General features: G+C 43.2%; 3 protein-coding genes across 3 annotated transcripts in view; 1 reads left to right on the top strand and 2 right to left on the bottom strand.

Moving 5' to 3' along the window:
* The first annotated feature begins 15,682 nt into the window (after positions 1–15,682).
* LOC109899847 (mitoferrin-2) lies at positions 15,683–33,012 on the top strand. The gene is made up of 4 exons (XM_020495438.2): positions 15,683–16,376; positions 24,852–25,080; positions 29,566–29,622; positions 30,531–33,012. Exons 1-4 carry the CDS (start codon positions 16,026–16,028, stop codon positions 31,094–31,096), a joined length of 1,203 nt encoding a protein of 400 aa, XP_020351027.1. The 5' UTR covers positions 15,683–16,025; the 3' UTR covers positions 31,097–33,012.
* Positions 33,013–57,854: 24,842 nt separating this feature from the next.
* Positions 57,855–59,732, bottom strand: LOC109899139 (homeobox protein koza). Its single transcript, XM_020494193.2, has 2 exons — positions 59,177–59,732; positions 57,855–58,710 (listed from the first exon to the last, which is right to left on the bottom strand). The coding sequence occupies exons 1-2, from the start codon at positions 59,523–59,525 to the stop codon at positions 58,196–58,198; spliced, it is 864 nt and encodes a 287-aa protein (XP_020349782.1). The 5' UTR covers positions 59,526–59,732; the 3' UTR covers positions 57,855–58,195.
* An 8,985-nt stretch (positions 59,733–68,717) lies between these two features.
* LOC109899848 (homeobox protein Nkx-2.5-like) overlaps positions 68,718–69,676 on the bottom strand; it is a 3,827-nt gene continuing 2,868 nt past the window's right edge. Inside the window, exon 2 of the mRNA XM_020495439.2 lies at positions 68,718–69,676. This exon is cut by the window's right edge and continues 316 nt beyond it. Within this exon, the coding sequence (XP_020351028.1) occupies positions 69,361–69,676 (316 nt within the window). The 3' untranslated portion in view covers positions 68,718–69,360.

Raw genomic sequence — 69,676 nt, 5'->3', positions numbered from 1 at the left:
ATAATACAGTGCCTTGCAAAAGTGTGTATAATACAGTGCCTTGCAAAAGTATTCATCCCCTTTGGAGTTTTTCGTATTTTGTTGCACTACAACCTGTAATTTAAATGGATTTTTATTCGGATTTGATGAAATGGAAATACATAAAATAGTCCAAATTGGCGAAGTGAAACGAAAAAAATACCTTGTTTAAAAAAATTCAAAAAATAAATAAATAATGAAAAGTGGTGTGTGCATATGTATTCACCCTTTTGCTATGAAGCCCCTAAATAAGATCTGGTGCAACCAATTACCTTCAGAAGACACATAAATAGTTAAATAAAGTCCACCTGTGTGCAATCTAAGTGTCACATGATCTGTCAAATGATCTGTCACATGATCTCAGTATATATACACCTGTTCTGAAAGGCCCCAGAGTCTGCAACACCACTAAGCAAGGGGTACCATGAAGACCAAGGAGATCTCCAAACAGGTGTGGAGAATTACAGATCGGGGTTGAGTTATAAAAAAATATCAGAAAATTTCAACATCCCACAGAGCACCATTAAATCCATTATTTAAAAAATTGAAATAATATAGCATCACAACAAACCTGCCAAGAGAGGGCTGCCTACCAAAACTCACAGACAAGGCAAGGAGGGCATTAATCAGAGAGGCAACAAAGAGACAAAAGATAACCCTGAAGGAGCTGCAAAGGTCCACAGCGGAGATTGGTGTATCTGTCCATAGGCCCACTTTAAGCCGTACACTCCACAGAGCTGGGCTTTAGGGAAGAGAGGCCAGAAAAAAAAGCAATAGCTTAAAGAAAAAACAAGCAAATATGCTTGGTGTTTCCCAAAAGCCATGTGGGAGACTCCTCAAGCATATGGAAGAAGGTACTCTGGTCAGATGAGACTAAAATGTAGCTTTTTGGCCATCAAGGAAAACGATATGTCTGGCGCAAACCCAACACCTCTCATCACCCTGAGAACACATCCCTACAGTGAAGCATGGTGGTTGCAGCATCATGCGGTGGGGATGTTCTTCATTTGCAGGGACTGGGAAACTGGTCAGAATTGAATGAATGATGGATGGTGTAAACTACAGGGAAATTCTTGTTGGAAACCTGTTTCAGTCTTCCAGATTTGTGACTGGGACGGAGGTTGACCTTCCAGCAGGACAATGACCCTAAGTATACTGCTAAAGCAACACTTGAGTGGTTTAAGGGGAAACATTTAAATGTCTTGGAATGGCCTAGTCAAAGCCCAGACCTCAATCCAATTAAGAATCTGTGGTATGACTTAAAGATTGCTGTACACCAGCGGAACCCATCCAACTTGAAGGAGCTGGAGCAGTTTTGCCTTGAAGAATGGGCAAAAATTCCAGTGGCTTGATGGCCAAGCTTATAGAGACATACCCCAAGAGACTTGCAGCTGTAATTGCTGCAAAAGGTGGCTCTACAAAGTATTGACTTTGGGAGGGTGAATAGTTATGCACGCTCAAGTTCTGTTTTTTGTCTTATTTCTTGTTTGTTTCACAAGAAAAAATATCTTGAAATTGGTAGGCATGTTGTGTAAATCAAATGATACCAACCCACCAAAAATATTTTTTAATTCCAGGTTGTAAGGCAACAAAATAGGAAAAATGCCAAGGGGATTTAGTGCCACTGGCATTAAACATGGCTAAAAGGTAACATTAGCTCTGTTGGAATCACTTTTATAGACAACTTTGACACCTTTTGGAAACAGAAGATGCTCTACATGAATGACAGAGTCCATCCAAATCATCTTAGCTAATGGACTCTGCCCACACATTTCAAGTCTGCATTGAGACAATGACTTATCAATGACCCAATCCCAGCTCAGTTAATCCTTACCATTGTTAAATATTCAAACTGTAACCAGTGCCTGCAACCTGGTTCAGGTTATCAGTCAACCTACAGTACCAAGGTAGTTATAAACAGCACAGGAATGAAGGCAGTTACTACCAAGGCAGTTACAGTCAATTAACTAATCACTGATCATAATCTTGATGTGATTGGCCTGACTGAAACATGAATTCACTGTGTTACATGAGGCCTCATCTCCTGGTTACACTAGTGACCATATCCCCCGCGCATTCCGCAAAGGAGGAAATGTTGCTAACATTTACGATAGCAAATTTTAATTTCCAAAAAAAACGTTGTTTTCGTCTTTCTAGTCATAGCTACTGTTTACAGGCCTCCTGAGCCATAAACAGCATTACTCATTGAGTTCCCTGAATTCCTATCAGACCTTGTAGTCATGGCAGATAATATTACAATTTAATGGTGACTTTAATATATAGAAAAGTCCACAGACCCACTCCAAAAGGCTTTCAGAGCCATCATCGACTCAGTGGGTTTTGTCCAACATGTCTCTTGACCTACTCACTGCCAATCATACTCTGGACCTAGTTTGTCCCGTGGAATAAATGTTGTGGATCTTAATGTTTTTCCTCATAATCCTGGACTATCAGACCACCATTTTATTACGTTTGCAATGACAAATAATCTGCTCAGAACCCAACCAAGGATCTTCAAAAGATGTGCTATAAATTCTCAGACAAACCAAACATTCCTAGATGCCCTTCCAGACTCCCTCCACCTACCCAAGGACTTCAGAGTACAAAAATCAGTTGACCACCTAACTGAGGAACACAATTTAACCTTGCGTAATACCCTAGACTCAGTCGCACACCTAAAAACAAAAAACATTAGGAAACTAGTTCCCTGGTATACAGAAAATACCCGAGCCCTGAAGCAAGCTTCCAGAAAACTGGAACGGAAATGGCCCTACACCAAACTAGGAGTCTTCTGACTAGCTTGGAAAGACAGTACCGTGTAGTATCGAAGAGCCCTCATTGCTGCTCGATCATCCTTTTTTCCAACTTAATTGAGGGAAATAAGAACAATCCTAAAAAAAAAATCTTTGTGATGGTATCAATTTAACTAAAAAGCAGCATTCCAAAAGAGAGGATGGCTTTCACTTCAGCAGTGATAAATTCATGAACTTCTTTGAGGAAAAGATCATGATCATGATCATTAGAAAGCAAATTACAGACTACTCTTTAAATCTGCGTATTTCTCCAAAGCTCAGTTGTCCTGAGTCTACAGCACTCTGCCAGGACCTAGGATCAAGAGAGACACTCAAGTGTTTTAGTACTGTATCTCTTGACACGTTGATGAAAATAATCATGGCCTCTAAACCTTCAAGCTGCATACTGGACCCTATTCCAACTAAACTACTGAAAGAGCTGCTTCCTGTCCTTGGCCCTCCTATGTTGAACATAATAAACGGCTCTCTATCCACCGGATGTGTACCAAACTCACTAAAAGTGGCAGTAATAAAGCCTCTCTGAAAAAGCCAAACCTTAACCCAGAAAATATATAAAACTATGTTCCTATATCGAATCCCCCATTCCGCTCAAAAAAAATTGAAAAAGCTGTTGTGCAGCAAATCACTGCCTTCCTGAAGACAAACAATGTATACGAAACGCTTCAGTCTTGTTTTAGACCCCATCATAGCACTGAGACTACACTTGTGAAGGTGGTAAATTACCCTTTAATGGTGTCAGACCGAGGCTCTGCATCTGTCCTAGTGCTCCTAGACCTTCGTGCTGCTTTTGATACCATCGGATCTACATCTGCATCTGCTTTGCATCTGCTCTGTGTCTGTCCTAGTGCTCCTAGACCTTCGTGCTGCTTTTGATACCATCGATCACCACAAAATCTGAAACTTTCTGTCCAAAAATTATGCAGAACAATGTATCCATGCTTTTGTCACTTCTAAGTTAGACTACTGCAATGCTCTACTTTCCGGCTACCCAGATAAAGCAATACATAAACTTCAGGTAGTGCAAAACACAGCTGCTAGAATCCTGACTAGAACCTAAGAATTTGATCATATTACTCCAGTGCTAGCCTCTCTACACTGGCTTCCTGTTAAGGCAAGGGCTGATTTCAAGGTTTTACTGCTAACCTACAAAGCATTACATGGGCTTGATCCTACCTATCTTTCCAATTTGGTCCTGCCATACATACCTACACGTACGCTATGGTCACAAGACGCAGGCCTCCTTACTGTCCCTAGAACTTCTAAGCAAACAGCTGGAGGCAGGGTTTTCTCCTATAGAGCTCCATTTTTATGGAACGGTCTGCCTATCCATGTGAAAGACGCAAACTCTGTCTCAACCTTTAATTCTTTATTGAAGACTCATCTCTTCAATTGGTCCTATGATTGAGTGTAGTCTGGCCCAGGAGTGTGAAGGTGAACGGAAAGGCTCTGGAGCAATGAACCGCCCTTGCTGTCTCTGCCTGGCCGGTTCCCCTCCCTCCACTGGGATTCTCTGCCTCAAACCCTATTACAGAGGCTGAGTCACTGGCTTACTGGTGCTTTTCCATGCTGTCCCTAGGAGGGGTGCGTCACTTGAGTGGGTTGAGTCACTGACGTGATCTTCCTGTCACTGCCGCCCCCCTTGGGTTTGTGCCGTGGGGGAGATCTTGGTGGGCTATACCCTGCCTTGTCTCAGGATGGTAAGTTGGTGGTTGGAGATATCCCTCTAGTAGTGTGGGGGCTGTGCTTTGGAAAAGTGGGGGGGGTTATATCCTGCCTGTTTGGCCCCGTCCGGGGTATCGGACGGGGCCACAGTGTCTCCCGACCCCTCCATTCTCAGTCACCAGTATTTATGCTGCAGTAGTTTATGTGTCGGGGGGCTAGGGTCAGTCTGTTATATCTGGAGTATTTATCTTGACTTATCCAGTGTCCTGTTTGAATTTAAGTATGCTCTCTCTAATTCTCTCTCTCTCTCTTTCTTTCCCTCTCTCGGAGGACTTGAGCCCTAGGACCATGCCCCAGGACTACCTGGCCTGATGACCCCTTGCTGTCCCCAGTCCACCTGGTTGTGCTGCTGCTCCAGTTTCAACTGTTCTGCCTGCGGTTATGGAACCCTAACCCATTCACTGGACATGCTACCAGACCTGTTGTTTAAAACTCTAGAGACAGCAGGAGCGGTAGAGATACTCTGAATGATCGGCTATGAAAAGCCAACTGACATTTACTCCTGAGATGCTGACCTGTTGCACCCTCTACAACCAATGTGATTATTATTATTTGACCCTGCTGGTCATCTATGAACATTTAAACATCTTGGCCATGTTCTGTTATCTCTTCCTGGCACAGCCAGAAGAGGACTGGCCACCCTTCATAGCCTGGCTCCTCTCTAGGTTTCTTCCTAGGTTTTGGCCTTTATAGGGAGTTTTTCCTAGCCACCGTGCTTCTACACCTGCATTGCTTGCTGTTTGGGGTTTTAGGCTGGGTTTCTGTACAGCACTTTGTGACATCAGCTGATGTAATAAGGGCTTCATAAATACATTTGATTGATTAAAAAAACTCATCAACATGTGTTGATCACATCTTTACTAATGCTGCAGAAAACCTGGGCCTACTTTAGTGTTTAAGAAGTCATAAAATAATTTTTGGGTGATTCCTATGTTGATGATGTAAATAATATTTTCTGGTATGTGGTGTGTAATGAGGAGGCCTCAGGGCACACACTTAATGTGTTGTGAAATCTGTTGTGAATGTTTTGTAATGTTTTAATGTTGTACAACTGCCTTAATTTTGCTGGGCCCCAGGAAGAGTAGCTGCTACCATGGCAGCATCTAATGGGTATCCATAATAAATTCAAATAGGGAAGGACCTTCAACAAGCATGGCACTTACACAAATGACTGATGATTGGCTGAAAGAAATTGATGAGAAAATGTTTGTTAGACTTCCGTGCGGCTTTTGACATTGTCGATCACAGTCTACTGCTGGAAAAAGGTATGTGTAATTGCTTTACACCCCCTGCTATATTGTGGATAAAGAGTTACCTGTCTAACAGAACACAGACAGTGTTCTTTAATGGAAGCCTCTCAAACATAATCCAGGTAGAATCAGGAATTCCCCTGGGCAGCTGTCTAGGCCCCTTACTTGTTTCAATCTTTGCTAATGATGACTCAACACTATACATGTCAGCTACTACAGAGAGTGAAATCACTGCAACACTTAAAGAGCTGCAGTTAGTTTCAGAATGGGTGGCAAGGAATAAATTAGTCCTAAATATTTAAAACACTAAAAGCATTGTATTTGAGACAAATCATTCACTAAACCCTAAACCTCAACTAAATATTGTATTGAATAATGTGTAAATTGAACAAGTTGAGGTGACTAAACTGCTTGGAGTAACCCTGGATTGTAAATTGTCACGGTCAAAACATGTTGATACAACAGTAGCTAAGATGGGGAGAAGTCTGTCCATAATAAAGCGCTGCTCTTCCTTCTTAACAGTACTATCAACAAAGCAGGTCCTACAGGCCCTAGTTTTCTCACACCTGGACTACTGTTCAGTTGTGTAGTCAGGTGCCACAAAGAGGGACTTAGGAAAATTACAATTGTCTCAGAACAGGGCAGCACGGCTGGCCCTTAAATGTACACAGAGAGCTAACATGAATAATATGCATGTCAATCTCTCATGCCTCAAGGTGGAGAAGAGATTGACTTCCTCACTACTTGTTTTTGTAAGAAGTGTTGACATGCTGAATGCACAGAGCTATGCGTTTAAACTGCGATCACACAGCTCGGACATCCATGCATAACCCACAAGACATACAAACAGAGGTCTCTTCACAATCCCCAAGTCCAGAACAGACTATGGGAGGCGTACAGTACTACATAGAGCCATGACTACATGGAACTCTATTCCACATCAGGTAACTGATGCAAGCAGTACAATCAGATTTTAAAAAACAGATAAAAATACACCTTATGAAACAGCGGGGACTGTGAAGAGACACACGCATAGGTACAGACAGGCATACGCACACATGCTATCACACACATACTGTACATTGTACTATTGTTGTATGGTGGTATTATACATTTTATATTGTAGATATTTAGTGGTGTAATAATGTTACATGATGTACTGTTTTATCGTATGTTTTATGTGTGATGTAAGTGCATTCATGTGTTTGGACCCCAGGAAGAGTATCTGCTGCTGTGTCAGCAGCTAATGGGAATCCTCAATAAATACAAATATAAAATCCTCATTGCATTCTGTGATATTTACGGTCAATTTGAGCTGCGGACCAATACTGTTGCGTTGCCAGCCACAACAAAAGTTAAGACAAGGTTGTAATTTGAATTTAAATGTCGAAATCTCTGGCCACATTCCCAATAAGAGATATGAAGGAATCTGAGGAGTGGGGTGTCGAAAGTGATTTCTACATTTCAATTCACATTTCATCTTTGCCTTACCTTTCGTTGTGCCTGGTAACGCAACATTCTTACTCCGCAGCTCAAGCTGACCATAAATATTACAATAGCCACTAGCCAATAAGCACAAACTATTCAACAATGAAACGTTTCTTCTAAAACATATTACACTATTAAATAATGCCACCAAACCATATTACTCTTGAATAATGCAACAATGCAGAAGCATGTAGAGTGCCTTCAGAAAGTATTCACACCCCTTGACTTTTTCCACATTTTGTTGTTTGTCACTGGCCTATAATGTCAAAGTGGAAGGATGTTTTTAGAATGTTTTACAAATCAGGTTAAAATGTAAATCTGAAATGTCTTGAGTCAAGTATTCAACCCCTTTGTTATGGCATACCTAAATAAGTTAAGGAGTAAACATTTGCTTAGCAAGTCAGAGATGACAACCTCATCTCTGTACCCCACACATACAATTATCTGTAAGTTCCCTCGGTTGAGCGGTGAATTTAAAATGCAGATTCAATTACAAAGACCAGGGGGGGTTTCCAATTGCCTTGCAAAGAAGGGCACCTATTGGTAGATGGAAAAAACAGACATTGAATATCCCTTTGAGCATGGTGAAGTTATTAATTACACTTTGGATGGTGTATCAATACACCCAGTCACTACAAAGATAGAGGCATCTGTTATGAAGTCTAGTTGATAGGTAATCGACTAGCTGGGCTGTTCCCCGGACCCTGTATGTAGGGACTTGCTTGAACATAGCTATTGAACTTGACATTTGTGTCTGTCTACATCCAGTCCACATCCTCTCTTCTCAGGCTCTACATGTGCACGTCTGGGACTGATGCAGTGCACTGTACCAAATTACCTGCAAATCGTGGAGCATGTCCAGCATGGACCCCTGTCCAAAGAACAACTACTCAGCAGATATGACAATGTATTCAACGGGTCTGTTGAATCAGTACCTGGTACACTTTGAATTGGATGAGAGCGTCACTGCAGTCCAGTGTGCTCCTCGCAATGTGCCCATTGCAATGAAGGCCCAGCTATGAAGGCCCAGCGGGACAAGTATGAGGCTGATGGACACATGACATCTGTGACCGGACTGAACTGACTGACTGGATCAGAAATATGGTCATAGTGAAAAAGCCAGAGAAGATGAGGGTCTGCATCGACCCAAAGCATCTGAACCAAGCACTGAAATAGTCCCACAACATCATACCAACACTGGAGGATGTCCTCTACAAGCTTCCCAAGGCCAGGATTTTCCCATCGATGGACACCCGAGATGCATTCCTGCAATGCAAGCTGGACGAAGAAAGCAGCTTCATGACTACCTTCTGGACACCCTGGTGTCGTAAACGCTGGCTCAAACTCCCGTTTGGTGTGTCTGTGGCGCCTGAGGTATACCAACGCCAGCAGCATGAGTTACTCTCTGGACTTAAGGGCATTGAACCTATAGCTGATGATGACCTGATCGTAGGCTGTGGTGACACAGACAAAGGAGCAGAACGTGACCACGATGTGAAGCTCCTAGCACTGATGGAGCACTGCCAATCAGTTCAAGATGAAAGACGCCCACTTCCATGACCACATTCTCTCAGCCAAAGGCCTGAAGCTGGACCCAGATCAGAGTGATCCTCGACATGCCAAATCCGTGCAGTGTCTCATCTGCACTCAAAGGAGTGCAGTGTCTCATCGGCTTTGCAAACTATCTTGCAAAGTTCATGCCACCTATCAGCAGTCTATGAGCCTCTGCGCTGGCTGCTGGACAAAAACATACCATGGCACTGGCTACCCAAACACGAGGCAGCGGTGCAGGAGATGAAATCTCTAGCTTCATCCATGCCAGTGTTGCACTACTACAACGTTATGAATCCTGTCATAATCCAGAGCGACTCCAGCCAAAGTGGACTTGGATGCTGCCTTATGCAGGAAGGCCAGCCCGTTGCATTTGCCTCGAGAGCACTCACTCCTACCAGCACTTCCATCACTACTTATATGGTCGAGAGCTGGTCACGGCTGAAACTGACCACAAACCACTCATTGCCATATTCAGTAAACCTCTCCTCAACGTGCCCAATAGGCTTCAAAGCATGCTCCTGACTCTACAAAACTACAGCCTGAAGGTCGTCTACAAGCCAGGACCAGAGATGTACATCAGCAACACACTTTATTTATTTTATTTTACCTTTATTTAACCAGGTAGGCAAGTTGAGAACAAGTTCTCATTTACAATTGCGACCTGGCCAAGATAAAGCAAAGCAGTTCGACAGATACAAAGACACAGAGTTACACATGGAGTAAAACAAACATACAGTCAATAATACAGTATAAACAAGTCTATATACAATGTGAGCAAATGAGGTGAGAAGGGAGGTAAAGGCAAAAAAGGCCATGGTGGCAAAGTAAACACAATATAGCAAGTAAAACACTGGAATGGTAGTTTTGCAATGGAAGAATGTGCAAAGTAGAAATAAAAATAATGGGGTGCAAAGGAGCAAAATAAATAAATAAATAAAAATTAAATACAGTTGGGAAAGAGGTAGTTGTTTGGGCTAAATTATAGGTGGGCTATGTACAGGTGCAGTAATCTGTGAGCTGCTCTGACAGTTGGTGCTTAAAGCTAGTGAGGGAGATAAGTGTTTCCAGTTTCAGAGATTTTTGTAGTTCGTTCCAGTCATTGGCAGCAGAGAACTGGAAGGAGAGGCGGCCAAAGAAAGAATTGGTTTTGGGGGTGACTAGAGAGATATACCTGCTGGAGCGTATGCTACAGGTGGGAGATGCTATGGTGACCAGCGAGCTGAGATAAGGGGGGACTTTACCTAGCAGGGTCTTGTAGATGACATGGAGCCAGTGGGTTTGGCGACGAGTATGAAGCGAGGGCCAGCCAACGAGAGCGTACAGGTCGCAATGGTGGGTAGTATATGGGGCTTTGGTGACAAAACGGATTGCACTGTGATAGACTAAGCAGGGCAACAGAACAATGTACAGGCAGAAGCACTGCCTATCAGCGGCATGCCATCTGTTCGCTACAGCAGGAAACACAAGATGTTCAACAGATCAATCAGGTGGACTACTTAAAAGTCACAGATCACGCCTAGCTTAGATCAGGCAACACACTGACAAGGATAAAAACCTACAGTCACTGAAGTCCATGGTTCTCACAGGTTGGCCATACCTGAAAGAGGAGACACCTTTCACATTGAGAGAATACTGGACCTTTCATGATGAGATCAGTGAACAAAATGGCATCTTGTTCAGAGGTCAGAAGGTCATGATCCCCAAATCACTACGTACAGAGATGCTTACTCGCATACACTGCAGTCACGTTGGATGTGACACATGCCACTGCCAGGCACACAAAACATTATACTGACCAAACATGTAAGCAGAAATTAAAGACTTTGTCAGCAGCTGTACCACATGCAATGAGTACGCTCATGATCAGCAAAAGGAAACCATGATGTCGCACAAACTTCCCACAAGGGCCTGGCAAATCGTCAGCATGGATTGATGCAGCCACAGACAAAAGGACTAACTTCTCATCGTTGAACACTACTCTGAGTTTTGGGAAATTGAACTGCTCCCTGACTTGTCTGCAGAGACGGTCATAAAGCGCTGACAAGGTCATCACGGACAATGGCCCACAATTCACTGCACAGTTCCAAGTGTTTTGCCTCAGAATGGGAGTTTGACCACATTACCTCCGCTTTGCGTAACAGCAACAACCCCTGGAAAGCCATCTTACAGTGGAGGAACACACCCACCGAAAACAGCAGCCCAGCGCAATGCCTTCTGGCCAAAGACCACCATCCCTGTAGCTAACAAGCTACTTGAGCCCTGCGTCATGTGTCACACCCTGACCATAGTTTGCTTTGTATGTTTCTATGTTTTGGTTGGTCAGGGTGTGATCTGAGTGGGCATTCTATGTTGGATGTCTTGTTTGTCTATTTCTGGTTGGTTCTCAATCAGAGGCAGGTGTTAGTCATTGTCTCTGATTGGGAACCATATTTAGGTAGCCTGGGTTTCACTGTGTGTTTGTGGGTGATTGTTCCTGTCTGTGTTTTGCACCAGATAGGGCTGGTTTGGGTTTTCCACGTTTATTGTTTTTGTTAGTTTATTCATGTATAGTGTCTTTATTAAAAAACATGAATAACCACCACGCTGTGTTTTGGTTCGCCTCTCCTTCACCACAAGAGAACCGTTACATCATGGTTGGCGTCACTGAAAAATATTGTAGGTGTACATAGCTCTTAGAGACTTACCCAGAAAGGCTCACAGCTGATTGATAAACAAAAGGTAATATGTATTTTATAGCTCCAGCTTTTATAGCTGGATCCTTAATTTAACAAACTAACCTGGGGAGTGTTCAGAGCTTATCCAGATCAGTGACTTTAGAAGTACCCTGTTAAGCCTAGAAAGGACATTGTTCCCTAGGCCAGCTCCCCATGAAAAGAGCATCATGCATTTTCTATTATACAGTTAACAAAATATCTGCAACACGCAGCTTGGTTTTAACCGCCTGAAGAATCTGCTGATGTTGCTGGTGCGATGAACCTGATAACATAGATGCACATCCTTCTCTAGGGGGTATCCATGATATACTTAAAGAGCCAAGGGCCAAAGTAGGCCTATTGTCTCCCTGATGGAAGATCAGTTGCTCATGGTCATGGCCTGAGACTGGAAGACTGGCAAATATTGTTTGATTCATTTAGTGGAGTAAAGGAATGTTGTCCACGCAATGTGGGTGTCACGACTTCCGCCGGAGACGGTCCCTCTCGTTGTTCAAGCGGCGTTCGGCGGTCGACGTCACCGGCCTTCTAGCCATCGCCGATCCCCTTTTAATTTTCCATTTGTTTTGTCTTTGTTTTTTACACACCTGGTTTCAATTCCCCCATTACATGTTCATTATTTAACCCTCTGTTTTCCCCCATGTTTGTGTGCGTGTTTGTTCTATTGTTCAGGCTGTTACTGACGGCTGGTATTTTGTTGCTGGGTTTTGTTATTACGCCCGTTTATTTCGTGGTACCGGTATTTTTCCCGCACCAGAGTATTGTGTTTGTACTGGTGTTATCATGTATTAAATACCTTGTCCAAATATCTCAGCTCTCCTGCGCCTGACTCCTTTCACCAGTTACCCACAGCCTTGACAGTTGGGTAATTTGGACTAGAGGAAATCTAAATGTATTAGACCCTATTCCCACTACGAGAGATGGAGAGTGTGATGCTGCCACCACCATGCTTCACCGTAGGGATATTGGCCAGGTGATGAGCGGTGCCTGGTTTCCTCTAGATATGACGCCTGGCATTCAGAACAGAGAGTTCAATCTTGGTGTCATCAGAGAATCTTGTTTCTCATGGTCTGACAGTCCTTTAGGTGCCTTTTGGCAAACTCTGTCGTGTGGCTTTTACTGAGGAGTGTCTTCTGTCTGGCCACTCTACCATAAAGGCCTGATTGGTGGAGTGCTTCAGAGATGGTTGTCCTTCTGGAAGGTTCTCCTGTCTCCACAGAGAAACTCTGGAGCGCTGTCAGAGTGACCATCGCGTTCTTGGTTACCTCACTGACCAAGACCCTTTTCCCCCTTTTGCTCAGATTGGCCAGGTGGCCAGCTCTAGGAAGAGTCTTGGTGGTTCCAGACTTCTTCTGTTTAAGAATGATGGAGGCCACTGTTCTTCGGGACCTTCAATGCTGCATAAATCTTTTGGTACCCTTCCACAGATCTGTGCCTTAACTCAATCCTGTCTCGAAGTTCTACAGACAATTCCTTCATCCTCATGGCTTGGTTTTTGCTCTGACATGCATCCTCCTTCAAACCAAGCCGGTTTTTGCTCTGACATGCATCCTCCTTCAAACCAAGCCGGTTTTTGCTCTGACATGCATCCTCCTTCAAACCAAGCCGGTTTTTGCTCTGACATGCATCCTCCTTCAAACCAAGCCGGTTTTTGCTCTGACATGCATTGTCAACTGTGGGATCTTATATGGACAGGTGTGTGCTTTCCAAATCATGTCCAATCAATTGAATTTACCACAGGTGGACTCCAATCAAGTTGTAGAAACATTTTTATTTATGTTTATTTAACGTTTATTTAACTCAAGGATGATCAATGGAAACAGGATGCACCTGAGCTCAATTTCGAGTCTTATAGCAAAGGGTCTGAATACTTGTAAACCTGTTTTGCTTTGTCATTATGGGGTATCGTGTGCATATTGATATTGATATTTAATCACTTTTAGAATAAGGCTCTAACATAACAAAATGTGGAAAGAGTGAAGGGGTCTGAATGGTCTCTGAATGCACTGTATATGTGCTGTACGCAATAGCCTGGGTACAAGGTTACCCAAACATAGATGTTAATGATTTGTCAATCTGAACCAATCATAGACGTCTATGTTTAACAAGTTTGGACAGCACAAAACATTACAGTACAGTACATTGCAGTACAGAAAAGTAGAGTGTAGTTCAGTACAGTATAGTAAAGAAAATAATATAATAGTTCAGTACAATCCTGTACAGTAGAGTAGAATATAGTAGAGTTACAGTGGGGGAAGTATTTGGTCAGCCACCAATTGTGCAAGTTCTCCCACTTTAAAAGATGAGAGAGGCCTGTAATTTTCATCATAGGTACACTTCAACTATGACAGACAAAATACTTATTTTCCACCATAATTTGCAAATAAATTCATTAAAAATCCTACAATGTGATTTTCTGGATTTTTTTTCTCATTTTGTCAGTCATAGTTGAAGTGTACCTATGATGAAAATTACAGGCCTCTCATATTTTTAAGTGGGAGAACTTGCACAATTGGTGGCTGACTAAATACTTTTTTGCCCCACTGTATGTACAGTACACAATAGAACACATTTAGAAATGAGTACACTACAATGTAGTGTACCTATTTAGGATACATCACCGCGAAGAGAATGAAATTCATATCATTATTGATGCATTTCTGTGTAGTATAGATCAGGGATCCATGATGGTATTCCATTACGGCAATTCTGTTAACCGGGTGTAAATACACTTCACATATTGTAGTTCAATACCCAAAATAGATTTGGTAATGTCATAGCTGACAACCCATTATTTTTGCAGACATCCTTCAATCTTAATTTGGAGCAGATATTTAATTACTGTGGAATTTCCCTCGTGTGAAATATGCTAGTAAGCCTTGGTTGGTATTTAGGGATCAAGCTATCATGAAAAATGTGTATGTTTTATAATGAACAAAAATATAACATGTAAAGTGTTGGTCCCATGTTTCTTGAGCTGAAATAAAAGATCCCCGAATTTTTCTATATGCACAAAATGCGTATTTCTGACAAATTATGTTCACAAATTTGTTTACATCCCTGTTAGTGAACATTTCTCCATTGCCAAGATAATCCATCCACCTGACAGGTGTGGCATATCAAGAAGCTGATTAAATAGCATTTTCATTACACAGGTGCACCTTTGTGCTGGAGACAATAAAAGGTCACTCTAAAATGTTCAGTTTTGTCACACAACACAATGCCTCAGATGTCTCAAGTTTTGAGGGTGTGTGAAATTGGCATGCTAACTGCAGGAATGTCCACCAGAGCTGTTGCCAGATAATTTCATGTTAATTTCTCTACCATAAGCCGCCTCCAACTTCATTTTTGAGAATTTGGCAGTACGTCCAACCGGTCTCAAACCGCAGACGACGTGCCAACATCCGACTTCTTCATCTGAGACCAGCTACCCAGACAGCTGATGAAATTGAGGAGCATTTCTATATGTAATAAAGCCCTTTGGTGAGGTAAAACTCATTCTGATTGGCTGGGTCTGGCTCCCTCCCAGGCCCACCCATGGCTATGCCCCTGCCCAGTCATGTGAAATCCATAGATTAGGGTCTAATGAATTAATTTCTATTAACTGATTTCTTATTATGAACTGTAACTAGGTAAAATCGTTGAAATTGTTGCGTTTATATAACAGTATATAAATAAACTAAACTACATCCTTGAAAAGAAAGGTAAGTGGAAATACATACAATTACGCTAGCACTATTGAATGAATAATAAGAAACTTTGCCATCTGTTGCATCTCAATAAACCCAAGACATAGCCTTATATCACAACAAAGGAGACATGGGAAAAGAATAGAGTAAATAAGGTTGCCTTTGGTTAAGGTTGCCTTTGGTTGAGTTGACTACCGGTATTATACATTCCATCTGGCCGTATTTGTTTTTGAGCAGAAGTTGCGACCTAGTCATGACCTATTGTCCTTGACAAGCCTTTCCAGCCTAATACCAAGCGTAGGCTACTACGCCTCAGAGGGGAGAAAAAAACAACGGCGTCAACCGAGTTATCCAATCATAACATCGTTTTTTTATTCTGTTCCCGCCTTCTTCAGATGTTGTTATCCAAGAACACAACTTTTGAAACCTGTCAACTTGTGATATACATTGATTAACAAAATAGCATGTATTAGAAACATATTTGTTATGAGCCATATCAAATCACACACACATCATTTATATTTGAGAAAAATCTATAATACATCAGAAGGTCTAAATTCTGCCAATGGGCGGTTCCCATTTCCTCCAGCGTCAAACGGTCAGAGTGTGTCCCAAACACTGCGTGGTGTTGTCCGCCCTGGGGACTGAGGCCAGGAGTGGAAACTGTACGACCGGTAAACATCTGGGACGGGAATGTAAAAAAACTAACTACAAACGGGAACACGAAATAGCTTTAAACGGAGTGCCATTTGGGCATAAATACTGTATATCAGGTTTCCAATGGAAGCGGATGGTTTCTTGAGAAGACGTCGGATGACAGCAGAGAGAGCAGGCGGGGACGCCGGGGTTGCTGGAGCCTCAGCCGGCGCAGAGGTCCGATGGCTCGGGGGAAGGATCTGGGGAGTGTCGGAGAGCCTCGTTGGGAGTTTGTCTCCCAGGATCGGAGGCGAGACCGAGATTAAGACTGTAATTCAGTTCAGTGGCGGGGCCCCTGAAGTAACGTTAGCAGATACTTCGGAACCCGACTATGAAGGTTTGCCGCAGGGCGCTTCGACCAGCACCCACATGGTTGCAGGAGCAGTGGCTGGGATCATGGAGCATTGCCTGATGTTCCCCATCGACTGTGTCAAGGTAACGTGGTAGGCTATGCTGGGCTAACGTTTAAACGCAAACTAGTTGGAACTGACTGATATTGGAAACTGGGCACATGAGGGTTGGACATTCCTTTGGCTCGTCATGACATGTGGCTTCAACTTGTCAATAAGTTTGGCAGGTCACCACACGGACGAGGCAAGGTCGATCCGGACAGGCTTGCATTTCAGCTAGGAAACTAATTTAACATGCTAATAAACTCTCATCCACTGCGAATTATTCAGTCGGCATAATTTCTGTAGTAGGTTAATAACTTTGGCGTACAGGATTTAATTGGAGTTAGTATGAAAACTTTTAGTGAAGTGTGTGTTGCAGTTGTTAGCATCATCTGCTTAGTTAAAAAGCCATTTCAGCTAACGTTAGCTAACTAATTTACCAACAAGCTCGGCCTGTGCATCAGCTCGAGCCTGGGGGTCAATGTTGATTAGCTAGTAGGAAGCGAGCTAGTGCCTGCTAGAAAATAGGTTAGGCTTATAAGTTTGACAATGAATGTTAGCTAACTACTTTATTCCGTATTTTCATGAGCAGATTTTGGAAGCTATTTCGATACTTCTAAAATGAAACGATAAGTTGTGTTATTTGCTTTGGGGAAGGAGACAGAGTTAGCACGAAGCAGCACGTGTTCCCCTCCTGTACATACAAGTCAAGGCATACCAATGTACAGCGCATTGTTTGCGCTATTTACATACTAGTACATACTACTATTAACTACTTCCCTGTATTTCCCGAACGTTCAACCTATTCAAGAAGAGAACCCGTTGGTGGGAGAAACCACCTTCTGTCAAAATAGTCTACACTTTGCAGCACCAAAAACATAGCCGAGCTACAAGTAGCTTTTAACTAGGCAGAGAATGCATTAACGCTGGTGTGGTCTTCTAAGGCAATGTTATCTGCTGCCTGGCTAGCAGGATTTAGGTGGGGTGCAACTGTTTATTGTTTACGGAAAATACAGGGCTAGATGTTCAGGGATTAAGAGTACAATGCTACTATTTTGTGCTAATTCTGGCTGACAAGTTGGCTCTACCACTGCACACATTTAAGAAAAGTTATGTTATCATAAGACTATAAATTAGTTTTGGATTATGTACTTAGCTAGGATGACTCTGGTGTTATGTAAACAACAGATGATAAATTACATTGGCCTGTGCAGTTGTGACAGGCCCACTCAATGATTAAGATCTACTCTGGCATGGCTCATGTGCTTACAGCCCTTTACAATGTCTGGTTTCTTCCCATCTTGTGGTCCCTGTAGAGCAGGGCTCTCCAACCATGTTCCTGAAGAGCTACCCTCGTGTATTGTTTCGCTCCAACCCCAGTTGTAACTAACCTGTTTCACCTTATCAACCAGCTAATTATTAGAATTGGGTGTGCTAGATTAGGGTTGGAGTGAATTTACAGGACGGTAGTTCTCCAGGACCAGGGTTGGAGAGCCCTGCTGTAGAGAGAGTCATGAGTTGGTCCTTGACTGAAATGATTGTTTACTGCTATGCAGAGACAGATCAACAGCGTGAGAGTGGTATGGTAGGTGGGGAGAGGAGTCAACTGTTTGTCAGGTGGGAGAGCTCTCAGAACAAAGCAGATATTCATCTTCTTTCGCAGCTGTAGTTCCCACCTCTGCTCCAGGTGCTGCTCAAACAACTTGGGCTGTCTCTCAATAGTCAGAAGTGGCTTCCTCTCCCTGTCTCCTCTTTTTTCAATGACATCCAGCCACCATGTTGCTTTCACATATACTGTGTTTTCAGATCCGGACAGACTGAGAGGAGGCGAGGATGTATCTTTAGAGTTTTGAGGTGCAGCCCAGACAGTGAAATGGTTTGCCTGCTGAGGAAGGGCAGCCTGAGCTAGATGCTACACAGACTCACTGATCTATAAATCATGTCACCTGTCAAACATAGCATTAACTGGCCCTACTTTTAAACTTTAAACACATTAACAGATCTGTACAGATGGAGGAGACCTAGCTCAAGTTGACAGCTGACCCCAGTGGACTAGCACGGACACACAGTTAAAAATCTTTGTAAAATAACTTGCAGGGCTTGTGACAGATTGCACAGTAGAGATAATGTCGTAACTTGTTGTTTACACTCAATCCGAAGGTTGAGATTAGACATGCTCTTTCCAGGCAAGCTCCCTGCAATACAAAACCATACCATTGGCTACATTTTTATTTATTTAACCGTTATATAACTAGGCAAGTCAGTTAAGAATAAATTCTTATTTACAATGACTGCCTACCAAAAGGCCTGCTGGGATTAAAAATATAGGACAAAATGCACATCACGACAATAGAGACTCTACATAAAGAGAGACCTAAGACAACATAGCATGGCAGCAACACATGACAACATAGCATGGTAGCAACACAACATGGCAGCAGCACAACATTGTAGCAGACAACAGCACAAAGGGCAAGAAGGTAGAGACAACAATACATCACGCGAAGCAGCCACAACTGTCAGTAAGAGTGTCCATATACAGTACCAGTCAAAAGTTTGGACACTCATTCAAGGGTTTTTCTTTATATTGACTATTTTCTACATTGTAGAATAATAGTGAAGACAACACTATGAAATAACATATGGAATCATGTAGTAACCAAGAAGGTGTTAAACAAGTCAAATATCTTTGAGATTCTTCAAAGTATCCACACTTTGACTTGATGACAGCTTAAAATCAAATGTTATTGGTCACATACACATGGTTAGCAAATGTTATTGTGAGTAGCAAAATGCTTGTGCTTCTAGTTCCAACAGTGTGGCAATATCTAACGAGTAATCTAACAATTCCACAGCTACCTTAATACACACAAATCTAAGTAAAGGGATGGATTAAGAATATGTACGTATAAATATATGGATGAGCAATGACCCGCCGGCATAGGCGAAATACAATAGATGGTATAAAATACAGTATATACATATGAGATGAGTAATGCAAGATATGTAAACATTATTATTAAAATGTAATTAAAAAAGTGACAAGTGATCCATTTGTTAGTAGCCAATGATTTCAAGTCTGTAGTGGGCAGCAGCCTCTCTGTGTTAGTGATGGCTGTTAATCAATCAAATGTATTTATGAAGCCCTTCGTACATCAGCTGATGTCACAAAGTGCTGTACTGAAACCCAGCCTAAAACCCCAAACAGCAAGCAATACAGGTGTAGAAGCACGGTAGCTAGGAAAAGCTCCCTAGAAAGGCCAGAACCTAGGAAGAAACCTAGAGAGGAACCAGGCTATGAGGGGTTGCCAGTCCTCTTCCGGCTACTCATTCAGAGTATCTCTACCGCTCCTGCTGTCTCTAGAGTTTTAAACAGAAGGTCTGGTAGCATGTCTGGTGAATGGGTCAGGGTTCCATAGCCGCAGGCAGAACAGTTGAAACTGGAGCAGCAGCACGACCAGGTGGACTGGGGACAGCAAGGAGTTATCAGGCCAGGTAGTCCTGAGGCATGGTCCTAGGGAAAGAAAGTCCTCTGAGAGAGGGAAAGAAAGAGAGAGAATTAGAGAGAGCATACTTAAATTCAAACAGGACACTGGATAAGGCAAGGTAAATACTCCAGATATAAGACTGACCCTAGCCCCCCGACACATAAACTACTGCAGCATAAACACTGGCGGCTGAGAATGGAGGGGTCGGGAGACACTGTGGCCCCGTCCGACGATACCCCGGATGGGGCCAAACAGGCAGGATATAACTCCACCCACTTTTCCAAAGCACAGCCCCCACACCACGAGAGGGATATCTCCAAGCGCCAACTTACCATCCTGAGACAAGGCAGGGTATAGCCCATGAAGATCTCCCCCACGGCACAAACCCAAGGGGGGCAGCAGTGACAGGAAGATCACGTCAGTGACTCAACCCACTCAAGTGACGCACCCCTCCTAGGGACAGCATGGAAAAGCACCAGTAAGCCAGTGACTCAGCCCCTGTAATAGGGTTTGAGGCAGAGAATCTCAATGGAGAGATGGGAAACGGCCAGGCAGAGACAGCAAGGGCAGTTCGTTGCTCCGGTGCCTTTCCGTTCACCTTCACACTCCTGGGCCAGACTACACTCAATCATAGGACCAACTGAAGAGATGAGTCTTCAATAAAGACTTAAAGGTTGAGACCGAGTCTGGAGCTCTATAGGAGAAAACCCTGCCTCCAGCTGTTTGCGTAGAAGTTCTAGGGACAGTAAGGAGGCCTGCGTCTTGTGACCGCAGCGTACGTGTATGTATGCTGGCTAACAGGCTGGCTAACTGGCTGGCTGACAGCCTACTGGCAAACTGGCTGGCTAACAGCCTGCTGGGTAACTGGCTGGCTGACAGCCTGCTGGCTAACTGGCTGGCTGACAGCCTGCTGGCTAACTGGCTGGCTGACAGCCTGCTGGCTAACTGGCTGGCTGACAGCCTGCTGGCTAACTGGCTGGCTGACAGCCTGCTGGCTAACTGGCTGGCTGACAGCCTGCTGGCTACCTGGCTGGCTGACAGCCTGCTGGCTACCTGGCTGGCTGACAGCCTGCTGGCTACCTGGCTGGCTGACAGCCTGCTGGCTAACTGGCTGGCTGACAGCCTGCTGGCTGGCTGACAGCCTGCTGGCTATCTCATTGTGGAGCTAGAGGAGTTAGAGCCCTGTCTATGTTCGTAGATAAGATGAGAGTACCCCTCCAGCTAGGATGTAGTCCGTCACTCCTCAGCAGGCCAGGTGTGGTCCTGTTTGTGGGTGAGTCCCAGAAAGACGGCAAATTATCTACAAATTCTGTCTTTTGGGAGGGGCAGAAAACCGTTTTCAATAAGCGATTGAGTTGTGAGACTCTGCTGTAGAGCTCATCACTCCCCCTAACTGGGTGGGGGCCAGAGACAATTACTTGATGCCGACGCATCTTTCTAGCTGATTTACACGCTGAAGCTATTTTGTGCTGATGGCCTTGAGATAGAAGTTATTTTTCAGTCTCTCAGTCCGTCAGCTTTGATGCACCTGTATTGACCTCGCCTTTGGATGGTAGCAGGGTGAACAGGCATTCGTTCGGTTGGTTGTTGTCCTTGATGATCTTTTTAGCCTTCCTGTGACATCGGGTGCTATAGGTGTCCTGGATGGCAGGTAGTTTGCCACCGGCGATGAGTTTTGCACACTTGGCATTCTCTCAACCAGCTTCATGAGGTAGTCACCTGGAATACATTTCAATTAACAGGTGTGCCTTGTTAAAAGTGAATTTTTTGTAATTTCTTTCCTTAATGCATTTGAGCCAATCAGTTGTGTTGTGACAAGGTAGGGGTGGTATACAGAAGATAGCCATATTTGGTAAAATACCAAGTCCATATTATGGCAAGAACAGCTCAAATAAGCAAAGAGAAACAACAGTCCATCATTACTTTAGGACACGAAGGTCAGTCAATCTGGAAAATTTCAAGAACGTTCTTCAAGTGTTGTCGCAAAAACCATCAAGCGCTATGATGAAACTGGCTCTCATGAGGACCGCCACAGGAAAGGAAGACCCAGAGTTACCTCTGCGCAGAGAATACATTCATTAGAGTTCCAGCCTCAGAAATTGCAGCCCAAATAAATTCAGCAAAACAAGAAATGTCCTCTCATTGTCAACTGCGTTTATTTTCAGCAAACATAACATGTGTAAATATTACGGTATGTCTGGCACCTGCAAGTTCCCGGACATTTCTGGGGGGAATGGCCCGAGCCCTAACCGTCCGATCCAACAGGTCCCAGACGTGCTCAGTGAGATTGAGATCCGGGCTCTTCGCTGGCCATGGGAGAACACTGACATTCCTGTCTTGCGGGAAATCGCACACAGAACGAGCAGTATGACTGGTGGCATTGTCATGCTGGAGGGTGATGTCAGAATGAGCCTGCAGGAAGGGTACCACATGAGGGAGGAGGATGTCATCCCTGTAACTCACAGCGTTGAGATTGCTTGCAATGACAACATGCTCAGTCCGATGATGCTGTGACACACCGCCCCAGACCATGACGGACCATCCACCTCCAAATCGATTCCGCTCCAGAGTACAGGCCTTGGTGTAACGCTCATTCCTTTGACGATAAACGAAAATCTGACCATCACCCCCAGTGAGACTCAACAGCGACTCGTCAGTGAAGAGCACTTTGTGCCAGTCCTGTCTGGTCCAGCGACGGTGGGTTTGTGCCCATAGGCGACGTTGTTGCCGGTGATGTCTGGTGAGGACCTGCCTTACAACAGGCCTACAAGCTCTCAGTACAGTTTCTCTCGGCCTATTGCGGACAGTCTGACCACTGATGGAGGGGATTGTGTGTTCCTGATGAACTCCGGCAGTTGTTGTTGCCATCCTGTACCTATCCCGCAGGTGTGATGTTCGGATGTACCGATCCTGTGCAGGTATTGTTACACGTGGTCTGCCACTGCGAGGACGATCAGCTGTCTGTCCCGTCTCCCTGTAGCGCCGTCTAAGGTGTCTCACAGTACGGACAATACAATTTATTGCCCTGGCCACAATGTTCACATAGATGAGCAGTGACCCTGGGCGTCTTTCTTTTGGTGTTTTTCAGAGTCAGTAGAAAGGCCTCTTTTTAGTGTCCTAAGTTTTCATAAATGTGACCTTAATTGCCTACCATCTCTAAGCTGCTAGTGTCTTAACGACCGTTCAACCGGTGCATGTTCATTAATTGTTTATGGTTCATTGAACAAGCATGGGAAACAGTGTTTCAATGAAGATCTGCGAAGTTAATTCGATTTTTACGAATTATCTTTGAAGGACAGGGTCCTGAAAAAGAAACATTTCTTTTTTTGCTGAGTTTAAATGCATCACAGAGTTCACGTAACAGACACATCTCAACACCAACTGTTCAGAGGAGACTGTGTGAATCAGGCCTTCATGGTCGAATTGTTGCAAAGAAACCACTACTAAAGGACACCAATAAGAAGAGACTTGCTTTGCCCAAGAAACACGAGCAATGGACATTAGACTGGTGGCAATCTGTCCTTTGGTCTGATGAGTCCAAATTTGAGATTTTTGGTTTCAACTGCAGTGTCTTTGTGAGACGCAGCAGTTGAAACCAAAAATCTCAAATTTGGACTCATCAGACCAAAGGACAGATTGCCACCAGTCTAATGTCCATTGCTCGTGTTTCTTGGGCAAAGCAAGTCTCTTCTGGATGAGCTCCGCATGTGTAGTTCCCACCATGAAGCATGGTGGAGGTGCTTTGCTGGTGACACTGTCAGTGATTTATTTAGAATTCAAGGCACACTTAACCAGCATGCACTCTGCAGCGATACACCATCCCATCTGGTTTGCACTTAGTCACACTATCATTCATTTTTCAACAAGACAATGACCCAACACATCTTTAGGCTGTGTAAGTGCTATTTAACCAAGATGGAGAATGATGGAGTGCCGCGTCAGATGACCTGGCCTCCACGTTCACCCGACCTCAACCCAATTGAGATGGTTTGGGATGAGTTGGACCGCGGAGTGAAGGAAAAGTACGCAACAAGTGCTCAGCATATGTGGGTACTCCTTCAGTACTGTTGGGAAAGCATTCTAGGTGAAGCTGGTTGAGTGAATGCCAAGAGTGTGCAAAGCTCTCAAGGCAAAGGGTGGCTGCTTTGAAGAATCTAAAATGTAAAATGATTTGTTTAACACTTTTTTGTTGTTGTCAGGGCTGTGTTATTGCATAGTGTTGTCTTTACTGCTATTCTACAATGTAGAAAACAGTAAAAAATAATGAAAAACCCTTGAATGAGTAGGTGTGTGCAAACTTTTGACTGGTACTGTATATACCTGTGTCAGGGCCGAGGGAACTGTTTTCATTTAATTGAACTTTTATTCACAGACTAGTCACATTGTGACATTGACATCAAATATATCGCAGGAAAGACCTTTTCAAGATGGCAGCAATCTGCGAAGATGTATGTAAATCTCTTACAGGGCTAGAATTCCACACAGCCTATAACGGTGGCCCGAGGCCCTGTTTACATTTCCTGGAAAGCGTGCACACACTAGTGCAGAAAACAATCGGCATGTGGTAGCCCAGGGCCTCCTTTGCTTGTGGTGATGTGGTCATTTTTAGAAGACCCTCTGCCTCTCACAGCACTAGACTTGACACTGACACTGGCCCAACGATAAGGATTGTGTTTGTGTGTGGAGTCCGGTTGTTTGAGTGTTGCTGGTGGGACAGATGCTTACCCTGGGTCTCGTTATTCAACACTTCCTTCTATTCAACTGGGCGTGGGCATGACTTCTCAACATTTTCAAAATATTTAGCAGGTGGAAGGCAAAAGCACCGACTATTACTTACTGTGTTTTGATTGGTTAGCAGTATATTCATCCCACCTCTGCTCAGATTTCATTGGTTGTTAACATGGTAGTTCTCAAATTTCAAGTAAAATGTTATGGTTGCAGTAAGGTTAGGTATGGCGGGAAGTTTATGGTTAGGTTATGAATAGGGTAACCAGTAGGCGTGTGACCTCTAACCTCTCTTCCCTGTGTAGACGCGTATGCAGAGCCTACAGCCTGAGCCTGCTGCCCGTTACCGGAATGTGATGGATGCTCTTCGGCGGATCATAACCACCGAGGGTGTCTGGCGACCAATGAGAGGGCTGAATGCCACAGCCGTGGGGGCGGGTCCGGCGCACGCCCTCTACTTCGCCTGCTACGAGAAACTGAAGAAGAGTCTGGGTGACATCATCCACCCTGGGGCTAACAGCCATCTGGCCAACGGTATACCAGAAAGATACACACACACACACACACACACATTCAAAACACACACTAGCACATGCACACACCAATCCTGTGCTTCTCTGCAACCACTCTTTGGATGACTTGTTGACTGCCTGGAAATATAATTATATGACAGTTTTTTCTAGTAAATGCTAGCAGTTCATTTGGTTTTTCCAATATTCTATTTTTAGCAACTCAAGCAAGTAGTGAAGATTCAATTAAACTATTTTGCTGTATTTTTACAGCTATTTTGCTATAGTCCTCTAGAGATAATCTCTGTTACACACTACAGAGAGATAGGGCAAGAATACCCCCTTCTCCTCTGGACACTAAGTGGATGCTGCTCGGACTAACCTAGATGAACCTTTGTCTCAGACACTGAGTTATGTGTTTGGGTGAGTCAGCCTGCCAGTTCTAACAGCTGGAGCAGAGTGGTGGTGCCACACCCTTAATACCCCCATCCCCTGGACAGTAGAGGGGACAAATGCCTGCGCTATACTTCAGGCTCTCTCATACCCAGTACAGTAAGCAGGCCCTAAGAACCTGGTTCCTCTCTAGGTTTCTTCCTAGGCTCCTGCCCTCTAGGGAGTTTTTCCTAGCCACTGTGCTTCTCCATTGCTTACTCTTTGGGGTTTTAGGCTGGGTTTCTATATAGCACTTTGTGACAACTACTGATGTAAAAAGGGATTTATAAATACATTTGATTTGACTGAATCTAACTTGTTGGGCCACCTGCCAGTGTAATAAACATCACCAGCCACTCAGGTGGTGGATCAGCTGTTGGCCGGGGCTAATTCCGTCCCAGCAGGGCAGTAGGAGGGATATCTTTCTGGCCATGGAGCTGATCTGACATTGTCTGTATGCTCTCTGAGGTCAGAGTTCTGCAGAGTCAGCCAGGTCCACAAATAGACCAGGGCCTCTGACTGACTACATGCCATGCTACGGTGTCCAGGTCCATGCTACGGTGTCCAGGTCCATGCTACGGTGTCCAGGTCCGTGCTACGGTGTCCAGGTCCATGCTACAGACATGCGTCAAGAGAAAAGTTGAACCTGAGCACTGCTGCGTGAGGAGAGAGGCTGGCACTGTTGCTGCTGCTGAGGAGGGGGCAGTGTGTGAGCGACGGGAGCGAGCCACTGAGGTATAAAAGAAGTGGGGACTGCGTCCGTTGTTTTCAACATAATCTGCTCGCGTTTGCACACAGCGATTTATGAACCGTCTATATCCGTGTTGCATCCTGTTTACATGGCCCAACTTGCGCACTAGCACTCAGCCCACATGCGCACTAGCACTCGGCCCACATGCGCACTAGCACTCATCCCACATGCGCACTAGCACTCAGTGTGCACAGGGAGCAGCGATGACGTCACCCAAATACATGTCAGACATTTGCACTTTCTCCCCAACCCCATTCAGATAAATCAACAGCCTACTTGTTGGTTGCTCGTTGTAGTCTACTCAGTCTCCCTTTTAATTCTGTATTTGTTTCCCAACTTGCATTGCATTAGTGTACTCATGGTATTGCATAAACTTTGATTGGCCAACATAAACAAGCCACACGTGAAGGGTGCATGTCAATAAAACAACATTGAAAAGTTTATTTTATTATATTGAACAAAAATATAAACGCAACAATTATAAGTTCATATAAGGAAATCACATGACTGGGAATAAAGATATGCGTCTGTTGGTCACAGATGTCTTTCAAAAAAGATGGGGGTGTGAATCAGAAAATCTGTCAGCATCTGGTGTGACCACCATTTTGCCTCATGCAGCGCAACACATCTCTTTCACACAGAGTTTCAGGCTGTTGATTGTGGCCTGTGGAATGTTGTCCCACTCTTCAATGGCTGTGCGAAGTTGCTGGGTACTGGCGGTTACTGGAACATGCTGTTGTACGCGTCATTCTAGAGCATCCCAAACATGCTCAATGGGTAACATGTCTAGTGAGTATGCAAGCCATGGAAGAACTGGGGCATTTTCAGCTTCCAGGAATTGTGTACAGATCCTTGTGTCATTATCATGCTAAAACATGAGGTGATGGCAGAGGGTGATTGGCATGACAATGAGCCTCTGGATCTCATCACAGTATTCAAATTACCATTGATAAAGTTTTACATACACTTAGGTTGGAGTCATTAAAACTTGTTTTTCAACCACTCCACAAATGTCTTGTTAACAAACTATAGTTTTGGCAAGTTGGTTAGGACATCTACTTTGTTCATGACACAAGTAATTTTTCCAACAATTGTTTAGACTAATTATTTCACTTTTAACTCACTGTATCACAATTCCAGTGGTCCAGAAGTTTACATGCACTAAGTTGACTGTGCCTTTTTAAACAGCTTGGAAAATTCCAGAAAATGATGTCATGACAGTCTGGTTCATCCTGGGAGCAATTTCCAAATGGCTAAAAGTACCACGTTGATCTGTAAAAACTATGGTACGCAAGTATAAACACCATGGGACCACGCAGCCGTCATACCGCTCAGGAAGGAGACGCGTTCTGTCTCCTAGAGATTAGCATCTATTGGTGTGAAAAGTGCTAATCAATCCCAGAACAACAGCAAAGGACCTTGTGAAGATACTGGAGTAAACAGGTACAAAAGTATCTATATCCACAGAAAACGAGTCCTATATCGACATAACCTGAAAGGTCGCTCAGCAAGGAAGAAGCCGCTGCCCCAAAACCGCCATAAAAAAGCCAGACTACGGTTTGCAACTGCACATAGGGACAAAGATCGTACTTTTTGGAGAAATGTCCTCTGGTCTGATGAAACAAAAATAGAACTGTTTGCCATAATGACCATCGTTATGTTTGGAGGACAAAGGGGGAGGCTTGCAAGCCGAAGAACACTATCAAAACCATGAGGCACGGGGGTGGCAGCTTCATGTTGTGGGGGTGCTTTGCTGCAGGAGGGTCTGGTACACTTCACAAAATTGATGGCATCATGGGGATGGAAAATGATGTGAATATGTTGAAGCAACATCTCAAGACAACAGTCAGGAAGTTAAAGCTTGGTCGCAAATGGGTATTCCAAATGGACAATGACCCCAAGCATACTTCCAAAGTTGTGGCAAAATGGCTTAAGGACAACAAAGTCAAGGTATTGGAGTGGCCATCACAAAGCCCTGACCTCAATCGTATAGAACATTTGTGGGCAGAATGGAAAAAGCGTGTGTGAGCAAGGAGGCCTACAAACCTGACTCAGTTACACCAGCTCTGACAGGAGGAATGGGCCAAAATTAATCCAACTTATTGTGGGAAGCTTGTGGAAGGCTACCAAAAACGTTTGACCCAAGTTAAACAATTTAAAGGCAATGCTACCAAATACTAATTGAGTGTATGTAAACTTCTGACCCTCTGGGAATCTGATGAAAGAAATAAAAGCTGAAATAAATCATTCTCTCTACTATTATTCAGGCAATTCATTCTTAAAATAAAGTGGTGAGCCTAACTGACCTAAGACAGGGAATTTTTACTCAGAGTAAATGTCAGGAATTGTGAAACTGAGTTTGAATGTATTTGGCTAAGGTGAATGTAAACCTCCGACTTCAACTGTACCTCTCTCATCGCCCAAAAGACTGCCGCTTACTGGATGTTTTTTTGATGCACCATTCTTGGTAAACCCTAGACACTACCGTGCGTGAAATGCCCAGGTGGTAGTCTTTTCTGAGATACTAGATCCAGCGTGCCTGGCACCGACGATCATTCCACCAAAACGCAAAGTCGCTTCGGTCACTCGTTTTGCCTATGCTAACGTTCAATCAAACAGTGACTGAATGCCTCTGCCTGTCTGCCTGCTTTATAAAACAAGCCATTGGTCATGTGACAGTCTGTAGTTGCGACCCATTTTCTTGAAAGTGGTGGTGTACCTAAAACTGTCCGGTGAGTGTTGGCTATTTTAATTTAAATGAGAAAATACTAACGTCCGTTCCGACATTTGAATATTCAAATAACCTTCCACATCCCTAATTTGCATGACAAGAACACATTTAATTTTGCTCAGACGAAGCTAGTACTAGAGATACATGCTCTTTTTATCCCTGTATCTGTTCTCTGCTCTTTCTTTCTCTTCCCTTCTTCCCAGGTCAGCTGACTGTCTCTTCTCTTCCCTCCTCCCTGCTTTCCAGGTCGGGGGAGAGGCAGGGTAAGACCTGCCCAGTAGAGGAAGGGATGTTTGACTCTGGTCCAGCAGGATTGGTGATGGCCTGTTTTACCGCTAGGGAGAGCTAGAGCATTTTCTGTCATCTGGCCTGGCCTCTCCTCACCCCTCTCTCCTCGTCTTTCCTTCTCTCCATCTCCTCTACTCTTTCCTTCTCTGCAATCTTTCTCCTTTTATATCTCTGGTCTTCTCTCTCTCTCTCCCTCTGTGTCTCTCTCTCTCCCTCTGTGTCTCTCTCTGTCTCTGTCTCTGTCTCTCCCTCCCTCTGTGTCTCTCTCTCTCTCTCTGTTTTAACCATTGAGTGTGTATGTGTTACAGGTGTGGCGGGGTGTGTGTCCACATTGCTTCACGACGCAGCCATGAACCCATCTGAAGGTAAATCTATCCATCTATAAGTATCTTTCCCTCTCTTAAACCTGCTTTCTTGATCTCACACATGGCATTTATTAAGGTGACAGATGTTCTTTGCTGTAGATAAATGGCTATAGCAGAGCTCCCTCTGCAGCTGTAGCTCCTAGGGCCTCCTCAAAGGCCTAGCCTGTTTACTCTGCACTGCTCGCTAGGGAGGGCAGGGCAAGGTGGAGGGGGAGACAGAGAAAGAGGGTAGGGTGGTGGGGAGGAGCAAGGCCCAGAATTAAATGGGATTAGAGACTGGGATAGAGATTGAGGGAGCGAGCAGGGTTGAGAGGGAGGGAGGGGGGAGACGTGGAGAAAGATGCTCCCTTGGGTCCTGTCGCCTTTGTATTGAACTTAACCACCGTCTGTAGACTACAGCAGACTTTATCCTTCCACTGAAATGCCTGGACAGGTGATCCTCAGGCAGCTGTGTAGGGTGGAGGCGAGGGACGTAGGTGCTAGTCTCAGATTCCAAGGTAACGCCTGGGTCACTGCTTTGAACTTCAGCAGTCTAAATAAAAATCTATGTTAATGTCTTAATTAATCTGAACATCCTAATGCCCTCCTAAGCCTTGGAGGATGTTATGACTGCATTTAAATAAATAAAAAGTCATATCTGGTCAATAATTTGTCTTTCTTTTTTATCCTCCGGGCTATGTTCCTGGTCCCTAATGATGGAAACACACCTGGCATCCCTCCAATCCTCCCCTCTACTCCTCCTCTTTACTCACCTATCCATCCCTTCCTTCCTCTCTGCCTCACTATCCCTTCTTTTTTCCTTTATACTGCTCTCATCACTCGCTTTCCCCCATTCCTCTACTGCCTGCATTCTCTTTCTTATGCTCTATTCTGGCTATTCCGATCTGTTTTTCTCCCTCCCTGTCCAGTGGTGAAGCAGCGTTTGCAGATGTATAACTCTCCGTACCGCGGCGTGATGGACTGTGTGCGTGCCGTGTGGCAGAGCGAGGGCGCCGCAGCCTTTTACCGCTCCTACACCACTCAGCTCACCATGAACGTGCCTTTCCAGGTGCTCCACTTCATGACCTACGAGTCCCTCCAGGAGCTCCTCAACCCCCACAGACAGTACAACCCCTCCTCACACATGGTGTCTGGAGCCCTGGCCGGGGCCATCGCTGCTGCAGCCACCACCCCTCTGGATGTGTGCAAGACTCTGCTCAACACCCAGGAGTCCCTGGTGGGGCTCCCTGCTGCAGGCCAGGGTGGAGGTCAGGGGACACACAGACACATCACAGGCCTGGCCCATGCCTTCCGGACAGTGTACAGGCTGGGTGGCCTGCCTGGGTTCTTTAAAGGAGTCCAGGCCAGGGTGATCTATCAGATGCCCTCCACAGCCATCAGCTGGTCTGTCTATGAGTTCTTCAAGTACGGAATCACCAAGCACCAGCACGAGAAGAGGATAGCGCAGCGGAGGGAGGGAGAGAAGGAAAAATAAAGAAAATCCTCTTCATTCAGCCATCTCTTCCGTTTTCTCTCTATCAACCCCCTTCCTTTGCCCTTCGGAGCAAGCAGGTGTTCAGAGCAAGGAAGAATTGAGAGGAAGAATCGATACGCACATAAACCAACCAATACCCTCTTTACCCTGTTCAGACAGCCAATAAGAAAGAGTCTTCCAGATGTGGTTCAATTAATAACATCCCTGCTAAACTGTTTGCAAATGAAAATGTACAATTTCCTCTGAAAGTGAACGTCATATATTTTACACTACTTTATCAACGCACATAAATGCTAAGCAGAACCATTGTTGATTCTGTTTTGCTTGTCTCCAGTGAGTTTTGTTAAATATTTTGCTAATGAGTTTCCAATCCCTTTCATACGTATAGTTGTGCTGAATTTGACGACCGCTGTCCTAACTGTCCGTGTTAAAGGTAGACTCAGCAATATAACTTCATTCTACACACCTGGGCCAATTCCTGCTGATAGAAATGAACAGAATTCCCTTATTGAGGTGCAGATTAAAAGAGCCATTATATTTTGATTCGGTTTTTGTTGATGTGTGTAAGCAGGAAGTGTCCCAGCTTTGTATGATGGTATATTGCAGAGTACCTGTACAGTTAAACGCAATAATTAACTTTTATGTGGATGAGAATGTTGTTCACTGTAAACCCCACCAGGGGCCACTGTGCTCCTCTCAATAGAGCTGTAGTAATAGAGTGAGTGACAGTCTGCCTTTAGGGGGCGTTAGTGTTGCTTTGTAAACCCAGGCAATAGTTAAAGGGCTTCAGGTACAAGTTGGCCTTAACCCCAGATCAAGAATCAGTTTGTCATTTCTCAATTCTTATCTTAACTGTTTAGGGTATAAAAGAATATCTAATCCTAGACCAATGGTTAGGAGCAACTTCTACCTTTTCGCTTCAGAACTGGTAGAGACACAAAGGTTTGAAATCAGGAATTGCTCTCAAAATGGTTGCATACTATATATGTGAATTTAAATGACACATTTTTTAAATCGGATCAGATTTGATGTAAAATGCTGAAATAGACTTAATTTATTTCTGCCAGTATTTTGTTAAGTACGTTAGCTCTATTCTGAGGAACTATTGAGAGTTTATTTTTGTATTGATTCTGGAACACAAAGAACTAACCTTTAGTTGGCTGGCACCACTGTTCTAGATCCAAAGCGACATGATTGACTTCTAGAAATAATTGCCATTTCATTGGCCAATAAACTCCATCCTGTCTTCTGATTGGTACTGATGTAAGGAAATGTTGTTTTCCCAGATCTCACATATTTTTGTTTTGAATAGATCAAATTCTTGGATGGGATAACACAATTAAATTTTCTGTTGGTTTAGAGTCACTCCCTTGTTTTACCTAGACTGGCTGCCTGACTGTCCCAGTATTAACAAGTACACAAAGGTTTAGACAGGACAGGTTGGCTAAAGCAGAGACCAACAGGCATACACAAAGGATATGGATTCCCATGCATTAACAGCCAAACTCCAGAACCATGTATACATAATGGAATTTCATGAGAATCTCCTATTGGCATGGTTTACACAGTCTTCATGTTTAGGGACTATTATGGAATGTTGGGTAACGATTAATTGTCATGGAAATAGCCACGGTTGTCATTGTCATTTTTGTTGAAAGAAGTTTTGAGCTTGTAATCTTTAAACATTGGCTATGACCATGAATACAACACACTTGTGTCAAAAAAATAAATGATTTTGACCGCATGCATCTTTTGTAAATTTAAGGTTCTCCTCCCGACCATGCCGTGCTGCTCTTAAAATTATGACCAACATTAGCCATTTCTTGTAAAACTGCTATTGGGTAACCACTGAACACAAACATATAAATGTGTGGCCTCATGTTTCATGAGCTGAAATAAAAAATTCCAGAAATGTTTCTTTAAAAAATTATTATTTCTCTCATGTTGTGCACAAATTTGTTTACTTCCCTGTTAGTGAGTTTTTCTCCTTTGCCAAGATAATCCGTCCACCTGACAGGTGTGACATATCAATAAGCTAATTACACAGTATGATCATTACCCATGTGTACCTTGTGCTGGGGACAATAAAAGGCCACTTTAAAATGTGCAGTTTTGTCACAACGCAATTCCACAGATGACTCAAGTTTTGAGGGAGCGTGCAATTGTCATGCTGACTGCAGGGAATGTCCACCAGAGCTGCTGTTAGACAATTGAATATTAATTTCTCTACCATAAGCTGCCTTCAGTGTTGTTTTAGAGAATTTGTCAGTACGTCCAACTGGCCTCACAACCCCAGACCACGTGTAACCATGCCAGCCCAGGACCTCCACAACGAGCTTCTTCACCTGCGGAATTGCCTGAGGGGGGGGACCAGTGCTGAGGAGAATTTCTGTCTGTAATAAAGCCCTTTTATGGGGAAAACTAATCTGTTTGGCTGGGCCTGGCTCCGGAATGGGTGGGCCTATGCCCTACAAGGCCCACCCATGGCTGCACCCCTGCACAGTTGTGAAATCCATAGATTAGGGCCTAATTTATTTATTTCAATTGACTGATTTTCTTATATGAACTGTAACTCAGTGAAATATTTGAAATTGTATTGTACATACTGTACATCTACTTGAATATACATTGAATCCTCCCTTCTCCTAAAATAAATGTATTAGGACAATACTTTATTTTCGTTCATGGTTACTGTCCATAATTGTCAGTTACATGATTATACAATAATTGTGCCAGCCCTACTCTTGTTAGGGTTTGGCCCTGACTAACTAAAGGGTCAAGAAGGAAAGAGCTCATGATGCAGAACTTCCAATGGTCCATTTAAAGGTTTCTGAACATGCCACGTTTGTTTAATAAGCTGTTCTAAAGACAGCAGGTAGAAGTTACCCGTAGACACATACAATACATGACCAAACGTATGTGGACACCTTCTCATCGAACATAAGCTGTTCTAAAGACAGCAGGTAGAAGTTACCCGTAGACACATACAATACATGACCAAACGTATGTGGACACCTTCTCATCGAACATAAGCTGTTCTAAAGACAGCAGGTAGAAGTTACCCGTAGACACATACAATACATGACCAAACGTATGTGGACACCTGCTCATCGAACATCTCATTCCAAAACCATGGGCATTAATATGGAGTTGGTCCCCCTTTGCTGCTATTAACAGCCTCCACTCTTCTGGAAAGGTTTTCCACTAGATGTTAGAACATTGCTAATGGGATTTGCTTCCATTCAGCCACAAGAGCATTGGTGAGGTCAGGCACTGATGTTGGGTGATTAGCCCTGGCTCGCTGTCGGAGTTCCAATTCATCCCAAAGGCATTCGATTGGGTTGAGGGCTCTGTGCAGGCCAGTCAAGTTCTTCCACACCAATCTCAAAAAACAATTTCTGTATGGACCTCGCTTTGTGCATGGGGGCATTGTCATGCTGAAACAGGAAAGGGCCTTCCCCAAACTGTTGCCACAAAGTTGGAAGCACAGAGTCATTTAGCATGTCATTGTATGCTGTAGCATAAATATTTCCCTTCACTGGAACTAAGGGACCTAGCTCGAACCATGAAAAACAGCCCCAGACCAATATTCTTCCTCCACCAAACTTTACAGTGGGCACTATGCATTCGGGCAGGTAGCGTTTTCCTGGCATCCGCCAAACCCAGATTTGTCCGTCGGACTGCCAGATGGTGAAGGTTGATTACATAACTGCAGAGAGCACGTTTCCACTGCTCCAGAGCCCATTGGTAGCGAGCTTTACACCATTTAAGCCGACGGTTGGCATTGCACATGGAGATCTTACACTTGTGTGCGACTGCTCGGCCATGGAAACCCATTTCATGAAGCTCCCGACTAACAGTTATTGTGCTGGCATTGCTTCCAGAGGCAGTTTGGAACTCAGTAGTGAGTGTTGTAACCGAGGACAGAAGTTTTTTACACGCTTCAGCACACGGTGGTCTCGTTCTGTGAGCTTGTGTGGCCTACCAATTCGCAGATGAGCCGTTGTTGCTCCTAGACATTTCCGCTTCACAATAACAGCACTTACAGTTGACTGGGGCAGCTCTATCAGGGCAAAAATTTGACGAACTGACTTGTTGGAAAGGTGACATCCTATGATGGTGCCACGTTGAAAGTCACTGAGCTCTTCAGTACAGGCCATTCTACTGTCAATGTTTGTCTATGGAGATTGCATGGCTGTATGCTCAATTATATACACCTGTCAGCAAAGGGTGTGGCTGAAATAGCCAAATCCATTCATTTGAAGGGGTGTCCACATCCCTCTGTATATATATAGTGTAGCTCTATGATTAGCTTCCATAATGACCATTGTTATGTTTGGAGGACAAAGGGTGGCGGCTTGCAAGCTGAAGAACACCATCCCAACCGTGAAGCACAGGGGGTGACAGCTTCATGTTGTTCGGGTGAACTTACCAAAATAGGTGGCATCAAGACGATGGAAAATTATGTGGATATATTGAAGCAACATCTCAAGACATCAGTCAGGAAGTTAAAGCTTGGTCGCAAATGGGTCTTCCAAATGGACAATGACCCCAAAGCATACTTCCAAAGTTGTGGCAAAATGGCTTAAGGACAACAAAGTCGAGGTATTGGAGTGACCATCACAAAGCTCTGACCTCAATCCTATAGAAGATGTGTGGGCAGAACTGAAAAAGCGTGCGTGAGCAAGGAGGCCTACAAACCTGACTCAGTTACACCAGTTCTGTCAGGAGGAATGGGCCAAAATTCACCCAACTTATTGTAGGAAGCTTGTGGAAGGCAACCAAAAACGTTTGACCCAAGATAAACAATTTATAGACAATGCTACCAAATAGTAATTGAGTGTACATAAACTTCTGACCCACTGGGAATGTGATGAAAGAAATAAAAGCTGAAATAAATCATTCTCTCAACTATTATGCTGACATTTCACATTCTTAAAATAAAGTGGTGATCCCAACTGATTCTCAAACAGGGAATTTTTACTAGGATTAAATGTCAGGATTTGTGAACAGCTGAGTTTAAATGTATTTGGCTAAGGTGTATGTAAACTTCTGACTTGCCAAAACTATAATTTGTTAACAAGACATGTTTGGAGTGGTTGAAAAACTGGTTTAAATGACTCCAACCTAAGTGTATGTAAATTTCCGACTTCAACTGTACGTTAAACTGCGTATTTCCAGATCCTTGATATGCTTTGGTTTGCACTTATGGAGGAATGGTCTTATTTTTGCTCATCTTTAATCAAGGGTGCTACTGCCATTTCATTTGTGGCTGTATCTTTCACATCTGCATTTTGATGCATGATCATCTTAAAGCCCACTCAAATCAGTATGGCACTGGACTCTGAAGTAAAGCAGAAAAGGTGGTCACTTTCTCACCGTACTATACAACTTCCCTCTCTCTCTCTCTCTATCTCTGTCACTCTCTCCCTCTTTCCCTCTCTCTCTCTCTGTCACTCTCTCCCCCTTTCCCTCTCTCTCTCTCTGTCACTCTCTCCCCCCTTTCCCTCTCTCTCTCTATCTCTGTCACTCTCTCCCCCTTTCCCTCTCTCTCTATCTCTGTCACTCTCTCCCTCTTTCCCTCTCTCTCTATCTCTGTCACTCTCTCCCTCTTTCCCTCTCTCTCTATCTCTGTCACTCTCTCCCTCTTTCCCTCTCTCTCTCTCTCTGTCACTCTCTCCCCCTTTCCCTCTCTCTCTACCTCTGTCACTCTCCCCCTTTCCCTCTCTCTCTATCTCTGTCACTCTCTCCCTCTTTCCCTCTCTCTATCTCTGTCACTCTCTCCCCCTTTCCCTCTCTCTCTCTCTGTCACTCTCTCCCCCTTTCCCTCTCTCTCTCTCTCTCTCTCTCTCTGTCACTCTCCCTCTTTCCCTCTCTCTCTCACTCCCTCCCTCTTTCCCTCTCTCTCTCTGTCACTCTCTCCCTCTTTCCCTCTATCTCTCTCTCTCTCTCTCTCTCCCTCTTTCCCTCTCTCTATCTCTGTCACTCTCTCCCTCTTTCCCTCTCTCTCTCTCCCTCTCTCTCTCTATCTCTGTCACTCTCTCCCTCTTTCCCTCTCTCTCTCTCTCTCTCTGTCACTCTCTCCCTCTTTCCCTCTCTCTCTCTCTGTCACTCTCCCTCTTTCTCTCTATCTCTGTACCTCTCCCTCTTTCCCCCCCTCTCTCTCTCTCTCTCTCTATCTCTGTCACTCTCTCCCTCTTTCCCTCTCTCTCGCTATCTGTCACTATCTCTTTCCCTCCCTCTCTATCTCTGTCACACTCCCTCTGTCTCTCTCTCTCTCTCTCTCTCTCTCTCTCTCTCTCTCTCTCTCTCTCTCTCTCTCTCTCTATCTCTGTCACTCTCTCCCTCTTTCCCTCTCTCTCACTATCTCTGTCACTCACTCTCTCCCTCTTTCTCTCTCTCTCTCTATATATATATAAGCTCTGGTGCTAATGTGCTGAACCCTGGCTCAGGAAGAAATGGATGAGGTGTGAGACACACACACACCGGTTGTGGTCCCATGCTCTCTTAGGGGTGATGCTGGATGGAGGAGCTGTTGATGATAATCCACCTGCCTGTTTCTCACACTCCCACTTCAGGAGAGGGGGGGGGGGGGGGGGGCATGAAGGGGATAGTGATGGGAGAGTGATGCTCTTACTTGCTCTCTGTGCACGTGTGTATGTGTGAGTGTGTAACAGTTGGGTTTTTCCACGAAATGAGTGCCTTTTGCGTCCCTTTGATATTTTAAGTAGAAATTGTTCATGTGGAATTTTACAAGTCTGTTATATTAAATAAGGTATCCTTTAATATAGACCACATGGAAAATTCTATAAATATGATTTTTAATATGAATATAAGACTTGCTAAAGTGCCAGAATTCAGCATTTTGACATGTGACCTCTAGTAACCCAAACACTTCACGTTTTCACCATCATTGTAAAGCCCTAGTTATTATGTTTCTTTGACTAAGTTATTTCTGGTGATTATTATGTGATGAGTGATTCATTTTAAGGTTAACAAATCCTGTCCCTCATTTTAAGGTTAACAAATCCTGTCCCTCATTTTAAGGTTAACAAATCCTGTCCCTCATTTTAAGGTTAACAAATCCTGTCCCTCATTTTAAGGTTAACAAATCCTGTCCCTCATTTTAAGGTTAACAAATCCTGTCCCTCATTTTAAGGTTAACAAATCCTGTCCCTCATTTTAAGGTTAACAAATCCTGTCCCTCATTTAAGGTTAACAAATCCTGTCCCTCATTTTAAGGTTAACAAATCCTGTCCCTCATTTTAAGGTTAACAAATCCTGTCCCTCATTTTAAGGTTAACAAATCCTGTCCCTCATTTTAAGGTCCACCTTGTTACGTGAACTGAACTCTCATTTTAATATGGTGAAACTATTACTATTTAAATATGAAGAAGTAAAAGCAGGTGAGCTGGTTCTACTCTTTTGGCCATGTTCTGGTGTTTTGTGGTGGAAAACTGTTACCCATAGATAGACAGGACAGAAATGTTTTACGAATTGCATTTTGTTTGTGAAGCTAGCATTCAATTGCCCCTCTCACAAGGGGATTTATGGCTGATTTAAGAATAAATGATCATCCCTGTTACGGTTACCTTAATAGGCGCGTATAGTCTTTTTTTTTTTTTTCAACCTCTTGAAATGAGAAAACTTTTTTTATTAAGTTGAACATGTGATCTTCATGACAGAATGTTAAAATTAGAAGCATTTATTTTAATCCTACAAGTTACACTACAAGTTACACTACTCAAAAGGCAACCAATTGCTGGAACGGCCAGTTATAGTTGTAGCTGGTGCTTTAAGGTCTGTGTTTTGTCCAAAGAGGAGTGTTTCAGGAGAGTAGAAGACAAGAGCATTGGGAGGTTTGGACTCTAATGCAGTTCCCTATTAGTCTTCTCCCTGTAGTAAACCAACTAACCCAGCTTTCAGCGTATCTTTATTCAAAAACCCTAGCAGATTTTAACTGCAAATGAGTGATCCATTCCTTACTGGCAGCAAGTAAAATATTCCACAGGCACATCTGACCATATCTGACGAATGAGACAATGTGTAAGTGAATTAGAGATGTGAGTAAAGATGCTATCTGTTGTCGTGATCAGGTTTAATCCCCATTATTGACCACAGGAGCAGGCTGGACAATACAACCTGTAACGACACCATCAGACACACAGATAGAGTTACTCTGGACAGAGAGACCGCCTTCCCTGCACATAGCAAAGGAGAGAGAAAGAGAGGAAGTCATGAGTTACTGTGGATAGAAATCTGTAACTTCAATTTCAGAGATATTCTCCCATTGACATTCATCTATGGATGTCTGTCAGAGAATTCAGATGTGGAGGAGAAAGTGCACCTGCATTAAAGATAATGAGCACAGAGACATATTCTTCCCACCACCAAGTGGAGGAGAAAGTGCACCTGCATTAAAGATAATGAGCACAGAGACATATTCTTCCCACCACCAAGTATACAAGCTGAAAAGGATTAGCACACACAACACAACACACTTACACACACACCCTATGGGATAGAGCTGTCGAGGCATGGAGCACAGCTGGCTTAACTGTTTGTCTATGCTGTGGAAGATATCATGAGATTATGGGAGAAAGTGTGTGTGTGTGTGTGTGCATGCATGTGCATGTGCTTCGGTCTGTGTGTGTTTGCATTTGTGTGTGTATTTGCGTGCGTGCATACACATTTGTGTGTCTGTGAAACGGGATACCTCACACTTCTCGTCCAATAAAAGACATCATGCTAGACTTGCAGTGAGTAGACGGCTTCCCCAATAAATCTATAACATCTAAATGTTTAGAGAGACACGCCATATCTAATGGGCTACAACTGGGAGGGTACAGTCAAGGGTGTGTGTGTGTGTGTGTGTGTGTGTGTGTGTGTGTGTGTGTGTGTGTGTGTGTGTGTGTGTGTGTGTGTGTGTGTGTGTGTGTGTGTGTGTGTGTGTGTGTGTGTGTGTGTGTGTGTGTGTGTGTGTGTGTGTGTGTGTGTGTGTGTGTGTGGTACAGTGGGGGGGTGTACGTGGTACTGTGAACGGTCCTGCATTGGCTAAGATGATTTATTGCCACCCCACAGCAAGCTGGCATCAGCGTGGAAAGACTAATGGTGATACTGAAAGAGGAAAGATGGAGTGAGGGAAGGAAGGACAGGAGGGTTTACTTCTTCAAATACAGGATCAGAGAGGAAGACAAATATGGACAAAGAAATGGTGGGTGTGTCTTAATGTGTAGATCGGTGTATATACAGTACCAATCAAAAGTTTGGACACACCTCCTCATTCCAGGGTTTGTCTATATTTTACTGTTTTCTACATTGAGGAATAATAGTGAAGACATCAAAACTATAAAATAACACATATGGATTCCTGTAGTAACCAAAAAATATATATTTTATATTTGAGATTCTTCAAAGCCACCCTTTGCCTTGATGACAGCTTTGCACACTCTTGGCATTCTCTCAACCAGGTTCATGAGGTAGTCACCTGGAATGCATTTCAATTATCAGGTGTGCCTTGTTAAAATTTAATTTGTGGAATTTCTTTCCTTCTTAATGCATTTGAGCCAATCAGTTGTGTTGTGACAAGGTAGGGGTGGTATACAGAAGATAGCCCTATTTGGTAAAAGACTAAGTCCAAATTATGGCAAGAACAGCTCAAATACACAAAGAGAAATGACAGTCCATCATTACTTTAAGACATGAAGGTCAGTCAATATGAAACATTTCAAGAACTTTTGAAGTTTCTTCAAGTGCAGTCCCATCCAGCGCTATGATGAAACTGGCTCTCATGAGGACCGCCACAGGAAAGGAAGACCCAGAGTTACCTCTGCTGCAGGGGATACGTTCATTAGAGTTACTAGCCTCAGAAATTGCAGCCCAAATAAATGCTTCACGGAGTTCAAGTAATACATCTCAACAGCAACTGTTCTGAGGAGACCGCATGAATCAGACCTTCATGGTCAAATTGCTGCAAAGAAACCACTACTAAAGGACACCAATAAGAAGAAGGACTGGGGTCAAGAAACACAAGCAATGGACATTAGACCGGTGGACATCTGTCCTTTGGTCTGACGAGTCCAAATTTGAGATTTTTGATTCCAACCACCGTATCTTTGTGAGACGCAGAGTAGGTGATCAGATGATTTCTGCATGTGTCACGTTCTGACCTTTAGTTCCTTTGTTTTGTATTTATTTAGTATGGTCAGGGCGTGAGTTGGGTGGGCAGTCTATGTTTGTTTTCTATAATTTGGGTATTTCTATTTTTCGGCCTAGTATGGTTCTCAATCAGAGGCAGGTGTCATTAGTTGTCTCTGATTGAGAATCATACTTAGGTAGCCTGGGTTTCACTGTGTGTTTGTGGGTGATTGTTCCTGTCTCTGTGTCTTGCACCAGATAGGGCTGTTTAGGGTTTCACACATTTCTTGTTTTTTGTAATCAGTTGTTCATGTTTACGTATTAAAAGAACCATGGACACTTCCCACGCCACATATTGGTCCTCTGATCCTTTTCGCCTCTCCTCTTCGGAAGAAGAATGGAGGAGGAGGTGTGATGGTGTAGGGGTGCTTTGCTGGTGATGCTGTCAGTGATTTATTTTTAATTCAAGGCACACTTAACCAGCATGTTTACCACAGCATTCTGCAGCGATACGCCATCCCATCTGGTTTGCACTTAATGGGACTATTATTTGTTTTTCAACAGGACAATGATCCAACACACCTCCAGGCTGTGTGAGGGCTATTTGACCAAAAAGGAGAGTGATCGAGTGCTGCGTCAGATGACCTGGCCTCCACAATCACCGGAGCTCAACCCAATTGAGTAGGTTTGGGATGAACTGCAGAGTGAAGGAAAAGCAGCCAACAAGTGCTCAGCATATATGGGAACTCCTTCAAGACTGTTGGAAAAGCATTCCAGGTGAAGCTGTTTGAGAGAATGCCAAGAGTGTGCAAAGCTGTCATCAAGGCAAAGGTTGGCTACTTTGAAGAATCTCAAATCTCAAATATATTTTGATTTGTTTAACATTTGTTTTGGTTACTACATGATTCCATATGTGTTATTTCATAGTTTTGATGTCTTCACTATTATTCTATTATGTAGAAAATAGTACAAATAAAGAAAAACCCTTGAATGAGTAAGTGTGTCAACTTTTGACTGGTACTCTATCTGTATGTCACAAAGGCATCTGTTGCTTCGGGACGTGTGTGTGTGTGTGTATTGGGTAGGTTGTATTGCAGTGCCTTTGATGATGAAAGTACTGCGTGAGAGTCAGCTAAGTGTTCCTCCTTCTATACGTCCCCAGGCAATACATGTCTTCTCTCTCTCTCGCTCTTTCTCTCTCTCTCTCTCGTGCTCTCTCGCTCGCTCTCACACACATACCTCCCCTCGGCATTAAGGGTTAAGCCTGGAGAGGGTCTGGTGAAAACTAGCATTCTTGCAGATGAGTGCAGGTGTCCACCACTCTCTCTTTCTACCCTTTCATACACCCCTCCCTCCCTGTCTGCCCCTCCAACCCATTCTTCCATCTCAGATGTTGTGACAAAATTCCTTCAAAAGGTAAACAAGGTCGTAAAATCTTCCGACAAGCTCTTTAGTGAGCAACACATGCACACACAGACATGAACACACATGCACACACCCTGCCACAGGCTTAAAACAAGGTCACTGATCTGTCAGAGGTGTGGACAAGACGGAACGGTGTGTGTCTGGCTTTAACAGTGCAGGTGCAGTCAGGGACACAGAGAGAGGCCGTCTGTACTTTCAACTATAAAAGAAATTCTGTCTTCCTCTCCTGTCAAACAATCTGCCTGCAGCACTAGTCAACACAGCAAGGCCAGGACCAAAGTATGTATAATGACTAGGTTTTAGACTTTATCTACAGAACTTGAACTTTAACTTGAAATAGTTTGGAATACTTACCCATCACATTCAACACATTTTTGCATTGGTTACTCTAACTGCATAAATAATCTCTGTGTTCTCATGAGCATTGTTAAAACATACATTTGGGGCCTCCCATGTGGTGCAGGTGTCTAAGGTACTGCATATCAGTGTTGAGGCGTCACTACAGCCTGGGGTTTGATCCCATGCTGTGTCACGACCGGGAGTCCGATAGGGCGGTGCATAATTGGCCCAGCGTCGTCCGGGTTAGGGGAGGGTTTGGCCGGGGGGCTTTACTTGGCTCATCGCGCTCTAGAGACTCCTTGTAGCGGGTCGGGCGCCTGCAGACTGACTTCAGTTGTCAGTTTGCTCCGAGACATTGGTGCAGCTGGCTTCCAGGTTAAGCAAGCAGGTGTTAAGAATCCACCCCCCCCATGTTCTGGAGGACGCATGACTTGACCTTCTCCTCTCCCGAGCACAGTGGGGAGTTGCAACCTGCACAAAGACTTACACATAATACACATTTAGCCAGCTGTTGTTGAAATGTAAATGAAAACAGGGACTTGACCGTGCCTCTGCTAATGATAAGCTATGTCTTGGCCAGCACATGGTCTCCTGTTGGCGTATGAAGATGGTTCAGACCTCTAAGTCTGTACGTCTCCAATGTTTTGTCTCTTTATAATCCCCCTTTATTGCCTGTTTAGAAACGGCTCTCAACACCACCAGAGTTGCAGCGATGAGACAAGTTTGCAATTGGATATCACGTAATTGGGGAGAAAAGGGGGTAAAAAAATAAAAATAAGATACGTTTGGAGATAAATCCCACAGTAACTTTGGTGAACACACATTGACACAATGAGTGTGTCTGTGAGCACGCTATGAGGTTTTTGGAGCGTGTTTTTACTCCTCTTCACTAAGTCCCTGTCACATGTAGCTACTTTGGAGCAGTGAGGAGTTGTTGGTGGCGTACAGTAGTTGATGCTCTCACACGTAGAATATCTTGGACAGTCTTTTGCACTAAACAAGCTATCACAGTCTCATGTCAGAACGGTGACCTAGCTGTTATCACTCCATGTCCTAAAATGAACAATAGCAGCTTCATCTGCTCAACTCCTCTCCTGCAGAAAGTCTTACAGAGGAACACTTAGTAACCTCCCGTCTCGCTCTGCAGCTCACTATGTGACTAGTGTGTGTGTGTTGTGTGCATGCCTGTGTGCATATGTGTGTGTGGGCACGCACGTGTGAGTACCTTCTACGTGACTAGACCTCCTTAGAGAGACAATTTCAGTTCAAGGTCGGACAAGGTCTCAGGCGGTTCTAACCCCCGTGAGCTCTCTCACACGCACACACACTTGCCCAGACCTTGACCTGTCGGACACTCTGTACTGTATGTGTGTAACCTGACCACAGTCACTCGGTGGAGGAGTAGAAGGAGGGAAGGAGTGGAGAGGGCTGTGAGAACAGAAGAAGAGAGTGGTTTGGAGTCTGACCTGTTAACCAGTTAACCAGGCTCGTGAGAGACAGTAAGTACCCAGTAAACATGTCCACATTGGCATAAAATATTGGTCCCATGTAGGCTGCCCACATTGGGCCGATACGCCTTTGCTATTTAATAGGAATGTATTTATTTATAATTTATTTAATTCAATGCATAAATTCCATAATTTTCAAGCCTTAAAGGTATTTAGGGAAAGAGATACAGTGTATCAGAAATACAACCAACAAGTTGTTACTATCATACATATAATTTTTACAAGAGAAACTGTGTCGGCTACCCTGTATTGGGTTTGGTGTGGGCTAGCCCGTGTCGGTCTGGTGTGGGCTTGGTGTGGGCTAGCCCGTGTCGGTCTGGTGTGGGCTTGGTGTGGGCTAGCCCGTGTCGGTCTGGTGTGGGTTTGGTGTGGGCTAGCCCGTGTCGGTCTGGTGTGGGCTTGATGTGGGCTAGCCCGTGTCGGTCTGGTGTGGGCTTGATGTGGGCTAGCCCGTGTCGGTCTGGTGTGGGCTTGATGTGGGCTAGCCCGTGTCGGTCTGGTGTGGGCTTGGTGTGGGCTAGCCCGTGTCGGTCTGGTGTGGGTTTGGTGTGGGCTAGCCCGTGTCGGTCTGGTGTGGGCTTGATGTGGGCTAGCCCGTGTCGGTCTGGTGTGGGCTTGATGTGGGCTAGCCCGTGTCGGTCTGGTGTGGGCTTGATGTGGGCTAGCCCATGCCCACCTTGCCCACCAAATACCAACATTGGGCCAATGGGTTAAGTTTGCTGGGTAAAGCCTGAGTTGGGAGGACTAGGCAGACAGGGTGAGTAGAGGAAGAGAGGTGGTAAGTAGTTTCTGAGTGAGTGTGGTTGTTATCGGTTTGTGATAGTGGATGTTGCTCTGTGTCAGAGCTTCTCAATGCTCTACTTGTCTCTGCTTATCACCACTAATTAAAACATCTACATTCCTCTGGTCAAAGCTCTGGGCTGAGGGAGTGTGTGTTAGAGAGAGAGAGAGTGTGTGGGAGCGGTCGGAGGCGATGTAGCAGGTTGGAGGATATCATCCACTTAGCTGGCCTTCTATGGACAGGAGGCTTCACAAATATTCACCCTGGCTTGGCCTGGCCTGCCCTGCCAAAAGGCAGCTGGCTAAATATCCGAGTCCACTCATTTGAAGGTGTGTCCACATACTTTTGTATATGTAGTATACGAAAGAACACACACACTCCCCTGAGTCATAGTGTGAGCCTCTGTTTTGGGAACCCAAGTTTCGGGTCAGTGTCATTCACAGCTCACACCTGTGGAGGGGGCCGGTGACACACACACACACACAAACACACACACACACACACACAAACACACACCGCCCCCCGGACACACGTTCCTTGAAAAGCTACTCCTGATCCTGACCCCCCCCCCCCCCCCCCCCCCCACCCACACATAGCATGTCCAAGACAAGGGAACATGCTGTAGATGTTTCTGTGAGAGTATCTCTCCTGAAGGACATGGATTTGATAAGTGTAGCCAGGAGTTTCTTTTTAAGTTGAGTTGATAAATATTTATTTGTATGTCCAAGCAAAGTGCCATATTTACGCATGTTGCCCCTATTTTTACCACAAATAAACAACACATAGTGTCAGTAAACAAATAAATAGATAATATTAGAAATATTAGATAACATAGATGTGAGGGCAGGAGGAAGGTCCAGGTTGAAGCTTGGTTTTAGAGGTTTCTACTTTGATAAAATACCACTGGGTTTTGAACCAAGATCAACTGCACAACTCGGGCTTATTTAGATCTGCGACAAGGGGTTGTTGTTAGCGTTGTTATCAGACTCAGGAAAGTTTGTCTGTCCAGTCTAGTGCATCTTGTCTAGTGTCTATCTATCTGAAGAAACTTACTTCCTCATAATCTAATGGACTCCACTCAAACACTATAGTCCTTCTAGTGATCATAAATAACCCTGATTTCTCCTTCCCCTGGGTGGTCTCATCTATCAGACTGCCTTTACTAATCCTCACTATGACCCCTCCCAATGCTTTAGAACACACAGAGAGAGAGAGAGAGAGAGAGAGAGAGAGAGAGAGAGAGAGAGAGAGAGATAGAGAGAGAGAGAGAGAGAGAAAGAGGGAGAGAGAGGGAAAGAGGGAGAGAGGAAGAAATGTGAATTTTCGAACTTCAGAATGACATGAAATCAAAACAAGTTAAGTTAAGAGAGACTGCAAACATTTCAGAAAGGTCAAGGGAGAATTCAATCAAAGCCGTATTTAGGGAAATGTTCCTGGGGCAAAAAATTATTTCTGTATGAAGTACAGTCAATTTTCCTAGGTAAAATCTAAAAGATGATTATTGTTACTTAACAGCATATAATAAAATCCCACAACCGACACCAATGTAATATAAGAGGAAATCATGTATCATGAGCAATCATTCAATGAACCATCCATTTTTATGTGAAATATGAGAGAAAACCCTCGTCTTTGGGGGAAAATGTGGTTGTCTGTGATGGATACAACACACCCAGAGGGGAGGAGATCTCTTATGGTTTTACTGTAAATGTTTACATTCCTACATGCTGCGATGCTATCAGCTAATAGTTTCTGGAACACAGCAGAGCAGTCCTCTGAGTGCGAATATTGGCCGTGTGTGTCTGTGTGTGTGTCTATGTGTGCATGTGTGTGTGAAGCACTAATGCGGCTGGGGAGACAGCGTCCGGGGAAGCAGCTCTGTCTTTTAAACAGAGGTATTAACCATGACCCATCTACTTCCTGAGTCCTGACCCAAGTCTGCCCTGGGACAACACATTAACGCCTGCACACACACTTACACACACTCCCCCCACCCCACCCTTTCACCTTTAAACACCCCCCCCCCCTTTCACCTTTAAACACACACACTTCCCCCCACCCATTTCACCTTTAAACACACAAACACATTCCCCCCTCCACCCTTTTCACCTTTAAACACACACACTCCACCCACCCCACCCTTTTCACCTTTAAACACACACACTACACCCACCCCACCCTTTCACCTTTAAACACCCCCCCCCCCCCACCACCCTTTCCACCTTTAAACACACAAACACATTCCCCCCTTCACCCTTTTCACCTTTAAACACACACACTCCACCTTCAGTAGGCCTAGTTAAATCTCGTTGGATAGATTGATGTTGTTCCATCCTCACCCAGCATCTGTGGGAGGTTTGTAATGGAAATATCCTTTGACAGTCAGTGCTTACAGTTGTTGTATAGTTGTTTTTTTATTTCACCTTTATTTAACCAGGTAGACCAGTTGAAAACAAGTTCTCATTTACAACTGCAACCTGGCCAAGATAAAGCAAAGCAGTGTAACACAAACAACACAGAGTTGCACATGGAATAAACAAACGTACAATCAATAACACAATAGAAAAATATATGTACAGTGTGTGCAAATGTAGTAAGATTAGGGCAGTAAGGCAATAAATTGGCCATAGTGGTGAAATAATGACAATTTAGCAATTGAACACTGGAGTGATAGATGTGCAGATGATGAATGTGCAAGTAGAGATACCAGGGTGCAAAGGAGCAAAAAAATAAATAACAATATGGGGATGAGGTAGTTGAGTGGGCTATTTTCAGATGGGTTGTGTACAGGTGCAATGATTGATAAGCTACTCAGACAGCTGATGCTTAAAGTTAGTGAGGGAGATATAAGACAGATTGTGAACAGTGTGAGATCTCTGAGCCTAGCTCTTACAAAGCGTTGTAGTGTAGCAGAGACTGCAGACGGTGTGTGTGTCTGTGTGTTTGTGTATGTGCAGTGGCATCATACACTCCAAAAACCTAAGGGAGCACAAAGTACGTGAGGATGGCTGGGAGGTTGTAAATTGAAAACATTTTCATTTTTCAAACATCTGAAACAGATTTTTCCTGCCATCTAGAGCCATAATCATTCATCTTAATTCTATATAAAACATGTATATTTTTCTGCATATCTAAGCATACCTCTTGAGCTGTCTGTATCCTCCTGACTGGTGGTTCTTTTTTAATAGAAACTAAATATGCTTCTATGCATCTCTGCTAAAATCTGGGTAAAAGATTGAACTGACTTTTATTCAGTACATTTAGTGATTGCTTGCGTTTCTAAAGTCTACCAACCTTGCCAGCAGGCTTGTCAGCCTAAATGCAACATGCAACAATTTCAAAGATTTTACTGAGTAACAGTTCATGTAAGGAAATCAGTCAATTAAAATAAATAAATTAGGCCCTAATCTATGGATTTCACATGACTGGGTAGGGGTGCAGCCATGGGTGGGCCTGGGAAGGCATAGCCAGGCCCAACCAATCAGAATTAGTTTTTATCCACAAAAGGGTTTTATTACAGACAGAAATCCTCCTCAGCATCCCCCCAACCCCCTCAGACGATCCCACAGTTGAAGAAGACAGATGTGGAGGTCCTGGGCTGGCGTGGTTAAACGTGGTCTGAGGTTGTGAGGCCGGTTGGATGTATTGCCAAATTTTCTAAAATTATGTTGGAGGCAGCTTATGGTAGACAAATTAACATTAAAATTAACATTAAATTAGCATGCAAAAGCTCTTGTGGGCATTCCTGCAGTCAGCATGCTAAAACTGCACATTTTAAAATTGCCTTTTATTGGCCCCAGCACAAGGTGCACCTGTGTAATAATCATGCTGTTAAATCAGCTTCTTGATATGCCAACATTTTATTTCAGCTCATGAAATATGGGAACAACACTTTACATGTTGTGTTTCTATTCTTGTTCAGTGTAGCTAGACAAGCTTGCTAACTTGATTGAGAGTAGGGATGTCACAAATTGAAAAGAAATCTTACTGTTTAAACAGCCATTTCCATAGTGAGCTAGCAAGGGATGGAGAGAGTGGGGAGGGGCACAGTATAGGCAGGTCGGATGCCACGCAGACCATCAGAACTGTGCACGAGGCCTATCTATTGTCAATCAAAAGCTGTATCTCGCAATTTCTTGGCTGGCAATCTACACACAACAGACCGAAGACTGAACACACACTCTCATCATTAACGAAGAGAAAGAGTAGGCAAGCCAGCTCGAGAGGGTGCAGGCAGATTGAAACATACCCCTATGTCTTAATAATCTGTATCTAGCAATTTCTTGTCTTGCATGCCTTGCCAATTCTCCAAAATAGCCTAAAATGTGTCTTCCTCTCTGGTTGAGACTGGGAAACTATCCAGGCTAGCTGAAGCCAATCTTCCTAAAATTGCTAGGTGGCCAGTAGTATTACAGAGAGACAACAACAACAACCACGAAAAATGTAATACATTTCCAATGTGCATGACACCTCTGTATGTGCGCGTGCGTGTATGCATGTGTGTGTGCTGACTGGGTGAGTGTTTCATTGTATCTATGTCTCACCCTCAGTACATTCCACCCTGCTGAGAGCTGAGCTACTGTAGCAAACTCCTAAAACGACAAAGGATTAGTGTTTCCAATACAGATGAAAAATCTAGCAATTCATTCATTAATTCTGTTAAGTACAGGTACATTGCCTGTCCCGACGTGGTGTTAAAACAGGTAGAAATCTCTCCCCAACATTGACTTTGTTTTTAGTCCCATTTTCACACTAAAACAAATCCAGTCTATTCTCCAAACACGCTTTCTTCTCACTGAGTTTTTCCCCCCTCTGTCAGTCTGTCTCTGCCCTCCCTCTCGCTACACCCCCCATCCTCTCTATTTCTCTACTCACCTTTCTCCCACTCATCTCTATCACTCCACTGGGCACAGACATCAAATCAACGTCTATTCCACGTTGGTTCAACTTAATTGAATTGAAATGAAGTGGAAACGAAGTTGATTCAACCACTGTGTGCCTAGTGGGTCGTCTCTTTCTCTCTCTCACTCACTCTCTATCTGTTTTACGAGCCTCTTCACGTCAAACAGCAGGGAAGCGTGAAGGCGATACTTGGCTCTCGCTCTCAGACTGAATGTTTACATACTTGTGTATTATATATGTATAGATAAACACAGACGTTAGCTTGCTGACCCAGGCCTTCTCTCACCTAACCACTACCAAAAGAGGCTGAAGGGTCTAGATATGCAGGCTTTTGATCCAATGTCCAACCAGCACTAACACACCTGTTTCAGTAATAAACTAATCATGGTCTTCAGTTGGGATTTGGGACCATGACCATGCTGTCAATTATGTAATGATGTGATGATAACTCTAATCACCCAAGTGTTCTGTTGTCACATGAATGTAACCACCCTGTAAATGTCAATAGATGTCACTTGATGATGGTCCATTAATCACAAGGTGTTGTCTCTCCTCCCCAGAACCATGTATGTACAATACCAGCTACACGTGATAGCTTAGAGTGGTAAATCTGATCTGAAAGAGATGAATGAGGCTTGGGCAGCTGCCAGTGTCGTGCCCAAGGTGAGAGTGACTCTGTCTTACAAACAGGTTGGAGGCCTAGTGGGTGTGTAGCATGTAGGTAGGCAGACAGGGTGATTGAGATTTTCACTACAGCTGCAATACAACTACTACCGATAATGCATTGGAATACTTCAAGTAGAGATGAATACTTGATTTATGTTGTTAGGGAGAAAAACTCACCTTATCCAACAGTACTGAGGTTTCACCTACCTAAGGGATGCCACGGCAGCCATTTTCTGCCCAAACTCTCCCCACGCATCAGTTAAGAGAGAAGTGAATCATTTTTCATGTCAATTAGCAGACATAGCATGAGGCGTGAGAAGCACTCTACAACCTGACTTACCTGGGTAACTGCCAACTCAGGAAATCGCATCTGTGCTTTTTTTAAAAGCAGACCTCTAGATGTGCATTGAAACCACAATAATTTAGCCTACAGAGAATGCACTCATTATTATTTGACTATGTAGAATGCACACAACATTACAAAGTCCCATCTTAAAGTAGGCCTAATGTCGCTTTGAGCATTCCTCATTCCATGTTCTATATCCCATTTGCCACTTAACTCCATCCAACATACATATTTCTATTTAGTTCAACTGCAGTAGCTAACCCCTCGACACAGCCTGGTCTCATAGACTAGACATAGCATAGTAAATGTAAATCCGGGACACTCAAATTAGTGATGTGTTACGTTTAGTATGGTTGCGTAAGACCAGGAACAGAAACGGAACTTGGGAAGAAAGTGATCCATACTGTACTAAATCTTTGCCTGTGTGTGCTACCTGCCCCTCCCCATCCGAAGCATAGGCTACTGTACTAACGTTACAAGCTTGATTCAGAAGAAAGGGAGAAAGATGTTTAATTAGCTAGAGAATGGATTAGTGTGTTCAATGCAAGTTAAGGATACTATAGGCCTAGTTGTCACGTTATCACATTCCATGTGAGACGTGTGTAAAGTTCTGGTGCCGCTCTGCACACACAAGCTTGTTAGCTAGCTAGCTCAAAGGACATTCAAAGTTCCTCCATAGAAGCCACTCCTCCCTAGTATAATTCTGTGGACCTAATTCATATAATGCATGTCATAACAAGATGCCCAGTGCTTCAAGCCTCCTTCACAACATCCCCCCACCCGCACAATTTCAGTTGCATCGTGGCACCATAGTCTACACTTGTCTTTCCACCGCACGTGTCAATAACTAGCATGCCTGCTCTATCTGCACTGATTGGTGAAGTCATTTAATGAGCTAAATGTAAAAACTGTTGATTTCACAGGTTGAAAAATGAACAGAAAGGAACAATATAAAACAGTACTTTTGGGGGTTTGAACTGGTTCAAAATTTTACTTAGCTATTCGGAACAGTGGAACAAAATGCAAAATAACACAGAAGATTACTTAAGGCAAAAACGAGAGTAGGGTGGTTGGTTGGTTGGTTGGTTGGTTGGTTGGGGGGGGGGGGTAGGCATATAACATAAACATCTAGCAACCCAGAGGTTGGGCATCTTTGAATCTCATCATGGACAACCTTTGCATTTTAGCTAATTAGCAATTTTGCAACTATTTACAACTTTTTTGCTACTTTCAACTACTTAAGATGTTAGCTAACCCTTCCCCTAACCCTAACCTTAACACTTTAACCTAACTCCTAATCCCAACCTTAACCCAAAGCTTAACCCCTAACTCTAACCCCTAGCCTATCTAACGTTAGCCACCTAGCTAACTTTAGTCACAACAATTTGGAATTCATAGCATATGTTTTACAAATTTGTAACATATTGTATGAATTGCAATTTGTAATTTATCATATGAATTGTAATTTGTAACATATTATATGAAATGGATGATGGACATCCACAAACGAATACATACCATACAAAAGGTAACATATCCTACTAATTGCAGCGTCCTGGATCGACCTTTACTATGTCACGTCTAACACTGAGTTCAGGTTGCTCAGCAGGGTCTATTACAGTGAGATGAGGGTTTAGTCTGTACAGTCTTTTCAGCATAGCATGATTAATGTGGATCTGTCCTGAGCAGCAGGGCTGTGTGGTGCAACACCGACACGCTCTATTGAAGCTATCTGACTCATGCAGCTGGGCCTAGAGCAGGGAATTTACAACAGCAGTAAACACACATTCATACCTGTAATATACTGAGTGTACAAAACATTAAGGACTCCTGCTCTTTCCATGACATAGACTGACCAGGTGAATCCAGGTGAAAGCTATGAATCTATTATTGAAGTAACTTGTTAAATCCACTTCAATCAGTGTAGATGAAGGGGAGGAGACAGGTTGAAGAAAGATTTTCAAGTCTTGAGACAATTAAGACATGGATCGTGTATGTGTGCCCTTCAGAGGGTGAATAGGAAAGACAAAATATTGAAGTGCCTTTGAACGGGCGGTATGGTAGAAGGTGTCAGGTGCACCGGTTTGTGTCAAGGTGTTCTTAATGTTTTGTAAGCTCGGTGTATATAAGAGTATATGGTATGGGGTGCCATTTGTAAAATTTAACAGCACCCCATAATATAGCCCCAACACCCAAAATGATCAAGTATCAACACAAGTCAGTGAAGTCTACACTTTCGGATCATTTTTTGTTATTATTTTTGACCTGAACTCATGCATCTGAAGAGACAGAGGATTCAGAACAAGAGTTAACAAGCTAGGCTACAAACACAGCAGACAAAACTCCACAGAGTAAGATATACATTTTATGTTAATTTAGTGGAATAGATACAGTGCCACCAGAAAGTATTTACACCCCTAGACTTTACTGACTTTTAATACATTTGTTGTGTTTTAGCCTGAATTTAAAATGGATGAAAATGAGATGTTGTGTCAATAGCCTACACACTGCTCAGTAACATATACGCGGAATTATGCTTTTAGACATTTTGCATTAAAGCATTTATAAAAAAATGTCCATCTGAAATGTTAGCAAGTCACATAATACATTGCATGGACTCACTCTGTCTGCAATAACAGTGTTTAACATGTTTTATTTATAACTACTTCATCTCTCTTCTATCAGTCTAGCAGTGAACTTCAAACATAGATTCAACCACAAAGGGCAGGGAGGTTTTCCAATACCTTTCAAGAAGGGCACCTATTTGTAGATGGGTAAAAAAAAAAGCAGACATTGAATATCCCTTTGAGCACGGTGAAGTTATTAATTGCACTGTGGATGGTGTATCAATACACCCAGTCACTACAAAGATACAGGCGTCCTTCCAAACTCAGTTGCCGGAGAGGAAGGACAATGCTCATGGATTTCCCCATGAGGCCAATGGTGAATTTAAAACAGTTACAGAGTTTAATCGCTGTGATAGGAGAGAACTGAGGATTTCTCAATAACATTGTAGTTACATTAGTTACACAATACTAACCTAAATGACAGAGTGAAAATAAGAAGCCTGTACAGAATACAAATATTACAAAACATGCATCTTGTTTGCAATAAAGCACTAAAGTAAAACTGAAAAAGATGTGGCAAAGAAATTAACTTTATGTCCTGAAAACAAAGCGTTAATTTTGAAGCAAATCCAACACATCACTGAATATCACTCTTCATTTTTTCAAGCATGGTGGTGGCTGCATCATGTTATGGATATGCTTGTCATCGGCAAGGACTTTTTCAGGATAAATAGAAACGGAATAGAGCTAAGCACAGGCAAAATCCTATAGGAAAACCTGATTCAGTCTGATTTCTAACAAACACTGGGAGACAAATTGACCTTTCAGCAGGACAATAACCTAGTTACAGTTTTGACTTAAATCGGCTTGAAAATCTATAGCATGACTTGAAAATGGCCGTCTAGCAATGATCAACAAACAACTTGACAGAGCTTGAAGAATTGTAATAATAATGTGCAAACATTGTACAATCCAGGTGTGGAAAGCTCCAAGACACTCAGAAAGACACTAAGGTGTAATCGCTGCCAAAGGTGATTCTAAAGTGTTGACTCAGGGGGTTGAATACTTACATAATTAAGTTATGTTAGTGTTTTATTTGAAAATGTGAAAAAAGTCAAGGGTTGTGAATACTTTCTGAAAGCACTGTACACGTTTTAGGTATACCTTTCTGTAGTGCACTTTTTAATTCGTGGGGAACACACTATTTTTTATTTTGTGTACATCACGTGTTTTTATTATGTGTGTAGGCAGCCATACACTACACATTTGCAAGTCGTGTACACATGTTTGTATTTTGTGAACATTACACGTTTTTGATTATACACTTTCATCCAGGTTTATGAGGTCAGGATTAAAGTTTAAATGAGTAACTTAAATTGTACTTTTTAATATGTATTTCAATGAAAATGATTATGATTGTATTACGATTGGTTTGTTATACCTGTATTATCAATAGGGAAATGTATGATTAGCCTATATGAATTACAGGTCTACTATTAATATGATGTTGATTTAGGCCTACCATTCAACTACGGTCACTATTTATGGTCCTTAATGACAATACTATCCGAGATCTTTTTGGAAAATCACTTAAAACCCTGTGGAGAAGGTAGGGGACATTTGCACACTTTAACCACAAAACAAATCAGGGCCGTGTCAGCAGCACATATTTAGTTAGATTCATTGTGATTTTTGGCTCAACATTTTGAAAGCGTGAAAGTGTCAAAAATGAAAATGTAATAAATATAAACTAGCCAAACTAGCCTATCCTCCTATATGATAACATACGCCGAAACACACATAACATGCACACTGACGCCACACACACACACACACACACACACACACACACACACACACACACACACACACACACACACACACACACACACACACACACACACACACACACACACACACAGCTAAGGGACATCCTGTTGTATTAAATATATTTAATATATATGAATATATATTTTATATATTTATTTTTATTTCCACACTCACCACATAAGTTGCTGCTACTGTCTATTATCTATCATGTTGCCTCGTCACTTTACCCCTACCTATATGTACAGTACATAGCTGCCTCAATTACATTGCACCCTGCACATTGACTCCGTATTGGTACTCCCTGTATATAGCCATGTTATTTTCTACCCCCTATATAAAGGCTAGTCATGTTATTTTTACTCGTTATTTTTATTCGTTATTCACTGCGTATTTATTCTTCGTGTCACTATTTCAATTTTGTATTTTATTTTTTTATTTCTTATTTAACTGGGGGCGGCAGGGTAGCCTAGTGGTTCGAGCGTTGGACTTGTAACCGGAAGGTTGCAAGTTCAAACCCCGGAGCTGACAAGGTAGAAATCCCTGAACAGGCAGTTAACCCACTGTTTCTAGGCCGTCAATGAAAATAAGAATTTGTTCTTAACTGACTTGCCTAGTAAAATAAATAAAAAACTTTGGATTCAAAGTAAGCATTTCACTCTTAGTCAGTGCACAAACACTCAAGAAAAATACAAACAGTTTTATCTCAATCTCTTCATTCAAAGACTCAATAACGGACACTTACTGACAGTTGTGGCTGCGTTGCGTGATGTAGCAGAGTTGGACTAGTAACCAAAAGGTTGCAAAATCGAGTCCTTGACCTGACAAGGTAAAAATCGGTCGTTCTTCCCCTGAACAAGATTCAGGAACACCGTTCCTAGGTCGTTATTGAAAAGAAGAATTTGTTCTTAACTGACTTGCCTTGTTAAATAAAGGTAAAATATTTTGTTGTCTGTGCCCAATAATGTTTATTATGTTTTGTGCTGCTACCATGTTGTCATGTTGTGTTGTTACCATGCTGTTGTCATGTGTTGCTGCCTTGCTATGTTGTTGTCTAGGTCTCTCTTTATGTTGTGTTGTCTCTCTTGTCGTGATGTGTGTTTTGCCCTATATATATTTTTTGATCCTAGCCCTCAGCCCCGCAGGAGGCCTTTTGCCTTTTGGTAGGCGGTCATTGTAAATAAGAATTTGTTCTTAACTGACTTGCCTAGTTAAATAAAGGTTAAATAAATAAAATAAAATAAAAAGAGTCTACACCTGTTGTCTACGAAGCATGTGACAAATAACATGTGATTTGATTTGATACCTTTACATTCTAAGCCTCATATTCAATCTTAAAATTGGGTTGTTTTTAAACATAGAATGTTTAGATTTTAGAATGTCGGTGATTCAATTGAGTTACTTGTAGTCTTCAAGAGCTCGACCATGGGCTAATAATAACCATGTTCAAACGCATTACGTCCTCTTTGGTGCAACGTCTTTTGCATCGTCATGTTGTGTAAGTTTTCTGTCCACATATTGTGGGTTCAACTTCTAACAGGCAGCTAAATGCAGAAACAATGCAGATATTATTGGTACTTATATTGTGTCTGCCATGATGAAATTCGTTATCAATCCTTAAGAATGTTTGGAAAAAATCCCACAATATTTTGAAATCCATATATTTGTTTTTTCCTCTTACGAATTTAATAATTTAATGAAGATGGATGTTGGCTTAATTTGGAGAATAACAATCCTTATTTTGTCCTAAGTATTTCAATTGTATTTGTGTTGTATCAATGTTTTAACGAATCTATTGCATATATGTGATCGACTAATGTGAAAAGTTATTAGACCTATTAAGTTCAAGGCTTAGATCGAGAAGTCTATCAAAGGGTATGAAAATGTTAGACATTGAAATTGTGTTTATTTCGATTTAGCACTTGATATTAGCCTACATTGTTTCGTAATCCTAAAGTAACCTATATTCCTCATGTAGCCTAGTGGTTATATCGTTGGGCCAGTAACGAAAGGTTGCTTGATCGAATCCCTGAGCTGACAAGGTAGAACATCTGTCCTTCTACCTCTGAGCAAGGCAGTTAACCTACTGTTCCCCGGGCGTCGTAGATGTCGATTATGGCAGCCCCCGCACCTCTCTGATTTAGAGGGGTTAGGTTAAATGTGGAAGACACAGTTGAATGTACCCCTTTCCTGTTTTATAATGATTAATCAACTTTGTGTGTGTGTTAACAATGTCATTAGGATAATGATGACTCCCAACTAGTTTTAAGCTTTATTTAGTTATTAGTTGGCTATACAATTAAACTCGATGCACATTCCTGCGTAATAATTCCAATATTGTTATCTAGGCTACTACATCTTGCTGTATCCATCAATGTTGTCAGTGTAATGTCTATAGGCCCATTTGCATTGCAGGTATACAGTATCAAAAAGCTCCCTGTGCTTTGAAATGACCTCACTCTCCAATAGAGAATAAAGAAAGTATTTAGCTACACATAGACGCATGTAGAAATGTCGTCTGGTTATCCAGTGCCCTTTTCATCTTTTAGTAAGTCCATAAAGTTAATGAATGCCATGAGGAATTGTAGATACACCATTGTGTCAATGCATCTCCCCACAAAGCGCATTGCTAGAGATTCCTGTCTGGAAGCAGTACATGTAGGGGTTGTATCCATATTGGTAGGCCGTATATAGTGGCAGAGCAGGCGGACGATGCAGCTCGTCCCCTCGGTACTGTCTCTGATCGTCTCGAACCAGGATCTTCACCGCCACTTTCTTAGCCAGTGTGGCTGGTGTAGAGGAGCTACAAGCGGCAATTTCGGCCGCCATCTGCCGCCGTTTGGTCTTATATCTCCGGTTCTGGAACCAGATTTTCACCTGGGTTTCCGTGAGCTTCAAGGCGCCCGCCAAGTTCGCCCGTTCGGGACCGGACAGGTAGCGCTGCGAATTAAACCGACGCTCTAGCTCGTAGACCTGCGCGTGGGTGAAGGCCGCACGGGAGCGCTTCTTGTTACCAGATATGGATTGGCCCACGGTGCTGTAACTACTCTCCCTCTCATTCACCTCTTTCTTCCTCTGTTTGTCCTGATAGATACTTGGTTGTTTGTTGTTTATGTCTGTATTGGAAGAAAGAGAAAAGTAAAAGATATTGTGGTTATTTGGCAAACAGTCGACCTCTTTATTTTTTAAATAGCAACAACGTAGGCTAGTCAGTCTTTATCTCTCCAGGACACCGCGTGTTTCCACAAAATGTCCTTCAAGTGAAGATGACTGCAAGTACTTACATTTATGTTTATTACTCAATAAATTAGGCTACAAGTTCAAAGCCAGTAAGTAGGGTTATAATTGTACTCTTAGGCCTATATATATATTGGCCATATACCACAAACCCCCGAGGTGACGTATTGCTATTATAGACTGCTTACCAACACAATTGGAACAGTACAAAGTCATGTTTTGTCACAACCGTGGAATACGGCTTTCAGCCAATCCGCATTCAGGGCTCGAACCACCCAGTTTATAATTGCATTTAGATTCATGGTCGATATAAATAATATTATAGACAGTCAGAGGGCGAAGTACCTTTTTTGCATGCCATGTGTTCCGCCTCCTCCACAGTGGACTCTTCACTACCGAACTCGAACATAGGGTTCCTGGTGTCTCCCAAACCAGGAGAGGAAATAATACTTCCTTGGCGGATGTGTTTAATCTCCATCTCATCCCCTTTATGCTCGTCACTGCAATCCGAAGTGGATGAACCGGGGCCCCTCAAGCTCCCATCCCTGCTCTCGGTTTGCCGGTCCTGGTTGATGGAGGCCAGCTTTAACGTGCAGAGTTCTGTCAGATTCCGTGAAGTTGGAATGTTATCTCGCGCGTCACGTCCGCGGGTGAGGATGTCCTTGATGGAGAAAGAGGAGCAGTCCAGCGCCATGATAACATTTACGCAAAACCAATGTTTTATCACAACCGAAGTTTTGTTAGTCTACTCTCTCAACCCGCTCTCTAAAGTCGTGCGACCCCCATCCAGAGACCCCTCAAAAGTCTAAAATCTACTGGTATTTGATTGGGTTGTCAGTTGCTCTTCTCTCTCGATCTTCTCCGGAGATGATTTAATTGCAGTGAAACAGCCTCTGGTCTAATCAACAGCCGAGGTGTCATTGGATGTCATGTCTGCACTACAACTCTCACTACTGCCATTGAAGCCTGCGCTGATTGGCTGTCTGGCCTAGTTATCCCCGCCCCAGACCGCCTTGCCCTGTACGTCTATCCCTCAAGCGCTTAACTTTATTTGAGGACGGAGAGATACATTTGATAAACTTGCGTCATTTGAAGACAAGGAGGGAAAGCCTGCAGTGATTGTATACGTGTTATGGACTATGAGGGATGGAGGTAGCACAAATTCAGACCTTTTAAACGTATGTTTCAGTTTGACATCAGTTGTTATAGGAATGAGGAGAAAGTAGTGACCGTCAACAGTTATGGGAAAGGTCTGCAGTTGGGGTGATTTTGTTGAGGGCGATCTGTGATGGGCTACTGGCTCGCGGAGCTCTGCAAGATCTAAGAACATTGTACTTGTGTAGCCTACTCTTATCTGGTTTTAATGTGTTATGAAGGATCAATAACAATGGATTTGGAGACCGTCGTGCGCTATAGCCTCACCGCCTCAGGCCTAATAAGCTATCCACGCTATAGGAATTGCATAGGCCTATGCAAAAACAGGGAGCTGGCATATAGTATTTTGTTTATCATTTTTGTCCACAAATGTGTACTGCGCCCCTCTGTCAATTTGGTTGTAACTAGTATCAAATAGTTACTTTCGTGTGTTTTTTTTTTTTTTTCTCATGATTACATTTTTTATAGTCCTAATCACCTTTCCTGTGCTTTTGCCTTGATAAGGATTTGAAGCTAAAATAATGCCTAAAATGGCCTAAACAGTAGGCTATGCATGTCCCATGGATCAAACGCTGCAAAACTTTCAGCGAAATGAATGTTCAATCAAAGCACTATTTAAAGTTGACTTGTGTACATAACGGATCATATGTCAGGTAAATGTAGTTGACCTATATAATGTAGGTCAGTGTTTGTAAAGTGAGTGAAGCCTGATTACCCTCGTGATTTTCGCAGGTGTGGCATTTCCTGTATTTGTAGAAAGGATGGGCAGAACATTTAGGCCTTAGTAACTTTTGTTATCAGAGGATCTGACTTTTGTCTGCAGATTGTTTACAGATAGTAGGCCTAACAACAAAATAGCTTAGTTATGGTCAAGTGAAGAAAGGAATTGAGAAACCAATGTGCACCTCAATTAGCTTACGATTTTAGAGAAATGTGAAGGTGAATTGTAAAAGTGACTGCCATTGATTTTGAACTGGGGTGTCAAACTCATTCCAAGAAGGGCCGAGTTTCAAATCAAATCAAATCAAAACACATTTTATTTGTCACATGCACAGAATACAACAGGTTCCGTGAAATGTTTACTTACAAGCCCTTAACCAACAATACAGTTTTAAGAAAAATAATTGTTAAGAAAGTATTTACTAAAATAAACTGAAGTAAAAAATATATATAAAAATAACAAATACTTAACCCCTTCTACCCCCAAGCCATAAGACTCCTGAACAGCTAATCAAATGGCTACCCAGACTATTTACATTGTCCCATTTTTACGCTGCTACTACTCTCTGTTTATTATTTATGCATAGTCACTTTACCTCTACCTACATGTACATATTACCTGTGTCCTCGCACATTAACTCTGTATCGGTATCCCCTCGCTACTGTTATTTTATTGTTGCTCTTTAAGAAGCCTTTCGGACTTAAACTTGGCACTCCGGTACCACTTGCTGTGCGGAAGCAGAGAGAACAGTCTATGACTAGGGTGCTGGAGTCATTGGCAATTTTTAGGGTCTTCCTCTGACACTGCCTGGTATAGAGGTCCTGGATGCCAGTGATGTACTGGGCCGTACGCACAACCCTCTGTAGTACCTTACGGTTGGAGGCCAAGGAGTTTCCATACCAGGCGGTGATGCTCTCGATGGTGCAGCTGTAGAACCTTTTGAGGATCTGAGGACCCATGTCAAATCTTTTCAGTCTCCTGGGGGAGAATAGGTGTTGTCATGCCCTCTTCACGACTGTCTTGGTGTGTTTGGACCATGATAGTTTGTTGGTGATGTGGACACCAAGGAACTTGAAGCTCTCAACCTGCTCCATTACAGCCAGTAGATGAGAATGGGGGCATGCTCGGTGCTCCTTTTCCTGTAATCCACAGTCATCTCCTTTGTCTTGATCACTTCGAGGGAGAGGTTGTTATTCTGGCACCACACTGCCAGGTCTCTGACCCCCTCCCTATTGGCTGTCTCATCGTTGTCGGTGATCAGGCCTACCACTGTTGTGTCATCTGCAAACTCAATGATGGTGTTGGAGTTGTGCTTGGCCATATAGTCATGAGTGAACAGGGAGTACAGGAGGGGATTGAGCACGCACCCCGAGGGGCCCCTGTGTTGAGGATCAGTGTGGTAGATGTGTTATTCCCTACCCTTATCGCCTGGGGGCAGCCCATCAGGAAGTCCAGGATCCAATTGCAGAGGGAGGTGTTTAGTACCAGGGTCCTTAGCTTAGTGATGAGCTTTGAGGGCACTATGGTGTTGAACGCTGAGCTGTAGTCCATGAAAAGCACACAGGTGTTCCTTTTGTCCAGGTGGGAAAGGGCAGTGTGGAGTGCAATAGAGATTGCATCATCTGTGGCTCTGTTGTGGCGGTATGCAAATTGGAGTTGGTCAAGGGTTTCTGGGATAATGGTGTTGATGTGAGCCATGACCCCCTTTCAAAGCACTTCATGGCTACAGACATGAGGGCCACAGGTCTGTAGTCATTTAGGCAGTTTACCTTGGTGTTCTTGGGCACTGGGACTATGTTGGTCTGCTTGAAACATGTTGGTATTACAGACTCAGACAGGGAGAGGTTGAAAATGTCAGTGAAGACACTTGCCAGTTGGTCAGCGCATGCTTTGAGTACACATCCTGGTAATCCATCTGGCCCTGCGGCCTTGTGAATGTTGACCTGTCTAAAGCTCTTACTCACATTGGCTACAGAGAGCGTGATCACACAGTCGTCCTGAACAGCTGATGATCTCATACATGCTTCAATATTGCTTGCCTCGAAGCGAGCATAGAAGTGATTTAGCTAGTCTGGTAGGCTCGTGTCACTGGGCAGCTCTCGGTTGTGCTTCCCTTTGTAGTCTGTAATAGTTTGCAAGCCCTGCCACATCCGACAAGTGTCGGAGCCAGTGTAGTACGATTCAATCTTAGTCCTGTATTGACGCATTGCCTGTTTGATGGTTCGTCGGAGGGCATAGTGGGATTTCTTATAATCATATCAAATCAAATTTTATTAGTCACCTGTGCCAAATACAACAGTTTTAGACCTTACAGTGAAATGCTTACTTACGAGCCCCTAACCAACAGTGCAGTTTAAAAAAAATATGGATAAGAATAAGAGATAAAAGTATCAAGTAATTAAAGAGCAGCAGTAAAAAATAACAATAAATACAGAGGGGTGCCGGTACAGAGTCAGTGTGCGGGGGCACCGGTTAGTTGATGTAGTGTGTACATGGAGGCAGAGTTAACTAAAGTAACTATCTATAGAGGACAACAGAGAGGGGCAGTGGTGTGGAGAGGGTAGTCTGGGTACCCATATGACTAGATGTTCAGGAGTCTTATGGCTTGCGGGTAGAAGCTGTTTGCAACGTTGTAGCAGAGAGAACAGTCTATGACTAAGGTGGCTGGAGTCTTTAGGGCCTTCCTCTGACACCGCCTGCTGTAGAGATCCTGGATGGCAGGCAGCTTAGCCCCAGTGATGTACTAGGCTTCACAACATTCATGGTGTGCTTGAACCATGTCAGTTTGTTGGTGATGTGGACACCAAGGAACTCAAAGCTCTCAACCTGTAGTCCACAATCATCTCCTTTGTCTTGATCACATTGATGGAGAGGTTGTTGTTCTGGCACCACACGGCCAGGTTTCTGACCTCCTCCCTATAAGCTTTCTCGTTGTTGTCGGTGATCAGGCCTACCACTGTTGTGTCATCTGCAAATTTAATTATGGTGTTGGAGTCGTGCCTGGCCGTGCAGTCATGAGTGAACAGGGAGTACAGTCGTCCGGGATTAGAGTCCCGCTCCTTGAAAGCGGCAGCTCTACCCTTTAGCTCAGTGCAGATGTTGCCTGTAATCCATGGTTTCTGGTTGGGGTATGTACGTACGGTCACTGTGGGGACGACGTCATCAATGCACTTATTGATGAAGCCAGTGACTGATGCGGTGTACTCATCAATGCCATCTGCGGGTTTTTGTTTTTTCCTTTCAATTATGACCTAGACAATCAGGCATGGGATGTTCCCTACTAATTGGTGACCTTAATTAATCGATCAAGTACAAGGGTGGAGTTAAAACCTGCAGACACTCGGCCCTCCTTGGAATGAGTTTGACAGGTGATTTAGAAGCTAGAACATTTCAGCAACAGAAAGAACATCATCATCCATCTTACAGCAGCTCTTCTGGCAACCATGGCAAACTGATTTGGAAAAGGAAAGACTCAGAGGATCTTTGCCCTGGAATATAATAGCCTACATTCTTGAAGTAATCCGCTCACCTTCATTTAACTTGCTGTCAATGTTAGTTAGTTAATGAGTAAGTAGCGCCGCCCTGTGGTAGTAATGATTACCACACTCAGTAAAATGGCTCAGTCATAACATGGGTTTGAGAGAGTATGGAAATACAGCCCTGCGCCCTGAGGAGTGGTTCCAACACAGAGCAATAGAACAATAGAACACCTTCACAATAGAACAATAATAATCTGAATATGATCGAGATAACCCTGCAATCAGGATCTTAAATGAAAATGTGTCCTGATGACATAATTAGGGTTTCCTATATATCCTCTAAATACAATAATTGTTGGAAACTGTTTACATAAGACGTCACTACACATTATTTTAATAATGTTTCATGAAACATTCCATTGTTTTTACTTTCTTGGGATTTTTTTTTGTCCTACATTTTCAGTTGTATATATTTTTTTGTGATTGGATTTTTCTGTCATTAGCCTAGTCTCGAGTGCCCTTTTACGCAATAGAGCTTTAAAAAAAAAGCTCAATAACCTAATTTAAAATAGTCTACCTAAATACACACATTACCTTTATGCGCAGCAACTCGCAGTCCCCCTCCGCACGCACACACACCTCCCTCTCTGTCTCTCTGTCCATATTGGGCAACTTTCGAGCCTACCTTTCATTTATGAGATGATGTGATGATGTGATGACAGGTGAGTGTTCTTGCTCCTTGGATGTGTTGTGTTTTCGTCCCCTGACTAAACAGATAGGTCTCTCTTTCTCTCTGCTCTGACGACAGAGAACACACAGCCCTAAGGTGTCAAAACATGTCTGGAGAAGAAGTCATGGAAATTATGTTAAGCAAACCTACAGGTGTTCATGGTAGCCTATATTACAGGTTCTTTGTAGGCTAGCTATTGTAGGCTTATATGCATAATGACGAATTACTTTTTTCAGCATCATCACAATCTCCTAAAATACTGTATGATTCACATTTACACAGAAGCATAGATATTGCAAACATATAGCCTACATAGGCCTATATAATGCCGTTAACAGCCTAGAGATGTTTATATATGCCTCTCCTCTTTCCATCCGGGGAATCGGAGCACATCTCTGTCATTCCCCAACCCCGCTGACAGCTGCTGCTGCTCGGGTAGACCAGGATGAGAGAGTAATGTGGGCTATCAATATTTAAGTTCCTCCGCTAGGCCTATAGCTGTCTATAGGTCTACTCTATATTTGGCCTTTGTTTTCTGTAACACTGGGAGACTGTTATAGGAAACTCTGTTAACGCCGTGCGCCTTTTGGATGAGCAGTCTGACAGCAATAGATAGCAATCACGGCTGTGGCACTTACTCTCTCCACACACACACGTGCACGCACACACGCGGTGACACACACACACACACACACCGCGTCCTCAGGCATCGCCTTCCTGTCGCCATCTCTATTTACTCTTGCGTCTCTCTGCCACTTACCCTGACACAGGTATCCTCTACCGGCAGTGCACTAGCCAGGGGAAGCGGCCTATCACTGGAGACGAACACTGTTTACGTTTCTATTAATCTCCATTAATGGCGTCTTCGTATCGGATCAGTCCTGTGTAGGCCTATATAGAGAGGCAGGCCGTTTGTTTAAAACGGTTAGCTGTCTCTAATGAGCGGCAGTGATATGGAGACCTAGAGATCAAAGTTATATGAATTCCTCCTTTGTAAACCCAAACTATGCCACTCTCTCGTCCCATTGACCATCATCCTTTATTTGGGGACTGTGAGGAAGACCATCCCACTGGGCACAGACATCAATTCAATGTCTTATCCACATTGGTTCAACGTAATTTCGTTGAAATAACATTGATTCAACCAGTGTGTGCCCAGTTGGATGTTTCCCATGTTATAGGTGGGAAGTTGGATGGAAGTTACCATGAGAACACAGTGACATTTCCTCAAAGGCAAAAGTAGTGGAAAAACCCAACTATGCAATCAGTGTTTCTGATTGGTTTAGGCCTTCATCCAATGACAAATCGAATTAAGGCAAATCAGTCTAATTTCAGTTTCACAGGTTAAAGGCCTGGTGCAGTCATATATTTCCACACTATGAGGTTGGAATAATACTGTGAAATTGTGAAAATGATCATAATGCCCTTTTTAGTGTAAGAGCTGTTTGAAAAGACCGCCTGAAATGTCAGCTTGTTTTGGGTGGGAGGGAGTTTTGGCAGTCGGTAAATTCATTAATAGACCAATAACAAAGAGTGTTCCAAACCTTTCTGCTAATAACAGGTAGCTTTCAGTTTTCCTCTCCCCACTCATACCATTCCTAGACCATCAAGATTGTTCAAGACTGACATCGAAATTCGACATCTATGATGTCCTGAGGGAAATGCCTTCAAAACCGTCCGAGGCAACAGGGAGCACTATTAGCCCATGAGCCATCCCATGTGTGGCCCCATGACTCTGGATCAGAATGTTGTGTGTTCGATCCCAGTCGTGGACACTATTTTTTTAAATTTTGGTTTTAACCCTATCCCAAACCTTAACCCTTACCTTAACCATTTGCATTGAGTGAGTTCCTTAACTTAACCTTGGACTTCGAAATTTGACATTTGGAGAAATTGAATAATATTGAGCAGTAGGAAAAACAAAAGGACATCGACATTTTACGTTTGGAGCAACTTCGACATTATACGTTTGTAGAATGTGGATGAACGTCTTATTCTGCAGTGAAACTGTGAGAGCTTGTCTCCACATGGTTTAAATTATGAATTAGATTTCACCTCCTTCCTATAAGCCACATTTAGACTGTTATACAAGAACACCCACCATATCAGACTTTGCATATTGTTTATTAGCTGGCCCCACAAATGTATATTGATATGACGTATTCAGGTGAGCGGACACCTGGGATGGTTGATTCGTGAGTTGCCTTTGGTGCCCGCTCCCATACCATATAATTATGTATTTCTTTGTGACTAATTTGTGTACAGGTAGACCAGAAAAGCCACATCCCTGATTTGCAGATGAGTGACAACCCTAATTAGAAGCACCCCCACCCCCACCCCACCCCCCAAATGAGATGCTAATTAGCTGCTAATGTGGCTATCATACAGAACTACAAATGCCACGATGATCTGGAGGAGACTGCCGAATCGAGGCAAAGTTAAGAATCTCTGGATTAACTATCTAATGTTAGCTAAATGTAGTAATGAATAAATTGGCTAAATGTCTTTAGATGTACAATTCTGTGAACTGTCTTGATCAAGTTTTAAATTGACACAATACCTGTTAGCAAAGATGTCCGCTAGAAATAATGTGCAGGAACTTTCAGGGATTTGTAGTCTTACATAGTTTCTAATTTAATACCAACTACTATTTTCAAATCTGAGCGTAAATAGAACCGACTTTGTTGATAAAAGTCACGAGAGAGATTTACATGGTTAACAAATCGTCATGACAGGGTAAGCCTACAAGAAACACTGCCCTTGTTAGAAGTGTTTCTAAAAACCCCTATGGGAAAAATGAATGTTGGATAAACAACAGGAACCATTTCCCTGTTTGACCGCGAGGTTTTATGGGTATTAAGATACCTCCACTGTGGGGCTCTATACTAGGCCATTAATAAGAGATCAGTTCAGCATAGTATGCTAGCCTAGAGTGTCTTTGTGGGCCCTCCGTGGGTGCGCGATCAGACCATTATAGCGCATTGTCTGGATAACGTCTCTAGCCTAAATTCTCAATTTTCCATTCTGTCTGAGTTCTGGTTCTTGTCTGTGTCTGTCTGTGTTTCTGGTCTACTCTGCTATATTTGCCTCTCTTTTCAGCTCTTGCAAAGCGACGGCTGGAAAACGTCCTTCCATGGCGAACAGTATGCTGGAACCATATCTCAAACATTTATTTTTGGAATAGCCTAACATAGCATAACATGAAGACAATCAATTTGCTATAATCGTTATGTATTTTTGGTGATATTTTCTTAAGTTTAGTTGTATCTTTAGATTACAAATAATCAGCATAAGCGTCGTTCTGGAAAATAAATGTGAAACTGAATGCAAAACAGAGACCAAACGCCCTTGAAGTGCGGGGCGCTTCTGGAGAACGTGTACAAAACCAAACCAATGGCCAATAATGAGAACATATAGTATCAGAAAGTAAGCTAGGCCTACGGTTTCAACCACTGTCAATCAAAGCATTTGAAAAACGCCATGAATTAAATCCGAAATTTGTGCGCACATATTTATGCGTTTATGTAGAAACACAACACACCTTTTCTAAATGGGATTGAAGGAACTTGACCAGACACCTAAAGTTTCATACGGTGTAAAATCACATTCTCTCTCTCTCTCTCTCTCTCTCTCTCTCTCTCTCTCTCTCTCTCTCTCTCACACACACACACACACACACACACACACACACACACACACATTTCCGCCGCATTCGAAACTATTTTCGAAACTACGATGGAGACTGCAAAAGATACTACAGTTGCATTTTCCCTCTGAATATATAATCAACAAATGCCTTCATTTTGATACCAAAATGTTTCACTTTATTTCTCAATAAATGCTTATTTTCCTCAGCAACAAAACATAATCAGCAGGCATTGTTCAGGTGCACAAGGATACATCTCAAATAAAATAAAATAAAAAGGTATACAGAAACCAAAATCCTCATGGATTTTGTATCTTTCATTTGGGGATGTCCTGATATGATGTAGAATGTTTTCACTGGTAACGCCCCCTTTGCCATTTGTGGTAGGTTACATGTAAAGTCATATTTTTTAAGTAAAGCGCTCATATATAATCGTTGCTAATGTTTGCCAGCATAGGACATTCACATCCTGAGTGATAAGCACCCAATAGTTTATCCCAAATTGCGCATGGGGATTTAGGCAGTATACAATGCTGTCACAGTATATATCTATATCCAACAGTGACTTTGGAATAGTCCAACTTTTAAAAACACGTTTTTGCCGTTGACGATGAAACATCTAATCTCTTTGTACAAAATGTGTCTCAATATGACGACTTTCAACGATAAATCCTTATTGTGCTGCAAGGGACACATAAAGGTTTTTACTTATCCCAAAATACTGTAAGTTAGTTATCAACTTCATCAACGCTTGATCAACAAAGCAAATGTTATTCAACTGGAGATCAACACATTCAGCTACCAGGCCCGAATGCCCTGCAGAGTTCCTTGGCAGGCTGTTCCCTGTGGTGTTTGGGCCTGAGATTGCGACACGCCCAGGTTCCCAAGACCCATATTCATAAAGGCGTTAGCAGTAGTGTTGGGCGCTAGAGCAGGCAGGCTAGAGTACGTGCATGAGTAAGTGTTAGTATACACCGGGTTATTGTAAACCGGGTAGCCATTATAACTATAGGGGCTGGCCGCTCCAACAGTGTAGGATGTATTATAGTTCTGAGATCCAGCCAGGCAGGGCTTCCCATCACGCACCAGCACCGGGACTGCCACTCTCCTAGGC

Source organism: Oncorhynchus kisutch, linkage group LG11 (genome assembly GCF_002021735.2).
Source record: "Oncorhynchus kisutch isolate 150728-3 linkage group LG11, Okis_V2, whole genome shotgun sequence".
NCBI lineage: Eukaryota > Metazoa > Chordata > Actinopteri > Salmoniformes > Salmonidae > Oncorhynchus > Oncorhynchus kisutch.
This window is presented reverse-complemented; position numbering and strand designations above follow the sequence as displayed.

What these genes read in the sequence shown, in the direction of transcription:
- LOC109899139 (XM_020494193.2), bottom strand. Translation starts at nt 59,525, where the DNA reads ATGGCGCTGGACTGCTCCTCTTTCTCCATCAAGGACATCCTCACCCGC. An exon ending in ACACATGGCATGCAAAAAAG is followed by an intron (nt 58,711 to 59,176) that starts GTACTTCGCCCT and finishes CTTCCAATACAG; the next exon opens with ACATAAACAACAAACAACCA.
- LOC109899847 (XM_020495438.2), top strand. Translation starts at nt 16,026, where the DNA reads ATGGAAGCGGATGGTTTCTTGAGAAGACGTCGGATGACAGCAGAGAGA. An exon ending in TCCCCATCGACTGTGTCAAG is followed by an intron (nt 16,377 to 24,851) that starts GTAACGTGGTAG and finishes TTCCCTGTGTAG; the next exon opens with ACGCGTATGCAGAGCCTACA. An exon ending in AGCCATGAACCCATCTGAAG is followed by an intron (nt 29,623 to 30,530) that starts GTAAATCTATCC and finishes CTCCCTGTCCAG; the next exon opens with TGGTGAAGCAGCGTTTGCAG.